General features: G+C 44.6%; 3 protein-coding genes across 3 annotated transcripts; 2 read left to right on the forward strand and 1 right to left on the reverse strand.

Moving 5' to 3' along the window:
- The first annotated feature begins 15397 nt into the window (after positions 1 to 15397).
- Positions 15398 to 17107, forward strand: DEFB132 (defensin, beta 132). The gene is made up of 2 exons (XM_010841765.1): positions 15398 to 15449; positions 16899 to 17107. The coding sequence occupies exons 1-2, from the start codon at positions 15398 to 15400 to the stop codon at positions 17105 to 17107; spliced, it is 261 nt and encodes an 86-aa protein (XP_010840067.1).
- An 11785-nt stretch (positions 17108 to 28892) lies between these two features.
- On the reverse strand, positions 28893 to 50452 carry LOC104990008 (chromosome unknown open reading frame, human C20orf96). The gene is made up of 11 exons (XM_010841888.1): positions 48655 to 50452; positions 48317 to 48365; positions 47738 to 47855; positions 38391 to 38503; positions 35941 to 36252; positions 35358 to 35457; positions 34093 to 34250; positions 33911 to 34012; positions 33641 to 33727; positions 32840 to 32958; positions 28893 to 29231 (listed from the first exon to the last, which is right to left on the reverse strand). Exons 1-11 carry the CDS (start codon positions 48672 to 48674, stop codon positions 29171 to 29173), a joined length of 1239 nt encoding a protein of 412 aa, XP_010840190.1. The 5' UTR covers positions 48675 to 50452; the 3' UTR covers positions 28893 to 29170.
- Positions 50453 to 55451: 4999 nt separating this feature from the next.
- On the forward strand, positions 55452 to 59852 carry ZCCHC3 (zinc finger, CCHC domain containing 3). Its single transcript, XM_010841766.1, has one exon. It carries the CDS (start codon positions 57182 to 57184, stop codon positions 58394 to 58396), a length of 1215 nt encoding a protein of 404 aa, XP_010840068.1. The 5' UTR covers positions 55452 to 57181; the 3' UTR covers positions 58397 to 59852.
- The last annotated feature ends 11831 nt before the right edge of the window (positions 59853 to 71683 follow it).

A 71683-nucleotide genomic window follows, 5' to 3' on the forward strand; every position in this document is an offset into this window, starting at 1 on the left:
CACAGTTTATATAATTTTATCTTTCTCACAGGAGCCTCACAGAGGAGACAGAGCTAGAAAGTAATAGAATTCTAGTTTACATGCTCAGGAGAGAGTGAGCAACAGAAATGCTGACTGTGTTGAATTTAACCCGTCGATGAGCCAAAGTAAGCCTCTGTAACAAAAATTTATGGTTCTCATATTATGTGCTTTTCTTGGGGTGATAGGAATGGAAACAGCAGACATATTTTCTTTTTCCATAGATTTTTTTTTTTCCCATAGAAAGGCCCATATAAGGTGGGGAGACGAAGTTTACCTTCTCCACAGAAGAAATTCATGAGGCCACTTAAGATAAAAATATGGGGCGGGCAGAGGGGGAAGATATGACTTCTGTCTCTGATCCAAGGCATTTTCAACCAGATTCCTGAAGGGACAACAGGTAAAGTGCTGCTTCCAGTGGATACAGGCTACAAACCACAAATGCAAACCATGGAGGTAATTTTTAATTTTCAAGTAGCCGCATTAAAAAGGTAAAAATAAATAGGTGAATTGAATGTTAATAATACATTTTGTTTAATGCAGTAAGTTCAAAGCCTTGACATTTCAATATGCAATTAATGTAAAAATTATTTGAAATATTTGCCTTTTCTTGGTACGTCTTTGAAATTTCTTATGTATATTACTGTTACAGCATATTTCATCATACTAGTCATATTTCAAGTGCTCGATAGTCCCATGTGGCTTAAATTTCCAGCCTCTAGAACTATGAGAAAATCCATATCTGTTGTTAAAGCCACCCAACCTATAGTATTTTGTTATAGCAGCCCAAGCAGACCAGTGAGTCATAAAGAGATGGTATTGGGACTTCCTTAATGGCCCAGTGACTAAGATTCTGCACTCCCAAAGCAGGCAGCCCTGGTTCAGTCTCTGATTCGAGAACTAGATCCCACATGCTACAACTAAGTGTTCATATGCCACAGCTAAATGTCCCGCATGCTGCAGCCAAGATCAAAGATCCCAAATGCTGTAACTGAGACCCAGCACAGCCAAATAAATAAATAAAAATAAATACTGAAAAAAGTAAGAGAGAGATGATATCCTTTTCCTCCTTCTTGCTGAGCTCTGGGTAAAAATTAAAGGTAGGAACAACAGATGCCTCTTAAAAGACTCCAAGCCTCTCTGCCTTCATTCTGGGTTTGTCAATAAGGAAAATTGAGCATCCTTAGTAGAATTTGTATACTTAAATCAAAGATATCAGTTTATATAAAGTTACAGTAAGATGTGTAGAGATGAATGACTTTCACTTTTCATTCACTTTCATAGTAAGATGTGACTGTTTTATTGTTAACTCTGAGAATAAAAGCCACAGAATGCATAGTAAAAGGCAATAAGCATGGAATAATTATTTAATAATTGTCAGACAATTTGAATTTTTACACACAAACTGGGTTTGAATTTACTAATAAATACCAAAAGTTGCTGTTTTAGAGTGAAAATAAAGGAGTCCCTTTGTGCTCAGTGCCCTGCGCACACACTTTGCAAGTGACAGCAATTGGAATTTGACTTCGAATTCCAGCATATGGGTTAAATTGTGCTCAGTCATGTCCTACTCTTTGCAACCCCATGGACTGTACCCTGCCAGGCTCCTCTGTCCATGGGATTTTCCAGGCAAGAATACTGGAGTGAGTTGCCGTTTCCTCTTCTAGGGGATTTTCCCAACCCAGGGATTGAACCCATGTCTCCTGCATCTCCTGTGCTGGCAGGTGGGTTCTTTACCACTGAGCCACCTGGGAAGCACTAGGAGTTGAAAGGATCACAGTGATTATCATTGCTTTTGGAACAGCTGCAATTGGCTATCTAGCTGACAAAAGATTTTATGTTAAGATTACTGCAGCAAATCTATGGTAAGCATTCACAATCAGAAAGACAACTTCAAGACAGTATATGCTTTTAACTTGAAGATTTAGAAAATAAAAGCTGTATGGTAGTTGTTTCTTTAAATTTGTCAGCAAAGTGATGTCTCTGCTTTCTAATATGTTGTCTAGGTTTGTCATAGTTTTGTTCTGTTTAATTTTGCTTTGGAGATTGGATGTTTATCAACAAACTGCTCTCTAAAGTATATTGTATCAAGTTAAAGTCACAGGAACAGTACAGAGCTGTCCCTGTTTTGCTTCACCTTTGCCAAGTAGCTAGAAGGCGTATTTTCCAGGACTGGGAGCTAATCTTCTAGATGTTCTATGAGTACTCAGTAAATGTACCCAGTAGCCAGTTAGACAGTCTAACCAAATCTGTGACCTGATGGCAGAGCTTTCTGCTTTATCATCTGCCCACTGCCCAACTTCAGATCTCATCTGAAGTCTTAATAAATACTGGAGCTCCAGGCAAGTAACACAAGTAGCTCTGTCCTATCCACCCCACTGCACTCTCCCCAGGCATGTCCCCATCCTTCAGGCAAGAAGTTCTTGCCTCTGGCTTTTGCTGCTATCTTGCTCCTCACTTCAGTAACCTTAAGTAACCTGAAATTCTCCATATTGAGAAGAGAGTGATGGAGGGGAGGGGAGACAGAAACAAAAGCACTAGGTACATCTGTTTTTAAATGGAAGGAAAATTTTTAAATGCCCATCTATGGAAAGAGGAAGAAATGAGAAAGAGGAGAGGTTTTTATTTATTTTATTTTTTTCTATTTTTATTTTATTTTATTTTTAAACTTTACAAATTGTATTAGTTTTGCCAAATATCAAAATGAATCCGCCACAGGTATACATGTGTTCCCCATCCTGAACCCTCCTCCCTCCTCCCTCCCCATACCATCCCTCTGGGTCGTCCCAGTGCACTAGCCCCAAGCATCCAGTATCGTGCATCGAACCTGGACTGGCGACTCGTTTCATACATGATATTATACATGTTTCAATGCCATTCTCCCAAATCTTCCCACCCTCTCCCTCTTCCACAGAGTCCATAAAACTGTTCTATACATCAGTGTCTCTTTTGCTGTCTCGTACACAGGGTTATTGTTAGCATTTTTCTAAATTCCATATATATGCATTAGTATACCGTATTGGTGTTTTTCTTCCTGGCTTACTTCACTCTGTATAATAGGCTCCAGTTTCATCCACCTCATTAGAACTGATTCAAATGTATTCTTTTTAATGGCTGAGTAATACTCCATTGTGTATATGTACCCCAGCTTTCTTATCCATTCATCTGCTCATGGGCATCTAGGTTGCTTCCACGTTCTGGCTATTATAAACAGTGCTGCGATGAACATTGGGGTACACGTGTCTCTTTCCCTTCTGGTTTCCTCAGTGTGTATGCCCAGCAGTGGGATTGCTGGATCATAAGGCAGTTCTATTTCCAGTTTTTTAAGGAATCTCCACACTGTTCTCCATAGTGGCTGTACTAGTTTGCATTCCCACCAACAGTGTAAGAGGGTTCCCTTTTCTCCACACCCTCGAGGAGAGGTTTTTAAAAGAAGCTAGACTTCTCTGAATATATCCTGTTTTGAAGATTTGACTTAGAAATTATTTAAACATTTTACCTAATATAAACAGGTAAAGTGTGTATTGAACTGATAGCATAACCACAAACAGAAGAGCTATTTGAAGTAGCAGATATTTGAAATAATCTCTCCCATTTTGTTTGTAAAAAGAAAAGATAGAAAAAGTAAAATACATGTTCATCAATAGGAAGTATTAGTTGCTCAGTCGTGCCAGACTCTGCGACTCCATGGACTGCAGCCCACCAGGCTCCTCTGTCTATGGGATTTTCCAGACAAGGATACTGGAGTGGGTTGCCATTTCTTTCTCCAGGAGATCTTCCCGACCCAGGGATAGAACCTGGGTCTCCTGCACTGCAGGCAGATTCTTTACCAACTGAGCTATGATGGAAGCCTCAATAGGGTCCATCAAAAGGGTTTAACTAAACCACTGTATGTTCATATATAAAAAGTTATGTAAAATTAGAAAAAAATAATGGAGATCTATATTTTTCAATATGAAGTGAGCTCTTAGACATGTTAAATTTTTAAAAGGACGCTGAAGAACAATAAGTATAGGATGATGCAATTATTTATTTTCTATAATTTATTATAAAAAGTGAAGTGAAAGTCATTCAGTCATGTCCAACTCTTTGCAACCCCGTAGACTGTATGGTCCATGGAATTCTCCAGGCCAGAATACCAGAGTGGGTAGCTGTTCCCTTCTCCAAGGAATCTTCCCAACCCAGGGATTGAACCCAGGTCTCCCACATTGCAGGCAGATTCTCTTGGATTCCTTACCATCTGAGCCATCAGGGAAGTTCATAATTTATTAATATCATGGAGTAAATTTGGCTGTTTTTCCTTTCAGTGTACAGTTCTATGAATTTTAACATCTTTAGATTCATGCAACCATCACCACAAACAGGACATTGTTTCATTGCTCTGAAACATACCACTTTGTATTCAAACTCTAATTGCACCATAACTCCTGGCAACCAGTGATCTATTTTGCCTGTAGTTTTGCCTTATCAGAAAATATCACAAAAATGGAACGTTTGAGGCTGACTTCTCTCATTTAACATGGCTTTAAGATTCATCCAAATTTCCCAAATATATTAATATCCATAATACATTCCTTTTTACTGCTAAATAGTATCGTATTCTAGACATTTAATACTGGTTTTTTATCCTTTCATTCACTGAAGGACATTTGGTTTGTTTGCAGTTTTTTGACTAACACAAGTAAAGTTGCTATAAACATTTGCTTATAGATTTTTGTGTTATTAAAAGTTTCCATTTTACTAAGGTAAATACCCAGGTGTAAGACTGCTAGGTTCTATGGTAAAGGTATGTTTAACGTTAAAGGAAACTGAAAACCCTTTTCCAGAGTGACTGCGGCATTTTCCATTGCCACCCCCTGAAAATTAATCAATGGAAACATCTTGCAAAATGGAGTTGAGAGGTCAGAAGGGGGAGCTCTCATACTCTACCACTCAAGGTTAATTGCATTATCAACAAGAAGAAAGTTAATACTTTACTACTTTACTACCCAGCAGGAAAAGGAAAGAATTTCTCCTTGCCTGCCTATAGCCTTACCAATGACAAAACTGTCACTATTCAGCCAATGAAAAAGCCACTACGCTTTTCAGTGGCCTTTCAGTGCCCAGTTTATTCCCACAAACTGGTTTTAACAGCCTCTCTCAACTCCCCCTTCTCTGTAAAAGAACGTTTTCTCTACTTTTGTTCTCTGGACTTGCCTGTGGTTTACAATAGATTTATGCATCTCACATTGTGATTCTTTGCTGTTCCTGAATAAACCCATTTTACTTGTAAAACAACTGGCTGTTTTATTGTTTTGTTGCAGGAAGGAGGATCCCTTCCAGGGCCCAAGAGTGGGCTCTTGTCTAACACTTGGAAATGAATAGTCTGAGAAGACACACATGTTGACAAAGCAAGAGACTTTATTGGGAAGGGATGCCCAGGCTGAGAGCAGCAGAATAAGGGAACTCAGGGGAACTACTCCGCCCATGAGGCTTGCAGCCTTGAGTTTTATGGTAATTGGATTGATTTCCAGATTGTCTCTGGCCGATCACTCTGACTTAGCCTCCTTTCTGGTTGTGTGCATGGCTCAGCCAAGATGGATTCCAGAGAGGATTCTGGGAGGTTGGTAGGACGAATGGACTGGAGACTCCTCTCTCCTTTTGACCTATCCCGAATTTTTCTGCTTGGCGGTAGCTTGTTAGTTCTTCATTCTTTACCAGCACCTCCTTTCGAAGGTAACTCATGCAAGTGGCTACTATCTTGCATGGCCAGGGTGGCTGGTTTCAGTCAGTGTTTCCTCTAACAGTTTTAGGTCAACACCAGCAATGGGTGAGATTTCCATTTGCTTCACATCCTTGCCAGCACTTAATGTTGTCAGTGTGAAATGAAAATATGTCCTGCCATATCAATAAACAAACACTCTTTTCCATCAACACAAGAGAAGACTCTACACATGGACATCACTGGATGGTCAATACCGAAATCAGATGGATTATATTCTTTGCAGCCAAAGATGGAGAAGCTCTATACAGTTAGCAAAAATAGGACCAGGAGCTGACAGTGGCTCAGACCATGAACTCCTTATTGTCAAATTCAGATTTAAATTGAAGACAGTAGGGAAAACCACTAGACCATTTAGGTATGACCTAAATCAAATCCCTTACGATTGTACAGTGGAAGTGAGAAATAGATTCAAGGGATTAGGTTTGATAGATAGAGTGCCTGAAGAACTATGGATGGAGGTTCATGACATTGTACAGGAGGCAGGGATCAAGACCATACTCAAGAAAAAGAAATGCAAAAAGGCAAAATGGTTTTCTTACAAATAGCTGTGAATAGAAGAGAAGTGAAAGGCAAAGGAGAAAAGATTTACCCATTTGAATGCAGAGTTCCAAAGAATAGCAAGGAGAGAGAAGAAAGCCTTCCTCAGTGATCAATGCAAAGAAATAGAAGAAAGCAATAGAATGGGAAAGACTAGAAATCTCTTCAAGAAAATTAGAGATACCAAAGGAACATTTCTTTCAAAGATGGGCTCAATAAAGGACAGAAATCCTATGGACCTAACAGAAGCAGAAGATGTTAAGAAGAGGTGGCAAGAATACGAAGAACTATACAAAAAAGATCTTCACGATCCAGATAATCACAATGATGTGATCACTCACCTAGAGCCAGACATCCTGGAATGTTAAGTCAAGTGGGCCTTAGAAAGCATCACTACAAACAAAGCTAGTGGAGGTGATGGAATTCCATTTGAGCCATTTCAAATCCTAAAGGATGATGCTGTGAAAGTGCTGTACTCAATATGTCAGCAAATCTGGAAAACTCAGCAGTGGCCACAGGACTGGAAAAGGTCAGTTTTCATTCCAATCCCAAAGAAAGGTAATGCCAAAGAATGCTCAAACTACCACACAATTGCACTCATCTCACATGCTAGTAAAGTAATGCTCAAAATTCTCCAAGCCAGGCTTCAACAGTACGTGAACAGTGAACTTCCAGATGTTTAAACTGGAACATTGAAAAGGCATAGGACCCAGAGATCAAATTGCCAAAATCCGCTGGATCATCAAAAAAGCAAGAGAGTTCCAGAAAAACATCTATTTCTGCTTCATTGACTATGCCAACACCTTTGATAGTGTGGATCACAACAAACTGTGGAAAATTCTGAAAGAGATGAGAACACCAGACCACCTTATCTGCCACCTGAGAAATCTGTATGTAGATCAAGAAGCAACAGTTAGAACTGGACACGGAACAACAGACTGCTTCCAAATCGGGAGAGGAGTACATCAAGGCTGTATACTGTCATCCTGCTTATTTAACTTACATGCAGAGTACATCATGAGAAATGCTGGACTGGATGAAGCACAAGCTGGAATCAAGATTGCCAGGAGAAATATCAATAATCTCAGATATGTAGATGACACCACTCTGATGGCAGAAAGCGAAGAAGAACTAAAGAGACTCTTGATAAAAGGGAAAGAGGAGAGTGAAAAATTTGGCTTAAAATTCAACATTCAGAAAACTAAGATTATGGCATTTGGTCCCATCATTGCATGGAAAATAGATGGAGAAACAGTGGAAACAGTGACAGACTTAATTTTTTGGGGCTCCGAAATCACTGCAGATGGTGACTGCAGCCATGAAATTCAAAGATGCTTGCTTCTTGGAAGAAAAGCTATGACCAAGCTAGACAGCATATTAAAAAGCAGAGATATTACTTTGCCAACATAGGTCCATCTAGTCAAGGCTATGGTTTTTCCAGTAGTCATGTATAGATGTGAGAGTTGGACTATAAAGAAAACTGAGTGCCGAAGAATTGATGTTTTTGAACTGTGGTGTTGGAGGAGATTCTTGAAAGTCCCTTGGACTGCAAGGAGATCCAACCAGTCTATCCTAAAGGAAATCAGTCCTGAATATTCATTGGAAGGACTGATGCTGAGGCTGAAACTCTAAAACTTTGGCCACCTGATGCGAAGAACTGACTCATTGGAAAAGAACCTGATGCTGGGAAAGATTGAAGGCAGGAGGAGAAGGGGATGACAGAGGATGAGATGTTTGGATGGCATCACTGACTTGATGGACATGAGTTTGAACAAGCTCTGGGAGCTGGTGATAGGGAAGCCTGCGGTCCATGGGGTCACAAAGAGTCATATACAACTTAGTGACTGAACTGAAGGGACCCAGAGTAGATTTTTCTCCTCTGTCTCAACTTTACAAGAAACCAGAGCCATTGTACCAGCAAAAGCCCCTTATGCCCATCTGCTGCCTTGGGAGTTCCAAATGGATTTGAGTAAGTCTCTCCTTGTTCTAGGATCTCCCATATTGGTTGATGTTAGGTAGTTAGAATAGGAAACACGAGTCCAGAATGGTGCGGTGGCTAAAAGACAAGGAAGGGAAAAGCCCCGGAAAATAGAACAAAGGAAGGTCAGAGGACCAGAGTGAGGACCTCAGGTAGAACAAACAGCACTCCTGGCTAGCCCAATTTACATAGGGCAGGCCCAGGGGGAGGAAAAATACATATAAAAAGAGGAGCCAAAGGGCCGGGGATCTGTCTCTCTCTCTCTTTCTTTCATCCCCACCTCCCCCCCATGCCCTGAGTGCGCAGGGATGCGCTTCTCTTTGGGTCGGCATGCCCTCACAACTCGAGGATGGATTTTCTTGATATTTTCTAAGTAAAATAGAGCTGTAACACAGAGCTGTAACACTGATTTGTTTAAGAGCTATAACACGGTCTGTTCGAGACCTGAGAGCTATAACACGGTCTGTCCAAGACCCAAGAGCTGTGACGTGCCGAGGGCTTTAATGTCCGTCACTCCAAATCTTTGTTGTGATGAGACAGAACCGAGGAGCATACACTCGCCTGACAGTTGAGATCTTGAATTTTTAATTTGATGAGGTATAACAGGTACCTGCTCCCTCCCATTAAAGTACTGAAGATACTGGCTGAAAGATATCTGGTAGATATATCCACCCAAGGTCTGGATACTGGGTGGGGCTTGGTTGGAAGTTACCAAGAAATACCCCAGGCTGGGTTGGAAGACACCTCGGTGGCTCCCTTGTAGAAAGACATAAGACAGAACTTGTGAGTACCTAGTTAACTGTGTTACAGGGAGGAAACCAATTCTGACTCCCTGTTGGAAACTGCTTCTTTGACTTGCTTTTATTATTATAATCATACTCAGTGGCTTGCCTGAAGGACCCTGCCCCTCTGCTTGACTGTAAACTTAAGTGCCTTTGTTCAGCTCGTGGAGGGATAGTTTGTCCCTACCAACCTGTGAATAGAAGAGATCAACACACCCCCTTCCAAAGGCTGGCCATTTCCTTGGAGATGTTTTGCAGGACTGAAGACCCTTTCACTTTAGTTCCCCACTGCATCTCCCTCTCTATTCTGCCTTTTGACTTTAGTTCCTCATTGCTTCTTTCTGATCTATAAAAGAACCTGGCATCCAGACCCCAATAAGGTGGTAATTTTGAGGCTCTAGCCTGCCATCTTCTCATTTTGCCAGCTCCCCGATTAAAGTCTCTTCCTTGCCTCGACACCTTGTCTCTGGGGTCCATTGGCCTATCGTTCGGGGAGCAGAGTGAGCTTGGACTCTGTAGGTAACAACTGGGAGAGATTAAATCTCGCCCTAAATATTGAGGGGGCTCTTTAATGTGTATGCAGTTAAAAATTAAAAGCTGGCTCGGTAAAACCTTAAACAAGGCCTTCTAGGGGAAAGCTCAGATGTCTCTGTGTCTTTGAGATGTATCTGACCTTCCTAGGTTGTTCTGTTTGTCCGTGTTAGCCTATACAAAGTCTTTTTGCATTTTTAATCATTGGCAACTCTGTGGAGATATTTATTGGTGATAAAATGATATAGTCTTTAAAAATTAGAGAAACTAACAAGTTATTAAATCTAGAGCGCTCTCGTTGCAAACAACTGTTTTGTTGGTACCTATAAAAGTCAAATTAACTGAAGAACTTTTCTTGAGGAAGAAAAATTGATTTAGGAAGCTCATTGTGGTTTTCCCCTCAATGGGCCTTACAGATGCTAATAAGAGCATTAAGAATATCAACAAACAACTTGGAGGGGGAAAAAAAGTCTAGCTATTATTTCAACGAGGTAAAAAAAAATTTTTTAAGGCATTACCTAAAATGAATAAAAAATTCTTTGGATGATTACTTAGAATGGGATAAATAGACATTTATGTGATTAAACGATTCGATATTACTACACTACCCAAAGCTAATGAGCCATGAGGGACACCCTACTGGTCCCCAACAATAAAAACTAACCAAGTCTGTTCTATTACCCCAGTTTAAGTTTATATATTTAAGGGACTAGAAAAATTTACACTGAGATATCCTACCAATTATTTTGGGACAGTTAGGCCAAAAGGCCTGACTTCCTCAACTTTACCCAACTCTGGGGATCCCAGGGCCTTTTATATAAAAGTAAAGTAAAATAGACAGGGAACAAAAAGAAAAAGCCTTCTAAATGCTCCCCTAAGACCAAAGCTTGTTGATCAGTTCCTTATGAAAACTAAAGGTATGGGAAAAGTTGGTGGAATTTTACAGCTCTTATTTAATTATATTGTGGGATAAATAAGGCATATCAATTGCATTGAGTAAATATTAACTAAAAGTACTGAGGAAACCTGAGCCATACAAAATAAGTAAAAACTGAGAATTAACATACAGGGGCTCATAAAATAAAAATAATGATTTTGCTTTGATTTAATTTATAAACTCAGAAAGATCTTTGCTAAATGACTTATACAAACCTTTGAAGATGTGATAAATTAAAGCTCTAAAGTTATAAAACACAGAACTTCATAAATTACATTTCAGTTTGCTAAAAATCTTGCCACTGATTTTAGTAACTTTAGGCAGCAAAACTATTTGAAAAACTAAGCAACTGCCTTTGTCTCACAAATGTCTAAACCAGAGTATGAATATAGGCCACGAGGACCTAGACTAAGCCCAATTAAGCAGGCAAGACCTGAAAGACCAAAGGGGGAAAAAAGTGGCAATTTTAAATCTAAATTACTGAGACTGTTCCCACTGCAAAACGTTACAGATGATTGTTCTTTAGTCGCCGGGCTGTGCCCCACTCTTTGCGACCCCATGGACTTCAGCCTGCCAGGCTTCCCTGTTACAGATAGTAAGCCTTAATCATCTGAGCAAGCAACTTTAAGATATTCCGACTGTTTATTAACTAGTAAGCTTATATCAATATTGTGATACCTGGTTCATATCTAAGCTTTTACTAAAGCCATGAGATCTCTGGTTTGTTTATGTCATGTACACTTTATATGTATGAGCTATCTCTACTTCTAAAAGGTAATTAAAGCTGGGACGGGAAATACCCTTAAAATTTCCCTTAGAATTGTAAATATCTCTAGTAATCCTTCTGTCAAAGAGATATATTTTGGGGTGGCAAACTCTGCTACCCTTTCTGTAGTGAGCTGTGGGACCTCTCAACCCAAATATACTATTCCACTCCACTGTCCAAACCAAAAACACAGCTCCTAAATTACTATTCTCATAATTCATTTTATATCAAAACTGTAACAAAAAATCTTCCAACAAAGCCCAGGGCCAGATGGCTTCACAGGCGAATTCTACCAAAAGTTTAGAGAAGAGCTAAACTAAACCTAGGGGCTTCCCTGGTGGCTCAGAGAGTAAAGAATCCACCTGCAGTACAAGAGACCTGGGGTGGATCCCTCAGTTGGGAAGAACCCCTGGAGAAGGGCATGACAACCCACTGCAATATTTTTTCCTGGAGAATCCCCATGGACAGAGAAGCCTGGTTGACCACAGTCCACAGGGTCACAAAGAGTCAGACATGACTGAGCGACTAAGCACAGCACAGCAAACTAAACCTATCCTGCTAAACTTTTCCTGCTTAAACTCTTCCAGAAAATTTTAGTAAAACTAAGAAGTAAGCAACTATGAACTGTCTTTACATGGCATTTTATAAATTGGGGGAAATAACTCTCTGAAGACCTGTTCTGCCAGGCTGTCCCCTGAGCACAGAGTCCCTCATTTCTGCTCTCCACACTGAACTCCTTTCAGGGGATGGGTCAGCTACAGCAGCATATGACTTAATCCTTGTAAAGTCAGATGGCAATTGCCAATTTGTAGTTGACAGGGAGCCCCTTTCACATGGACACCCAATATAAACTTGTTGCAAAACCAGAAACAGTTCAAATTTGCTGTCTCAGTTTCCCCTCATAGGTATGCTTGCGTGCTAAGTCACTTCAGTAGTGTCTGACTCTGCAACCCTCCAAGCTCCTCTGTCCATAGGATTCTCCAGGCAAGAATACTGGAGTGGGTTGCCATGCCCCCCTCCAGGGGATCTTCCCGACCCAGGGATCGAACCCACGTCTCCTATGGCTCCTGCCTTGCAGGCAGATTTGTTAGGGGAAACACACTGACTGAAACAGCCCACCCTGGCTGGGCACCATAGTAAACATTTGCATGAGTTGTTAGGAGGTCCTGGTAAGGAACACGGAACTAATAAGCCACCAGCAAGAAGAGTTCGGGAAAAGTCAAAAGGAGACACCACATATCCAACCACCTCCCAGAATCCTTCTCGCTGGCATCCGTCTTGGCTAAGCAAGGTGTGCACCACCAGGAAGGACTCTGAGTCAGAATGACTGGCTAAAGACGACCCGGAAACTAATCCCATCACCATAAAACCCAAGACTACGAACCACATGGTGGGGCAGTTCTCCTGGGTTCCTTTACCCTGCTGCTCTCCACCAGGGTGCCCTATTCCCAAGAAAATCTCTTGCCTTGTCAGCACATGTGTCTCCTCAGACAATTCATTTCCGAATGTTAGACAAGAGCCCAGCTTCGGGCCCTGAAAGCAGTCCCCCTTCCTGCAACAGATTCTTTACCACTGAACCACCAGGGAAGCTCCCTCACAGGTATAACAGATGCTAATAAAAACATTCAATTAATGAACAAGAGAATGGGGAGAGGCTAAGGAGAATTCCGGGGATGCTTCCCAACAAGATTGAAATTTTTCAAGAGTTATTTAAAAATAAGATAAGCAAAGCAAATATTGATAGCAATGAAACAAACAGGAAACAGAAAGGGGAGAGTCTTGGGACTCATCCCAGCAGGTGGAAGTCTTTAGACTGTTACTAAGAAATAGAATTGTTGCAGTAACAAGGAAAAAAGAGGAACTAGCTTTTCTCTTTCCTTTTCCTGAGAACACAAATAAAGAAAACAGTGAGCAGGCCTGATTTCTTGTTTTTTACTTTAACTGCTCCTAACTCTGAACGTGTGTAACTAAGTTTCCTTTTCGGCCCCCTAACTCTGCAGGAGCTATAATTCTCATTTTTTCCTTGGACTCTATGCTAAACACATCCTGTATCTGGGGTTTACCCTTACAAACACCCTTTCCCTTGTAGTTACGTATCAGAAAGAAGGCCACAGAGCCACCAAACTGCTAGACTCAATTACTGGGTTACTGACACCAGTCTATGACTGTCTTTGAAAGAATGCAAGAGGAAGAAATCAAGATTCTATCACATTTGTTCCTCATCATGACTTCCAGCTGATTCCTGACTGCCAAGCCCTTGCCTTATATAAGCCTCTAGACTCCTCACGGAGCGAGGGGACAGTTCTTGAGGCACGAGCCAACTGTGTTCCCCTCTCCGTCAGCTGAGAATTAAAGCCCCCTTTCTATTTTTTGTAAACTTTGTCTCTGTATTTTTTTATTCACCTTCGGTTTTCAGAAAAAGCCAAGATTTTGGCCAACATCAGAATGACTAAAATGGTCATGGATGAGTTAAAACAAAGGTTTACACTACCAAAGGCTGGGTGAGACAAAGGGACCCCCTGCTGGTCCCCCAACATTAAGGACCCCAAACAAGTCTTCTCCGTTTATCCCAGTACGCTGCTAAGTCACTTCAGTCGTGTCCGACTCTGTGCGATCCCATAGACGACAGCCCACCAGACTTCCCCACCCCTGGGATTCTCCAGGCAAGAACACCGGAATGGGCTGCCATTTCCTTCTCCAGTGCATGAAAGTGAAAAGTGAAAGTGAAGTCGCTCAGTTGTGCCCGACCCTCAGCGACCCTGTGGACTGCAGCCTTTCAGGCTCCTCCGTCCGTGGGATTTTCCAGGCAAGAGTACTGGAGTGGGGTGCTATTGCCTTAATAATTTTAAAAGCTGGAAGGCAGATATTACAATGGGAAACCTGACCCACAGTCCCTTGGGACAAAGGTTAGGCAGATTAATCAAAATAAAGATCAACTAGAGTCCAGGATAGGGGGCCTGGGGGATGCGTGTGGTCTATCTTAGTTCTCAAAGAACTGCACAAAGATATGTATTAGATTATTATGTATATCCCTTGAGGAGGAACTAGGACTCTTTAATTGCTAAATTATTGTCATTACATTTCTTGTTTTCTTGCTTTTCCTGTGTTTTCTGCATTCCCTCCTTTCCCTGAATAGTAGCCGCCTGTGCCTGCTCTTTGGAACTCAGGAAAGGCTTGGACACTAAAGCTATTTTTTATAAGAAGCAGGGGATAAAGGGGCTTTGTATCTGAGAGGGCCCCTCAGGGCCCTGCTCAGTTTCAATGAGAGTATTCATATTGAAGGGGTTTCCCAGGTGACTCAGTAGTAAAGAATTTGCCTGCCAAAGCAAGGGATGCAAGAGAGGCCAGTTCTATCCCCAGGTCGAGAAGATCCCCTGGTGTAGGAAATGGCAACCCACTCTAATATTCCTGCCTGGAAAACTTACATGGTCAGAGGAGCCTGGCAGGCTACCATCCACGGGGTCACAAAGAATCAGACACAACTGAGCCCACATGTATTCATATTGAAACAGGCAAAAAGTAATATTCCTATAGGTAAATCATACTAGATATGTATTTTGTTTCCATAGTTTGTTTTTACCATCAGTTAGGTTGCTTTTGGTTTTCTGCTACTGTGAACAACGTTGAGATAAATCTCTCTGTGTACTTGTTTAATTATTTCATCAGACAGAAGTCCAAGGAACAGAGTCTCTTGAGTCAAAAGGTTAGCATTATTTTTAAGACTTCTGATGCCAAATTGCTCTACAAAAGCAAAACTCCCAGCAACATTTCGAGAGAACACGTTTCCCCATACCCTCACCAACACTGGCTAGAAGACAGTTTCAAAGATGGGTGCTCTTTGTTCTGTTTCTCTCTCACTGATAATAGCCTAGAATACAGGTGCTCAATAAATCAATCCAGGCTACAGTCTATTAGACACTCTGATCTAACCTGTCTGTTCTGGGTTTCAGAGACTTCTCCTGGCTCACTGCCCAGGAGCTTGGCATTGTGTAGACCCTATAAAGGCAGTAGCTCCAAGCATATGACAGTAGAGGACCCTGACTCCACCAAACCACCATCTACTCCCCAGGCCAGCCCTTCAGCCATGAAGCTCCTGCTCCTGGTCTTTACAGCCCTGGGATTCCTGGTGACCCCAGGTAAACTGGATGGAGAAGAGTGAAGGGACTGGGAGCCAGGAACACCAGCAGATCTGGTTTCTCTGGTGACAGACAAGCCAGGTTGGAAGTAGGCAGGGCTCAGCCCACTGAGCTCTGACCTAAAGTGGGGGTCTCCCAGCATCCACCACTGTCCCCAATACCCCTTATCCATCCATCAAACCTATACCCTATACCAAAACCTATCCGTCCCAATTTTTTCCCATTCTAAAACAAGAGTCAGCCCCAACTTGGTTCAAAATATCTCCCTTACCCCTTACATGAGCTCTCTACATCTAAGCTCCTAAAACGCTGAGAAGGCGTCTCTCTTCCACATTTGCAGCCTCTGAGATCAGACCCAGGTCTGTGCTCAGAGGAGAGACCAAGCCCTGGGGTAAAAAATTCAGGAGCACCTGCCTACACCCAAGAGGGCTGGCAGGGAGAACAGGAGACCTCTTAAGAAGGTAAGTGTACATAAAATGTCAAAGGAGGTGCTCAGCTCAAACACTGGGGGAAGAGAATGAAGAACCAGAGAGAAAATTCAGAGAGCCAGGCAATGGGTGTGAAGAACCAGAGGAAAAGCCTCTCAGAAGATGCCGGGGCTGTGGGCCCATGGTGGACACAGAGCACAGAGACAAAGCCCTCAGGTTTGATGAGAAGGTTGTACTTGGTAACGGTGTATGAATGCAAAATAGCCTGTCATAGCAACCATTATTTTCTCTGTAATGATTCAACTTTTTTTTTCCCCCACTCTGGGTTGATTGATATTGACAAGTTCATAATCCTTAAGAACAAGTGAGGCAGGAACACCTTTAAAAGGAGATGTGGGGTACACTGGGACAATCCTGAGGGATGGGATGGGGAGGGAGATGGGAGAGGGGTTCAGGATGGGGGACACATGTACACCCATGGCTGATTCATGTCAATGTATGGCAAAAAACACTACAATATTATACAGTAATTAGCCTCCAATTAAAATAAATAAATTAAAAAAAAAAAAGGAGATGTGGGATGAGTAAGAACAGCCACAAGTACCCCTTGGAGTGTTCAAATGCCTCCCCAACAATGAAGACCTGGCTCCCCGGTCCCCTTTTCACTCAGACGTTCTGTGGTACAAACTACAGCAAAAATGAGAAGCTTTAGCTGTTGCAAAGATGTAGATGCTGGCAAAGACAAAGAGCTCTTCTGCATTCCCAGAGGCCATCCATCAAGGGAAATTCTATCTCCTCCTGCGTCCTTCTCAAGACTCATATTTCAAGCATACATTTGAGGATAAAATGTCTGCTTTAGAGACTTCCCTGGCAGTCTAGTGGGGTGAGGGTTCTATTCCTGGTCAGAGTTCAGGATCCCACATGCCCATAGTGGGGCCAAAAACCAAAAAAGCCCCAACCCCTTGGCAGTCCCTCAATTGTTTTTAATCTTGGATTCTCTATCTTTTCTTCTCCATTGCAGCCAAAGGGGGCGGGACAATTTGTGGGCGTAAGATCGCGGGACACTGCAAGCTGGAATGCGGCTCCCTGGAAAAAACGATATTCATGTGTGACAGGTACAAACAGTGTTGTGTCAAAGGCCTCTTCATAGCACAGCCTGTGATGCAACCACCCATCCAGAAGCCTAACAAACCAGATACACAGTTGGCCAAAGCAAGGACCAATGGGTAAGACAATAGAATCTTCAAGAAGCCGAAGGACTATCAAGACTTAAAGCTCCTGTTTTGTCTCTCTGCATCTTTCACTCAATAAACAGTTTGGGGAGGGAGGAGGGAGGAGGGTTAAGGATGGGGAACACATGTATACCTGTGGCAGATTCGTTTTGATATATGGCAAAACCAATACAATATTGTAAAGTTAAATAAAATAAAATTTAAAATACTAAAAAAAAAAAAATATACAATTTGGAGTTTGTATCTATCCTACAGTAACGGCTGCTCTGTGGACTCATCCATGGGGTGTGCGTCAGCTTGGGTCTTCCAAGAACCAATGCCAAGACAGAATTAGACACAAAACCATTTATTAAGGGGGAACACCTGTGATGGAAGGCGGTGAGAAGGAGTAGACAGGGAGAGTCCTCATACTACATTACTGGTCTGATACCTGAAAAGGAAAGATAGACAGACAGAGGACTGGATAGGAGGAGCCTGAGGCTGAAGATTGAAGAAAAGTCTCAGCCAAGCCCATCAAGGCCCCAAAACAAGAACTGCTCCTCAAAGGAGCCCCACCCAGGGCAGGGATGGCTAGGCACTGGGTTCAGTCACTGGCTGGGAGCAGCCCCTGGAGAACACGACCTTGGGGAGAATGCTACGGCACATCTGGAAATATGGCAGCTGAAGGCTCTCCACCAACTACATCCTCAAGACAGTTCTCCTGACGGGAGATCTGAGTGGGGCACCCCATGCCTGCCACAAAGCATGGGAGAGAAAGGAGCTGAATGCATGTATTTGGCCTCCATGTGGATCAACAGATGAGGTACTCATTTGCATAATGAAATGGACAAAAATACATAGATCTGACATTCGTAGCAGTTTCTGAAAGCAAGGCAATGATGCTGGTGACTTGAATGTGCCCAGCCATATCATATATATATCATATCAGTTCAGTTCACTCAGTTGTGTCCAACCCTGCAACCCCATGGACTGCAGCACGCCAGGCTTCCCTGACCACCACCAACTCCCAGAGCATGCTCAAACTCATATCCATCGAGTCAGTGATAGCCATATCATGTAAAGTTGGCATAATCCTATTAGAAGGCCGAGTGAAAACAAGTACAAAGAAACAGGTCTTTTATTCATTTAAACCAGTTAATGCTACTTCTGGAAATCTATATCCTTTCTAAAAAATGTTTTAAAAGTTAAAAACCTTAAACCTTGTTCATGTTCTTTGGCTGAGAGACTCTAATTTAAGGAATGACTGTATTCTGAGGAAATAACCAGGATCCGTAGTTTTAAAATGATGGATGGTAACTTCCCTGGTGGTCCAGTGGTTAAGACTTCATGCTCCCAACGCAGAACTAGATCCCACATGCTGCAACTAAGATCTGGTGCAACCAAATAAATTTAAAATAAAAATGTGTGAACAGGCATAACCTTAACAGCATAGTTTAAAATAATGAAAAACCAGAAGCTGCCTAAATGTCCAGGGATGAGGGAAATGTGAAGCAAAGTAGCTATAGATTCATAATGTGGATACTATGTACCTCTTAAAAAGGAGAAGTTTAGGGACTTTCCTGGTGGTCCAGCGGTTAAGAATCCCACGTTGCAATGCAGGAAATGCAGGTTTGATCCCTGGTCAGGGAGCTAAGATCCCACACACTGTGGGGCAATTACTGAGCCTTCATGAAGCAACTAAGACCTGATGCAGCCAAATAAATAATAAACAATTTTTTCCTTAAAGGATAAGTTTAGAGTTCTCTTCAGTCATAAAGGATAACTTTGATGTGCTATTAAAGAGCAATTTTAAAAATCATATGTATAAGTTGATCCCATTTTACAACAAAAACACAAGCACACACGCAAACCATTACCCAAAACACTGGGATGCTCTCAACAGCTACCGTTTTTACTCCACACCCTCCTCAAAGATGAAATACAGGGCATCCCAAAATAGATTCAACTCTACAATAGAGTCATGAGAAATACAAGTTGTACTGAAGATGCCATGGGGAGATGTGGGAGAAATTTTGCATCACCCCTATCCAACAAAATTTCATAACAATTCCCTTTAAAGTTGGTTTTTTTTTTTTTTTTCAAGTTTTTTTTAGCCACTGACACCTCAACCCATGGACCCTAGGTCTTGAAGTCACTCTACTTCTCCACTCAGTACCCCCACCCCATCTGATCCTCCCCTCCTTTTGCCATTTTGCCCTCTCTCTGCTTCTCCTAGTCACATCCTTATATTCATAACTAGATCAGCAAGCAATAACCTTTCATAGCATTTAATCCTTTTAGAAAATAGCATGGATTATAAATATATTTTTATCATATAAATGCATTTCTGATAGCAAGAGGCCCTAAAGTGATACAAAGATGGAATTACGAGTGTTATTTATTGATTACTTATATGTATAATTTTTCTACAGTAAACATATTAACAGGAAAAAGTAATATTCTAACAGAGGCACAATAATTATAAAGCATGCTGCTGCTGCTAAGTTGTGTCAGTTGTGTCCGACTCTAGCGACCCCATGGACTACAGCCTACCAGGCTCCTCCGTCCATGGGATTTTCCAGGCAAAAGTACTGGAGTGGGGTGCCATCGCCTTCTCCGAATTATAAAGCATACCACAACTCAAATTGGCCACGTGTCTTCCAGTTTTCTACCCATTCCCCTACTGTCTAGGATTCCTGAGGATAATGAAACGGAGTGTGTGTATGCATGCCAAGTAGCCAGCCTCCTCTGCCAAGGGGATTCTCCAGGCAAGAATCCTGCAATGGGTTGCCATAGCCTCCTCCAGGGTATTCTCCTGACCCAGGGATTGAACCCATATCTTCTGTGGCTCCTCCATTGCAGGCGGATTCTTTACCACTGAGCCACCAGGGAAGTCCCCATGAAACGGAGTTATTTACTGCCTTATCAATAAACAAGGAGGATGTCATAGCCATCTGCGATTCAGGCTCTCCAAAAGTGAATTTCTGAGCCCAGAGGGCACCCAGGGAGAACAATGCCATATCTGGCAATCATTAGCCACTCCCCATGGTGACTGTAAGCACCGGCCCTAGATAGCTGAGATGCAGATGAAAGGTATGATTTCAGCAAGCCTAGACTATTGCATTTTCCCATACGTAGGAAAGCCTTAAATTCTTTAACTTGTTCAGTCACTCAGTTCAGTGTCTGACTCTGCAATCCCATGGACTGCAGCACAACAGGCTTCCCTGTCCTTCACTATCTCCTGGAGTTTGCTAAAATTCATGTCCACTGCGTTGGTAATGCCATCCAACCATCCCATCTTCTGTCATCCCCTTCTCCTGCCTTCAATCTTTCCCAGCATCAGAGTCTTCCAGTGAGTCAGTTCTTTGCATCAGGTGGCTAAAGTATTGGAACTTCAGCATCAGTCCTTCCAATGAATATTCAGGGTTGATTTTCTTTAGGATTGACTGGTTTGATCTCCTTGCTGTCCAAGGGACTCTCAAGAGTCTTCTTCAGCACCACAGTTCGAAAACAATTCTTCAGCACTCAGCCTTTTTTATTGTCCAGCTCTCACATCCGTACATGACAACTGGAAAATCCATAGCTTTGACTATACGGACCTTAGTCAGCAAAGTGATGTCTCTGCTTTTGAATACGCTGTCTTGGTTTGTCATAACTTTTCTCCCAAGGGGCAAGCCTGTTTTAATTTCATGGCTGCAGTCACCATCCACAGTGATTTTGGAGCCCAAGAAAATAAAATCTTCCACTGTTTCCATTTTTTCCCCATCTGTTTGCCATGAAGTGATGGGACGGGATGCCATGATCTTAGTTTTATTAATGTTGAGTTTTAAGTCATCTTTTCCACTCTCTTCTTTCACCTTCATCAAGAGGGTCTTTAGTTCCTCTTCACTTTCTACCATTAAAGGGGTATCATCTGCATATCTGAGACTGTTGATATTTCTTCTGGCAATCTTGATTCCAGCTTGTGAGTTATTCAGTCCAGCATTTCCGGTGATATACTCTGCCGGTCCCTCCTATTACGCCCTTGTAATTGGAGACAGGTTCATTTTATTGGGCCTGTACCGCCATCTGCTGGCGATATTCAGTATATACAAGCCATGGTCAACACACGGGCTTATTGTGGGGATAATCTGACATTCACCACTGCTCCGGGGCCCCTCTAATTTCCACATGTGCCTTAAACTAGATTCAGATCAAAGCTCACAATGCACTTTACAAGATACACAGAGATGGGCCTTTAAACAGAAACTTCTGGAACTTTGCTGGTGGTCCAGTGGTCAAGACTGTTCCCAACGCAGGGTGCCTGAGTTTGATCCCTGGTCAGGGAATTAGGTCTCAACGCCACAACTAAGACCCAGTGCAGCCAAATAAATAAACAATTAAAAAAAAAAAAACAGGAAACTTCCTTTTGCCCGATTAGCTGGCCTGAGTACCAGAATAGGCTTTTCAAACAACCCCTACTAAAACTTAGAAATAGTGCCTGGTCATCTAATATTTTAGCTTCTGGTTCATGCCTGCCCACAGTTCTCACCTTGTTAAATTCTTCCCCTTCGGAGATACCCAGCAAAACGCTCAGAAGACACCCCAATGGTCTGTTCTTGTTGTCAAAGGTGATACCTAGTCTTTTTCCCCTCCCCTGGTTCTCCTCCCCTGGTTCCCCATACACATCCTCTCTCACTCCTGCCACCATCCAATACTCCAGGAAAGGGTGATGGACAGACAATAGGGTGGGATTCTTTCATTATGGAGTGCTCCACCTCCCCCCACCCACGGCCCCAAGTATGCTGATTTGGAATCCTAATCTTCTTAAGGCAGAAGCTTTGCCTAAATTCCAGGATACAAGGGCCAACTCAAGCCAGTAATAACTATGAACTTTCACTGGAAGAGGAGGTAATTGTACCCAGCCCTGCAGACAATATGGTATGGCTGGTGATCAGGGGGCAGAATAACTTAAAACTGACACATGTGGAAAATACCCTCAAATAATATGCTCTGGAAACTCCCCACAAGTGGTGTCACTCAGGATGTACTCCTGGTGAGCCCAGGGTGACTGCCCTGGCCCCTGGCCCTTTCCCATGCACCTGACAACAGTTAAGATCTCCAGGGGATCTGCTCAATCCAGGGATCGAACCCAGGTCTCCCACGTTGCAGGTGGATTCTTTACCAGCTGAGCTACAAGGGAAGCCCAAGAACACTGGATTGGGTAGCCTATCCGTTCTCCAGCAGATCTTTCCAACCCGGGAATCGAACCAGGGCCTCCTGCATTGCAGGTAGATTCTTTACCAACTGAGCTATCAGGGAAGCCACCCCCCCCCCAGACAAATGGGGACACTAACCTATGGAGTAAATGTTAATGCATCTGCGACCGCCCCCACCTCTGCCCAACAAGGCTCTATGTCTCAAGGTCATTCAGAGGTCAATTCCCCATTATAACTACACTCTGGACTCAACCAGGCCCTAATGGCCTCAATTCAGGGCGTCTCCCCTCTTGCACCTGAGTGGATGAGAGGACATCGCCTCTCCACAGGATTTCACCTAAGGTGACATCACCCCTTCAGAAGACTCCACAGGAGACAGCATTGCCTAGGACACCACCATGAGCTGGGACCCTAATTTCGACCTTGGCACAGAATAGACCTTGCTTCACGTGGGCCCCCTGCAAGCTCTGTCTTTCCTCTTGTTGGGTTTGCTCACCAGATGACACCCTGGGACCACTGCAGCACTTAGACTGCCCCAGCATTTTTCTCAACCAATCTAGGCAGGTCCCACATCTCTGATGATGGGGAATGGCCCCCAACACACCCCAGCATAAACACATTCAGTTAAGACAAGCAGAGTCCAGGCCCAACTGGCCGCCAGCCCTGCTGCCCCAGATCAATAGTGAAACTTTGATGCACTGGACCATTGTGTATTTAAGCTTTGGCTTCTGCACTTAGTCTCTGAATATGTGTCTGCCTACCCACCCAGAGTACGCTAATCTCTTCTGTGCAAAATTCTGAATTCTCTGATGAGACCCCTCCGTGAACACAGCAGTTCCTAGGCAGAGAGAGGAAAATGGACGAAGCAGACCCACGCGGGCTAATGACTCCCTGCTAGAGAGCTTTACACAAACCTGTTTCATAAATCTACCCCACAAGATCTGAGGGCTTTTAAATGTGTGGAGGCAGATGTAGATTCTCTAGATCAGGGCTCCTCAACCCCTGGGCCACGGATCAATATTGAATGGGGATGGGGGATGGGGGGGGGGGCGACACAGCAAGAGGCAAGCGACAGGCAATTGTATTCACAGTCTCTTCAATGCTCACACTACCTCCTGAGTCTGCCTCCTGTAGGATCGGCAGCATTAGTCTCTCGTATGTGTGGGAACCCTAATGTGAACTGTGCATATGAGGGATCTAGGTTGTGTGTTCCTTACGAGCATATAATGCCTGGTGATCCGAGGTGGAACCGAGGTTGTGATGCTAGTGCTGGGGAGCAGCTGCAAAGTAAGCGTAATGTGCTTGAATCACCCAGAAACCTCATCCGTGGAAAAACCGTCTCCCACGAAACCGATCTCTCATTCCAAAAAGGCTGGGGACTGCTGTTCTGAAAAATCTAGACCAACCCCACCCTTTGAAGAGCAAATCAGTGGCGACCCTCTCCTGGGTGGATGATTTCCAAAAATTAAGAATTTCCACGACTTTTGCCCTCTACCCCCCACTCTTTGCAGGCTATTAAGGACCGCTGGACTGCCGACCACTGCCCTGCCCCCGCACGGCCTCCCCAAAACACTCCAGCTTCTTCTTCTGTCCCCTTCTTCCATTTTTAAGGACTCTGTGATGACACAAGCCTAGAGGATTATTCCCAGGCCTAGAAAGCAGTTGAATTTTGAAATCGCTTGGGACTCCTTTTTTCCTTTCATTTTCTCCCTTTTGAATGAGAAAGTCTGTAACTTTTATCTAATGTCTACCCCACCACTGCATTTTCTGAGCAAATAACTTGTTTTTTGAGTTTCACGGGTTCACAGATGGGAAGGAATTGTGTCCAGGGATGAATAAAGTCTTTTCAGAGCCTCCCTCTACCTGGTTTAAATGATATTTGGGATTTTTGAACTGATGGGTTTTAGATGAGATGCTTTTCCTTTGAGTTGATGCAATAACAGGATGAGACTTTGGGAAGAGGTGAATGTATACTTTGCCTGTAAGACAGACGTGAATCTTTGAGGTAGGAGGAATAATGTGAAATGAAAGTCGCTCAGTCATGTCCGACTCTTTGAGACCCCATGGACTATACAGTCCATGGAATTCTCTAGGCCAGAATACTAGAGTGGGTAGCCTTTCCCTTCTCCAGGGGATCTTCCCAACCCAGGGATCGAACCCAGGTCTCCCACAGTGCAGGCGGATTCTTTACCTGCTGAGCCAAAAATAGCCCCTTAAAGATGTCCACATACTATCCCCAGAATCTGGGAGTGTGTTATGCTACACAGCGAAGATAAATTATGATTGCAGATAAAACTAAGGTTGCCAATTACCTGACCCATGGAGAGATTACTCTGCATTATCCTGGTAGGCCCGGTGTCATCACAGAGTCGTTAAAAGTAGAAGAAAGGGCAGAAGAGGAGGCCAGAGTGATGTGACAGGAGAAGGACTCAACCTGCTGTTACTGGTTTTGAAGACGGAGGAAGGACCCACAAGCCAAGGAACACAGGCGGACTCTAGAAACTGGAAGAGGCAAGAAAATAGATTCTCCTCTAGTGCCTCTAGTAAAGAAGACAGCCCTGATGACCCCTAGATTTTAGCCTTCTGAGATCTGTGTCAGACTTCTGACCTACAGATAGGTCAGATAATAAATTTGTGTTGCCTTATTTAAGATTGCAATAATTTGTTACAACAGCAATAGAAAACTAATGCCAGGAGCTCAGTCCCTGCCTCTATAGACAGAAAAGCACGATCGTCTAGTTTACTGTTCAGCACACATCCACTCCCCTTACCCTCCCATGGGTAGGTGAAGAGAGCTGGTGGGGGAGGGATCTACCTCCCTCCCTAAGTCATCTGGGCCCTGGACCTGCGACCTCCTTTGCCTAGTGAAATACTCGCACATCTGAAAGCAGAGGTCTTAAGTGAAGACCTGACTCATTTGCTCCCAGGATCCTCCTTGAAAAGCACACCCCAGATAACTCCAGAGCCCAGGAGTATCCTTGAGCCTGATCCACAGTCTGGAGCCAAACCCAGCTGACCCACAACCTGAAGCAGAGCTGCCCAACCAGCCCAGCTGGGTTCAGCCAAAGTGCAGTCGACCTGAGGACCCTGAGTAGAGGATAAACTTTCATTGCTGCAGTCCACTGAGTTCTGCAGGTGCTTCTCATGCAGCCGTGCTAACAGGGACAAAGCTGACTAACACAGAGTTCTGGATAAGACACACAATCAGTCTTTTTATTGGTAAGGGCAGTCCTGGTGTGTATCTGTGTGCACATGTGCACGTGAGGATCCACCCATGTGAAGCTCTGAAAAGTGAGAGAACATCTACATACAGCTATGCACGTATGTGGTCACTCTGTCACAACTGGAGGCACCACAGCTGTGCGTGACGTCAGGGAATCCATGTGCTCAGTCGTCCTTTCTTGGTTTTCCCCCTCAAAACTCATTCATCCCCTAGTGAGGGAAAAGCATGGAATCCAGCTTCTGGCCAAAAACTTATGCCTGACTTTTTTAAAGTATTTTTTTTTAATTGAAGTATAGTTGATTTACAATGTTGTATTAATATCTGGTGTACAGCCAAGTGAGATATATATATGCATGCATATATATGTGTGTGTATATATATATACATGATATTTATAGATGTCAGGTTCTTTTCCATCAAACGTTGCTAGGAGATATTGAATATAGTTCCCTGTACTATAGGGTAGGTCTTTGTCGTTCATCTATTTTTATACAGAGTGTGCGTGTGTGTATGTGTGTGCTGTCGCCTCAGTCATGTCCAACTCTTTGCGACCCCATGACTGTAGCCCACCAGGCTCCTCTGTCCATGGGATTCTCCAGGCAAAAGTACTGGAGTGAGTTTCCATGCCCTCCTCCAGGGGCTCCTCCTGACCCAGGAATTTAACCCACTTTTCTTATGTCTCTAGCATTGGTGGGTGGGTTTTTTACCACTAGCACTACCTGGGAAAGCCCATAGTGTGTGTGTGTGTGTGTGTGTGTGTGTGTACGCGCATATGTGTGTGTATGTTCAGTCACTTCAGTCCTGTCCAACTCTTTGCGACCTATGGACTGTAGCCCACCAGGCTCCTCTGTCCATGAGTTTTCCAGGCAAGAATACTGGAGTGGGTTGCCATGCCCTCCTCCAGGGCATCTTCCCAACCCAGGGATTGAATCCTTGTCTCCTGCACTGCAGGCCAATTCTTTACAATGAGCCACCATGGAAGCCCCATAGAATAGGGTACACCTGTTAACTTCTCAGGCACCACCACAGGCCATTACAAAGGCTCTCCCCGGCAGGCCTGGTGGGGAAGTCTGCCCGCCCCCCACACACCAGCGTGGTGCCCCGCCAGTGTACGCAGTCTCTGAGGGGTCACAGCTAAGGGCTCAAGCCCCTGGCCCATCCTACATTCTTAGCCCAGCTTCCTTCAGAGACCTTCAGCAAGGGAGGGGGTAGCCTTTGGCCAAGGCCCTCCTCAGGTGCCTCCCCCTTAGTCAGGGGTAGAGAAGAAACCTTGAAGACACTTGTCTCCATTCTGACTCAGGACTCAGGACCTTCCTGCTCCTAGCCCTCTCTACACTCGCTCCCCACTCCACCCACCCCACCCCAATCCCCAGCTCCGGCCCCCAGGTTCACAGGCCCCCAACAGTGAGAACACCCCTGGTGCTGACCCACCCCACCCGATGGTGCCATTCATCCCAAGCAGAAAACTCAAGGGAGCGATGTCAGTGCTTCTCCAGTTCAGTAGCCTCTTCCTTATGCTACAGAAGCGAGCAATTGAAGCTGGACTGTTACTTTCATTTGGACTCTTTTTTTTTTTCCTAGCTGTGCTGGGTCTTCCCTGCTGCGCACGGGCTTCTCATTGCGGTGGCTTCTTGTGTTGTGGAGCACGGGGCTCTAGGCATGTGGGCTTCAGTAGTTGCGGCTCACCAGCTTAGTCTCCCCCCAGCATATGGGATCTTCCCAGACCAGGGATCGAACCTGTGTCCACTGCACTGGCAGGAGGATTCTTAACCACTAGACCACCAGGGAAGTCCTGCACTTGTCTTAATTGGCTCCCATGACACCTGGTGGCTCAGCTCTCTCCAGCCCGGCTGAGGTCCTGACAGCGCACTGATTAAAAGTGAACTGCCTCTACCACTTTCAGCCTGGTGACTCTTGAAAAAGTCACTAAACAGCTGTATGCTTTGGGTTCTTCCTCCGTAAAAATGAAAATGCTCACAATACCCACCTCCTAGGGTTGTTCCTGTGAGGATTTGATGAGCTGACAGATGTATGAAGTTCCAGCTAAGCATTTGCTATGATGATGTTCCACACTGTCCATTTCAGTTTGGAGATCCATATGCTTCTGGGGGTGCCTGTTGGCTTAGCCTGGGTCATGTGCCCCGCCCGTCCATGCCCGCCCCTGCTCCAGGGGTCTAGACTAAACTAGCAGGTGTTCACCTCCTAGGCTGATTCCCGGTAGGCTTGTGATCTGATCCTGTCATAGTGAATCTTAAAAGACATTGGCTGAAAATTCTGGGATACAGACAACACTCTCGCTTTCTAGCAGGACATGAACAAAGAATCATAACACCCTAGGAGATGCTGGCAGCCATTCTGGGACCACAGGGAGTGCCGACCTCAGCAAGGGGAAACACGTGGAAAACAAAGGAAAAAAAGGGAAACCAGGTCCTTGGTGTCATCACTTGATTTCCGGTTAAAGCCTCACCTCATCTAGAAATATGTACCTGAGCCCTTTACTGTTTAGGCCAATTTGACTTGGGTGTTCTGTCACCTGTAACCCAAAGTCTCCCAACACACAGAGTGGATCTGTGAGTCGTCAGAGGCTCTTGGGAGTAGGGGGGTAGACTAGGTCCCCAGGGAGGCCAACTCTGAGACAGAGCATAGGGTACAAGCTTTGATTACTGAGTGTCCTGAGGATCAGCTGAAGGAAAGAAGAGAGGGCTAGGCAGGGCTGGGAAGACAAGGAAGTTGAGCTACAGTGCAGACCCAGGGGCAGTTTCCGCCAACCCTCCAGGGAGCTGTGGAGCCAGAGGAGCCTTTGGTGTTTGCACATTGAGCATCATCAGAGGTGGGAAGGGGCCAAGGCTCTCTGCACCTCACACAAACCCCTATGGGACTGACAGCTGGAGAACGCCTGCCAATGCCCCTCCCAGTAACCCGAGCAACAAGCCCTTGCTTGAAGGGGGTCCAGGCATCACCCCTCTAAGTCCACCTTGGAAGCCTATGCGGTGGGGAATGGTGCCTGACCAGGCACCCGAGGGTGAGTTGGTGTTCATGTCCACGTACAGTGAGAATACAGGCAGTAGACAGACAGACGACTGGACTGTAAGAGAGATGGACAAGCAACAGTGAAGGTTCAGCAAGTTCCCAGGGGTCTCAAACTCCAGGCATCCCCCCTCCACCCGGGCACTGGTCTCAAAAGATCTGGGCACAAATCAGGGGGAAAACTGGGCTCCCACTGCACCAGGGAGGGGGCGGCTGGAGCCACAGAACCATGGAGACTCAGGCAGGGGTCCCTCCAGCACTTGTAGAGAAGTTCTGAGCCCCAGATGCAGGCAGCAGTTATCCACCTCTTATCTTAAGACAAAATCTATTCCTACCATGCCTTAGGAAGCCCCAGGCATTGGCAAAGACCAGGGCATGCCCAACTTTATTGGTAAAAAGGACTCGCCTAGGAATTCCTACCTGGCCCAAGCAGCAGCTCCGAAAGAATGAGGGGCAGGAGAGGAAAGAAGAAAGGAAGGGAGAGAGAGCAAGAAAGTGGGGAAAGAGGGAGGGAGTGAGGAGGGAAGGAACTGCAGACCGGCACCTGGATGGGGACGTGGCCTTAGGGGAGAACTCAAGGCTCCAGGTAGGGGGAAGAAACCAGGGAAGGAGGGTTGGCCTCCAGCCCCACCATCTAGAAGGGCAGCGGCTCTTCCACAGGGATGTTGAGGACGACGTCCATGTCGGGGGTGCACCTGTAGGGAGGAGCAAAGCGGGGGTGTAAGAGGCCAGGCACTAGAGCTGCAGGTTGGGGAGCATGGCCTCAGGGGAACCCTGCTCTTTCGAACACTGGTACCGGGGAGCCCCATTCCAAAACAACCTGTGCGCACGCACACATATGCACATCAAAATGAAACAGGAATTGGTTTGGCAAGACTCATGTTCCCCTACAGAGGTCTGAGGTCAACAGGGAGCAGGAGCTCAGCTCTCAAGCGCTGGGGCCCTTCAGGATGAGCGCGCTCTCTGGAGTCAGAGTGACGGTTTTGGAAGCCTGGCTCTGGGTCGCCTCAAACACTGCTTTTCCTCTCTGAGCCTCCTGCCTTCACTGGGGACAGACCCCAGGCGAGCCTCTGTTTCCTCACCTGGCAAATGGGGAGGGTCCGGAAGAAATGAAGATGAAGTTGATTCGCCAAAATATAACAAATTCTAAATCTAGATGGGTAACCGGGTACTCATCATAGTATTCTCTCAATTGTTCTATACATTTGAAATCGCTCAAAGTAATAGTAAAAAAAAAAAAATGCATCTCTGCACTGTTGTTCAGTCACTCAGTCACAGTTCAAAAGCATCAATTCTTTGGCACTCAGCCTTCTTTAAGGTCCAACTCTCAAATCCATACATGACTACTGAAAAAACCATACCTTCGACTATATGAACCTTTGTCGGCAAAGTGATATCTCTGCTTTTCAATATGCTGTCTAGGTTTGTTGTAGCTTTTCTTCCAAGGAGCAAGAGTCTTTTAATTTCATGGCTGCAGTCACTGTCTGCAGTGATTCTGGAGCCCAAGAAGATAAAATGTCACTGTTTTCATTGTTTCCCCATCTATTTGCCAAGAAGTGATGGGACTGGATGCCATGATCTTTATTTTCTGAATGCTGACTTTTAAGCCAGCTTTCACTCTCCTCTTTCACCTTCATCAAGAGGCTCTTTAGTTCCTCTTTACTTTCTGCCATAAGGGTGGTGTCATCTGCATATCTGAGGTTATTGACATTTCTCCCAACAACCTTGATTCCAGATTGTACTGGCATTGCCAAAATTTCCATTTCCAGCCAAAGTCTGTCTTCTGAGATCTACTCTTATACCCCCAGCTCCCTACCTGTCAGGTCCACGCTCAGGTCTCCATAACTTAAACTCAGTGTCCAAATCAACTGCTGATTGACCTACATATGCACCCTTCACCCCCAGTCCCAGTCTTCCCTCTCTCTGGGTTTGGTACCACTACCCATCCTGTTACAAAAGCCAGGAACCCAAGGGTCATTCTTGACACCTCCCTGTACTGTGTTTCCCATATCCAAATATCACCAAGTCCTACAGATTTACCTTCTTAAATATTTCTCCACTCTGTCCATCTCTCCTCTCTCTTCTGCCACCCATCTTGGCCAAGTCACTCCCAGCCACCCCCTCCACACACAACCGCCATCACAACCAACTGGACTCCCAACATAGCCTCTCCAACATCTTCTCCATATTCTTCTCAAAGTGTCTTTTCTTGGAATGCAAATCTGATGTCATCACTGAGCTTGAAAAGTCTTTACTTAGGACTTCCCTGGTGGTCCAGTGGTTAAGACCCCACACATCCACTGCAGGGAGCACAGGTTTGATACCTGGTTGGGTAACTAAGATGCTGTATGCCAAGTAGTATGGGCAAAAAAAAAAAAGTTCTTTGCTTTCAGGATCAAATATCTTTGGTCTACAGGGCCCTGCATGGAAGTCCCTAGGGACGGGGCTGTCATAACTCTCCCCATCACTCTGCAGTCCAACCTCACTCAGCTCCTCATAAACACCAACTTCCCTCCTACCACACATCTACAGCCTCGCTGCTCAGCCTGTGGTCCAGGGGTCGGCACCTCAGCTTCTCCCAGGAGCTTCCTAGAAATGTAGACTCCTGAGCCCCACTCCAGGCCTATCAGTTCAGAATCTGCTTTTCCACAAGATCTCCAGGTGATTCCAGTGCATGTTTTGGATGGAAAAGTTCTACTTAGCAGCGTGCCATTCCCACATCCTAGGAGGAGACAGCTTCTTCCCACTCCTGGCGTCTCCCTGCCCATGGAAGGGCATCAGTGGGCATACTGTCATCAGTGCGCATACATCATCAATGGGCATGCTGCTCCTGGCCTCTCTCCATCTCTTTACTCACTCTGCCCGGGAAGGAGGTATAACAACCTGAACAGAGTCTGGAGAGAGGAATGGGACCTGGGTAGCCCTGCCCCATTCTCTCTCAGTACTGAGCAGCCTGCAAGGACTACAGTCTCCTTTGCTTCCATGCAGCTGACCACGGAACTCCATTTGCCTAATTCTGGGTTAGTATTCAGAAGCCAACATGCCTGGAGATATAAGCTACATTCTCTAAAATCAGCTCTATCAGATAAAAGTGAGAGTCTGGCCCATGTCACCCTTGCCCCTTTCATTCTTATTTCAGTGTGTCCAGAGCTCAGGTAGGGACAATGGAGCCTACTTGGCACATCTCGAGATGCCAGCACCACCACCTAGAAATGCTCTTCCTTCAGTTTCCCCTTCAGCCCCCTTTGCCCAGTGAACTTCTGTGAATAATCCCTCAGACTTTAGTTTAAAAATGTCACATTCTCAGGATTTCCCTGGTGGTCCAGTGGTGAAGAATCTGCCTTCCAATACAGGGTATGCGGGTTCGATCCCTGGTCTGGGAATTAAGACCCCACATGCCGTGGGGCAACTAAGCCCACGCAACACAATGGACCAGCACAGTCCAAAAAAAAAAAGATCACATTTTTAGGGAGACCTCTTTGCCATTCCAGACACCCCTCTGTCCAGGCCACGCTCTCCCGTCACCACATCCACATCTCTTCTTTAGCAGCTCTCATCCCAGCTGCGACATTTATCTGCGGCTCGTTATCGATTCATGTTTGGTCCCATCCTCGGCTGTGGTGACAAAGCCAAGGACTGTTTGCCCTCACCACGCCTGGTGCTCCATAGGCCCGTCGTAGATCTGACAGCACTTTTTAAGGAAACTTAAGAGGAGAATGAAGAGGTAGAGGAGGAAGAAGGAAAGGGAGAGGAAGAGAAGGAGACAGACACAGAAGCTAAGGAGAAGGAAAATAATTGGCAGATGGCAGGAATTGCCCCACCTGGCATGACCTGGTGGGATCCCCATGCTCAAACAGGGACGGCCTGCCCCTGGGAGGTCGGGCAGGGAATTGGTTTTGGAAGGAAGTTCTTCCTTTGGGTCCCAGAAGTCTGCCCCACAGAGAGAACACCGTTCTCTCCTCGCAGGGTGCCTTCCAGGCCATTCTTCGCTGGAGCCAACCACCCTACTCAACACCGTCTTCCTGAACAGCCTGGGAGCTCAGGGGTGCACCCACTTGGTTGAGACACGGAATCTGGAACTTGAGGGGGCCAAGGAGATTACCTAACTCAGCCTGCTACGTGCAGATGGACATTCAGGCCAAGAGATGGCAAAAGGTCATGGCTGCCGCACAGTCAGAGGCAAACACCCAGTCTCCTGCCTGCACAGGTCCTGCCTTCTCCCCCAGGCTGCCCCCCAAGAACGAGAGCTTGCTCAAGCCCAGAGCATGGCTAGTGTAAGAGGTGCTGCTCAAGGACCACCTACTTGGATCTCCGAAGTAGAACGTCCGCAAATACGATCTCTCGGGGTTCCCAGATCTGAAATTCCAGCTGTTCCATCTCAGCCCTTAATCTGGGTATTTCCTCCTCAAAACGGTCTATAAACTGAGGAAAGCAGGTGAAATTGAGAAACCAAACATCCCCCAACCAACAGAAGAAAAGGGAAAAATGCGTGAATAAGGACATCTAGGGAAATAGCCTAGGCTCTGTCACTGGGACTTCTGGACTCCAAAGCGGGGCTCCCTCCTTGCAGGGCAGGGCTGGCTCATGAGTTACTGACAACGTTTGATGGTGCTGAAAAAGGTGAGGGGAGACAGGCTGCAAGGGGGTGGCAGTGCTCGACAGTGAGAATTAGTGGGGGCTGGTGGAGGTGATGAAGGTCATTCACGCAGACAACTGATGAAGGTGCAAGATAACAAAAATTACCATGAGAGGGTGGTGATCATGGAATTCATTAACATGGTCTTGAGTGATGGTCAATGTCAAGAATTAAGAGGTGAAGACAAGGAGTGGGTAGTGATAGTAAAGTGATGGCTGTGTGGGTGAAGCTTGGTGATGCTGCCGATGGGTCACGGCTGGTAGTGTTGGTTAATGAGGCAAGGCCTAGTCCTGGACAAATTCCGTTCTCAGATGGAAGACGTTAATGGCACAGCCAAGGAGGAAGACTAACACCAGAGACCTCATAAGCCCCAGATCAGGACAAGCCTGACCCCCCCAGAGGTCCTGGGGACCACCCACTCCCCCTGCTCTCACACAGCGGGGATCACCACCATCGCCACCCACTCACTTCTTGGAACTTGTCCATGTATTTCAGTATAACCCGGGTATTCCAGGTCTTCTGCAGGAGAGTCTCCTGATTGGCATGCTGGATTTTCTGTGGAAAAAGGGAAATCTTCTTCTGGCCCCCTAGAAGGGGCCCCGTAGAAGTCTGGCCGCCTAGACTGGCCCCAGATGGGTAGCAGATGGGCATGTGGTGGCCCTGAGGGCAGAGGACAGGGTTAAGAAAGCAGGGCTGGGGGCAGGACCCGGATACCTGCCACAGTGGCTGGCTACTCACCACCACCAGAGACCTCAGAAGGTTTTTTTTCTTATTCTGAATCTGGTTGGACATAGACGCCAGGACCATTCTGCACATCTCACTGAGTTCATCTAGCTCGTCCTAGGGGTTGGCAGGAAGGTGTTGGCCACCAACCCTGCCTCCCACAGGGTCAGGTGAGGCAAAACCAGGGGCTCACCTACCAACTGGCTGTCCTTCACCTGCTGCAGCTGGCGCACGAGGTTGCCCACCTGTACCAACTTGATGGGGTACTCGTGGTCCTTGTACGTGCTCACGAAGCTCACCTGCTCACGGACCTTCTCGATCTGGGCATCCAGCTGCTCCACCTGCTGCTCCAGGTCTGACAAGGGACAGAAGGCAGGATCGTCCCTCAAGGACCGCTCCAGGGCCACCCAAGAAGCAAAGCTCTCCTTAGCCAGTGGATTGGGGTCTGGGTCTATGGCTGTACCAGCCTGAACGTGCCTGATCTCATCTGGATTGGGGTCTGGGCTGAAACAAGCCCAAACACAGCTGGGAGGTGATGGACAGGTAGGCCCCCAGAAAGAGCTTTGTCTCCACAGGAGAAGAAGGACAGGTAAGCCCCCAGAAAGAGCTTTGCCTCCACAGGAGAAGCAGCAACAACCTACCCAAAAGAGGAAACAAACTATCCCGGTGCCCGATCCTTGGCACCAAGCCTGGGGAGATGAGGTGACAGGGCACACCAAGCCTGGGGAGATGAGGTGACAGGACAGGATTAAGACAGCCTATCCTGGGACTTCCCTGGTGGTCCAGTGGTTAAGAATCTGCCTTCCAATGCAAGGGATGAGGGTTTGATCCCTGGTCGGGGAACTAAGATCCCACGTGCTGTAGGGCAACTAAGCCCACACACCACAACTAGAGAAGCCTACTAACTGCAGCTACTGAGCCCTGTGCACTCCAGAGCCTGTGCTCCACAACTAGAGAAAGTCCTCGAGCTGCAACAAAGAGCCTGCGCAGCCAAAAAAAAAAAAAGGCAGTCTATCCTGCCACCCTCCATGGAGAGGATCCCAAGTGTCTGAAGCTGCCTGACACACCAGGGGAAAAAAACCACAGGCTCAACAACTCTGTGACCAGTGACCTGCCCAGCCACCAACTCCCAGAGGAACCTTGGCAGGAAACAGATAGGTTGGGATTGGATGCTGGCTCCTAGCTGTATAACTTTCAGCAGGCTACTTCACTTTCCTTAGCCTCAGTTTCCTCATCTGTAAAATGGGAGAAAAGAAAAACTTCCCCTGCCTTATAGGTAGTTGTAAGGACTGAAAGTATGCCCATAAAAACAGAGCACACAGGGCCTGCAAGTGCTAAGTGATGAGTAAGCTGTCGCTGTGCATCTTAGCAGTCCCCTCTGCCTCAGAAGCGAGGTGGTGGGCCTGATGGCTTCCCCTAGAGAGCCAGGTGAGGGTCAACTAACCCGCGGAGAGATTCTTACTGCGGATCTTGGCTTCCTCCTTCTCCTCCCATTCCTGGAGCTCACACTTCATCTGGTGCAGCTTCTTCTTGTTGGAGTACTCCAAGATGTCAGTGATGGTCTGTGGGAGTGGGGGGGCGTTAGCTCACCACCACCATCACCCACCACCCCCGCTTCCACTGGTGCTGCCAAAGCAGGGACCGTCAGAGAACTCAGTACTTTCTCAGAGGAGTCCCCAGACCCAATCCCACTGGGGCCCACACCTCCTGTGTGCCAGGTGCAACTCCTTTTCGGGGTGAGCGCTATTGTGCCCCACTTGTATGGGGCTCAGAGGTTGACTCAGAGCCTTCCAGCTAATTAGTGCTGAACTGGCATGAGTCCCCACCCCACCCCCAGTCTGATTCCAAGACCCAGGTAGGGGTGCGGGGGGCGGGGACAGTGGAGTGTGTAAAAGATGCTATCTTCCAGACGGAGGAAGGAGCTTATGCAACCAGCCGGGAGAAAGCAGGAGAGGGCGCCCAAGGGCTCGGGAGGGGCGGTGTCGCGGGCTGGACGGCGGCTCAGGGCGGAGGCGGGGCTGCGGGGCCAAGGCGGGGAGAATCACCATGTAGACGTCCTGCTGCTGCAGCAGCATCCGCACTTTCAGGGCGGCGCTGTCCTCTGTGTCCTGGATGGTCTTGATCAGTTCCCCACAGTGGTTGGTGAGGAATTCCTCGTGGTCGCAGAGCTCCTGGTACGAGGTTCGCCGGTTCCGGAGCATTGTCTGCGGGCGGAGAGACAGGGAAGGGAAGTGGCGATGCGCGGGGCCGGCCGGCACCTCCCAGAGCCCAAGGACCACGTCCCTCCCGCCGCAATCCGCCCCCTTGTGGCCCCGACTGATAAATGCCACCCGAGCTGGGCGGCTGTTCTCTATTGTCTGCGGGTCAGAGCACCTTGAATTATTTCATCCTTTCTGAAACACCCATTTCCCCATAATTTTATGCTCTGGGGTGGAGCTGTATCTTACAGCTGGTGGCGTGTTACAGTCTAGTTGAAAAATATTTAATTAGTGAGTTATTAAGATAAAGGTGCGCCTTATTACCAGTGGCTTCTTAGAATCAGTGAATTATGTGTGTGTTAGTCTCTCAGTCGTGTCTGACTCTTTGCGACCCAATGGACTGTAGCCCACCAGGGTCCTCCGTCCATGGGATTCTCCAGACAAGAACACCGGAGTGGGTTGCCATTCCCTTCTCCAGGAGAACTTCCCGACCCAGGAATGGAATCAAGGTCTCCCGCATCGCGGACGAATTCTTTACCCTGAGTCACCAGGGAAGCCCTCTTTGCATTGAAAGAAGTCTTAATCGCTGGACCACTAAGGAAGTCCCAACATATTTTTCTTATTTTCTTCTTTCTTGTCTGTCTTCCCAACTAGAATTTTACAGCCAGGAGGGCAGGGGCTTTGGTTGTCTTGTCACAGCTGTATCTCCAGCACACACACAGAACAGTACCTAGAGCTCCATAAGGGTGGGCTTAATCAACTGATGAGTAAATATTCTTTGGAGGTTTTTTAATTTGTTATGCGTCTCCCCTTTTTAATTTGTTATGCTAAAGTATAAGCTCCATCATAGCACGGATTCTGGGATCATGTTCTTGGCTATCTCCCCAGCACCCAGCTTGGTGCCTGACACATCGTTGGCACTCTCGGGAGTTGGTGCTTGAATAAAAAACTGTCCTGAGGCTGAGGGGCAGAGTCAGAATCCTATTCCAACTCCAAGAACAAACCAACTGGGTTGTTTCTGCATTCTTGCTCTGTTTCCCCCTTGTCCCCACAGCCCACTCTGCACACAGCAACAGCAGCCCGGGGACTCCTATGAACCTCAGGGCCTTTGCAGTTCCAGTTCTTCTGCCTGGAGCATTCCTGCCTCAGATGTCACCACCTTGACAGCCTTCCCTGACCACCCTCCTAAAATGGTCATGGCCACCCCCTCCTCTGTGGTCCTTTAGCCCCCTAACCTTATTTTATACTTCTTCACAGCTCTTGTCTTCACTACACATGCCATATCTATCTTGTTTGTTATCTGTCTCCCCTGTGAGCTCCCTAAGGTCAGAGGCCACATCACTGGTGAATTCCCACACTTAGAACAGGGTCTGGGACACAGTAGATGCTCAAATATTTGTTGATTAAACAAATGAATGATTATAAGAGAGTATTAGGAACTGGTTAGGAGCACAGGTTTTAGAGCCAATTGTCCAGGTTCATGTTTCATATCAAAAACACATAACCCTTCTAAAGTCAGGATAAAAATAACATCAGAAATATGAGTTCCTCCTTTAAGAATACTGGGCTGCCTCTAATAACTCATTTTTGCAAAATTGAAGGTTAAAGGGAAAAAAACGATTTCAAGGCAAATACATTTCTCCCTATTTCTTTATATAACAGTCATTGTTCATTGAGCTATTAAAAACTTTCCTGAAGAAGTTAAGAACTCTTCTATAATATTTTGTAGTAGTTATAGTATTTGGTATGTTACTTTCTGCTATGGACACTAATGCCCCCACTTCTTCTAGTTCATTTCAAATACTTTGAAACATTGTTCAGAAGCCATAATAAACAACAGATTTTGAGAAAATGAACGATCAAGTTCTATCAGTTGATGTGAAAAGTTTTAATAGGAAGCTCCTAAGTCTTGCTTCAAGATGCACTGTATTTCATGAAAGGTTAATTTCCCAGAGTTTGTAAATGAACAAGGCACTAGATTGTATTCCTAATGCAATGAAATAAAATGATTCCAATCATTTTCCTGTATCTTAAACACAAAGGCAAATCTTTGTCTAACTGGCTTTGACCCCTGGTACTGTATTTTCTAACTGTGTGATCTGGTGCAAGTCATTTATCTCCATGCACCTCAGTTTTCCCTTCTGTAAAATAGGGCTGATGATAAGCATGCCCATGGGGATGCTGTGAGGAGAACAAGACTGCAGGCAGGCACCCACGAAGTGCTCAGGGCATGTTTGCTATGACCATCCCCCACCCCCCGGCCCTGGCCCCCAGTGCCTGTGGGAGGATGCTCATACTCTCATTAGTCGGATTGTGGCCTGTGTCTTCCCAGAGTCCAACTTTCCTCTGCGCAGCTCTAGTGGATTCCTCGGCTGGCTTGTCATCCACAAGGTAGGCTTGGATTGCCGCCCTAGGGCATGGGAAAGGACAGAGAGAGAGTCAGGAGAAACAGTCAGACAGCCCAGGCCCCAACTGCATCCACTCATGGCCTTATAGTGTATGACAGTGAGACAGAAGCCAAAGCTCACATCCATCAGTAAGCTCCCAGGCCCCACTCTGGTCCTTGTTATAAAGGACAGCGAAGCCCAGGGAACTTCCACATACCATACTGACTGTGTGGCTGAACAGAGGGACAGTGAGGGGTAGTAGCGGGAGGATGGCCAGACACCCTCATCTCTCCCCCCAAGCTGGCCAATGGTAAGCTCAGGAAGGAAAGAGGTTAAAAGCAATAACTAACGAGCTAGACAGCCTGGGTTTGAATCTGGCAGCTCACATGACCTCTCTGCCCCTCACTTCCCCATTACTCTATAATACAAGAATCATCATCATGACTACTTCACAGGATTGTCGTGAAGACTAAATAAGAAGTTACTGTCCTTTAAAGTGTTTGGAATAATGCTTAACACATATTCAGTGCAAATATAAATTACCAGTTGTCACTGTTATTACCAGTGGCCTGAGAACTGGGATCAGGACCACAGCATCAGATAAAGATACAGGAGCCAAGCAAAACACTGTCTCTGAAATACCTGTAAAACCTGTGGTCCTGCCAGATATGAAGTACACGAAAATAAATCAGAGCAGAAGACACTCAAGAGGGCATGTTCCAAGAATCCCTGATTCCTCTTGGCGTGTCCTGCACCAGCGTGAGGCAAATCACACAAACCATCACATCACAAATGCTGCCCTCAAAGGCCCTGTTAGAGGTGCAACCCAATTCATTTTGAAAAATATTATTTCTTTAATGGATTGATATCCATAATTTAGTATTAAGTACTGAGGTGACAAAGCAAATTAGAGTACTTTTGAGTTAAAGTTATGAATTATCTGATATTTACTTGAAACTATTCGAGAGATGGAGTGATTAATAATTACTCTTGTAATTCTAATTTTTTTAATATTTATTTTTATTTATTTGGCTGCACCGGCATGCAGGATCTTCAGTTGTGGCATGTGGGATCTAGTTCCCTGGCCAGGGATGGAACTCAGGCCCCTTACATTCAGTCTTAGCCACTGGACCACCAAGGAAGTCCCTTGTAATTCTAATTCAAAATACGTAAATGAGATTTTGATTTAGATTTGTTTTAAGTTGCAAGGTTTAATACAATCTTATTAAATGTATATAAATTACCACAACTTTTAAGAGAACATAAGATTACCCACATTTAGAGGTTTATTTATTAGATATACAAGAATTACATTACATGCCCAACGGTTTTGTTAATCAGAACAAGTGAACTTTTTGAAAGTGAAAATGTATATATAAAATTTTAAACGTAGCTTCAACAATTTAAGGGAATTTAATTAACCAAGTTCCAAAACCTCCTTTACGAGGGTTTTTAAAAATTATAACATTTGTAGGTTGAACTTACTTAGGAAGATTTGTCGGTTTAATAACGCGTATTTCTTTTCATTAGTGGTGGTAGCCCTGATTTATCTTTTTTTAATTAAACTTTTAATTTTGAAATAAATTCAGATTACATGCAGTTTTAAGAAGTAATACAAAGAAATCTTGTGTTTCCTCAACCCAGTTACTCCCAATGGTAACATCTTATAAAACCAAGCACAGTATCACAAGCAGGACACTGAAAGACAGCATGTTACAGAACACTTCCACAGACACAAAAGATTGCTCCTGGGGCCTTGTACGGCCACACGCATTTCCCTCTCCTTCCATCCTCCTCCCACTACCGGCATTCATGAATCTATTCTCCACTTCTACAGTTCTGTCATTCCCAGAATCTTATACAAATGGAATCTAACAATATGATACTTCTAAGACTGGCTTTTCTCACTCAGCGTAATTCACTGGAGATTCATCTAAGTTAGTGAAAGTATCAAAAGTTCTCTCCTTTTCCTTCTGAATAGTATTATGTGGAATGGATGCACCATAGTTTCTTTAACTACTCACTCATTAAAGGACATCTGGATTGTTTCCAGTTTGAGGGTATTATGAATCAGGCTAAAGTGAAACTGTCATGCACTGGTTTTTGTGTGACCGTAAGTTTTCACTTCTCTGGGATAAATGCCCAAGAGTGCAACTGTTGGATCATTATGGGAAATGTGTGCTTGGTTTCATTAGAAACAAATGACCCAATCTCTCGTTGTTGCCAACACTTGGCATTATAACTATTTTTCATTTTAGTCATTCTGATAGATGTTCAGTGACACCCCATTCTGGTTTAATTTGCATAGCCCTAGTGGATAATGATTGGAGAAGGAAATGGCAACCCACTCCAGTGTTCTTGCCTGGAGAATCCCAGGGATGGGAGAGCCTGGTGGGCTGCCTATGGGGTCACATAGAGTCGGACACGACTGAAGCGACTTAGCAGCAGAAGCAGCAGCAGTGGATAATGATGTTGAACATCTTTTCCTGTGCTTATTTACCATATGTATTTCCTCTTCTGGTGAAATGTCTCTTCAAGTGTTTTGCCTTTAACTCTTTAACTGAATTGTTTTTCTGTTGAGTTTGAGGGTTCCCAATATATTCTACAAAGCAGTCCTTTGTCAGGTATGTGGTTTGCAAACATTTTATCCAAGTACATAGCTTTATACTTAATCTCCGTGAAGACTGTGAAAAGAACAGAAGTCATACATTTTTATGAAACCCTACCTGTCCATTTATTCCATTTTTCTTTTATGAATCCACTGTTGGTAAGAAGACAAAGAACTCTTCACTTGCCATCAGTCCCAAAGATTTTGCTCTCATGTTTTTTCTAAAAGTTTTACTGTTTTACATTTTACATTTAATTTTTATTTCATTTTAAATTTACATTTTGGGTTAATTTTTGTATAAGTTGTGAGACTTCGATAGAAGTTCCTTTTTTCATCTGTGGATGTCCATCTGCTGTAGCACCATCTGTGGAAAAGGCTTTCTTTTCTCCACTGTTCTTGCACCTTTGTCAAAAATTGCTTGAGTATTTGTGTGGCTGTTTCTGGTTTTTTATTCTATTGATCTATGTGTTTCTCTAACAATACGATGCTGTTTTGATTACTATAACCAAATAGTAGGCATTAATATCAGGTAAAGTGATTCTTCCGATGTTGTTCACTTTAAATTGTCTTATCTATCCTAGGACCTTGCTTTTCTGTATAAATTTTAGAATAAACCTGTCTATGCCTACAAAAAACTTGCTGGGATTTTGACTGGGATTGCATTAAACGTGAATCAATCTGAGAACTGACATCTTTACAATGTTGAGTCTTCTAATCCATGAACACAGTATGTTTCTCCATTTATTTAGGTCTTCTTTGATTCTTACATTAGCATTATATAGATTTCAGCTTACAGATCCTATACGTGTTCTGTTAAGTTTATGCCTAAATATTTCATTTTCTTTGGTGTGACGGTAAATATATTGCGTTTTTTATTTTGATTTCTACATATTTATTATTAGTACATAGAAATGTGATGGGTTTTCGTGTGTTGTGCTAGTATCCTGCAACCTTGGTCAACTCATTACTTCTAGTTTCTTTTTAGATATAGTAGACTCCTTAAGATTTTTTATGTAGACAGTCATGTCATCTATAAATAAGAATAGTCAAATAATTCTATCTGATTCATCTCAGTGTTGATGTCTGTCTTTTCTCATTCATGTTGTGCTTTTTCTCATTGTTGGTATGATGGGTGATTCTCATTGTATCTTGGGTGTTTTAGATATTGCTCTGGATCTTATTTCATCTTCTTTTTAGCAGACAATCTCCTGTTGAAATTCAGCATGAAGGCAAGATGATGGTGTATGCTCCCCATTCTAGCAGCCCACTTTTTTCTTTACAGTTTTCAGAGCCTCTCTCTGTTGTGTAGTGTCCAGGGATTTTTAGTTGCAAAAGGGAGGACCAGGAAGGAATGGGGCTACTCCATCTTGGTGGAATCAGCAGATTTATCTTTTTTTAACACTCAAAAGCTGCCCTCAAGGACATGACTTTCCACAAGACATGCTACCAACCCAAGCTTCAGTGTCCTCATCTGTAAAATGGTGATGACACCATTTCCAGAAGTGAATGAGATCATGCGTACATGCTCAGTTGCTCAGTCGTGTCTGGCTCTTTGTGACCCCAGAGACTGTAGCCCACCAGGCTCCTCTGTTCATGGGATTTCCCAGGCAAGAATATTGAAGTGGGTTGCCATTGCCTCATCCAGAGGATGTTCCTGACCCAGGGACTGAACCCTGGTCATTTGCGCCTCCTGCATTGTAGGCGGATTCTTTACCACTGAGCCACCAGGGAAGCCCATGAATGAGATCATGACCTCCTTCAATTATAAGTGTATTTTTTTTTTCTTTTTAGCTGCACTTTGCTGTGACTCGTGGGCTCTCCAATTGCAGCACAGCTGATTTAGTTGTCCCAAGGCATTGGGACCTTAGTTCCCCAACCAGGGATCAAACCCAAGTCCCCTGCATTGGAAAGCAGATTCTTTACCACTGGACCACCATGGAAGTCCCTACAAGTGTAAAGTTTTGTGTAATTACATGTGTGAGGTTGGGACTATGAACTACACGGCCAGAAACCAATCTTTCTCCTAAGTCAACAACACTCAGCCCAATGCTGTGGACACCGGGGGCTCAGCAAATGGCTGCTGCTGAATGGATGTATGAATGAATGAATGAGTGAATGAATGGATGAATGAACAAATAAGGCCTCTACAATAGAGCCTAACACAAAATGAGTCCTCAGCAAATGCTAACTGTTGTTATTTACATAGATTACACTTGAACAAGGCAGGAATCTTTGTGCCGGTTTCCACAGGGAAGGAAACTGAGGCTGGGATCAGTAACTCAAATAGAATTGCTAGCAAGAAGGGACACTGGAACACCAGCTCAGGTCTACATTTCTCCAGTGGTTGACTCTGGGTCCTGGAGCCAAACTGCCAAATACCACAGCCTGGCTGTGCCCCTCCTACCTGTGTGGCCTTGGGAGTTGCACCTGTCTGTGCTTCAGGTTCCTCATCTCTAAGAGGTGATAACATCAGCACCCATCTCACAGGGCTGTTGGGAAGATTAAATGAAGTGATATGCGTAAATTGCTCAGATAGTATCTAGCACATATGTCCTTGGCATATGTTAATTGCTCTTGTTCTGGTTGTGGTTGTGTCTATTACATACCTCACTGCTTTCCCAGGGAAAGGAAAGGGCAAGCGTTTCCTTGTAGATGCTGTTTGAATAGGACCAAAGACAAAACTTCTGTCACTATCACAATGTCGTGTGCTTATCACTTTACATCAATGACTCTCAACAGCTCAACAGGGGTATTTACATATACTGCTGGGGGAATCTGTGGTACACATAAAAACTAAGGGTCCAATATCTCCCAGACAGGACAACCCCATAGAACATAGAATTCTCCTATCTTGTTTAACTTTTCTAAGTCCTAATAGATACTGACATAGGTAAAATCCGATTATAATGATCTGATCCCAGAACCTGATTTTGTTTTACATGTAACTATAAAAATGGAAAAAAACAGAAACAGTGACAGATTTTATGTTCCTGGGCTCCAAAATCAGTGCAGACAGTGACTGCAGCCAAGAAATTAAAAGATGCTTGCTCCCTGGAAGGAAAGCTATGACAAACCTAGACAGCATATTAAAAAGTAGAGACATCACTTTGCCGGCAAAGCGTCATATAGTCAAAGCTATGGTTTTTCCAGTAGTCATGTACAGATGTGAGAGTTGGACCATAAAGAAGGCTGAGTGCTGAAGAATTGATGCTTTTGAATTGTGGTACTATAGAAGACTACCAAGAGTCCCTTGGATTACAAGGAGATCAAACCAGTCAGTCCTAAAGGAAATCAACCCTGAATACTCACTGGAAGGACTGATGCTGAAGCTGAAGCTCCAATACTATAGCCACCTGATGCAAAGAGCCAACTCACTGGAAAAGACCCTGATGCTGGGAAAGATTGAGGGCAGGAGAAGGAGGTGACAGAGGATGAGATGGTTGGATGGCATCATCGACTCAACGGACATGAGTTTGAGCAAGCTCTGGGAGATGGTGAAGGACAGGGAAGCCTGGTGCTGTAGTCCATTGGGTCCCAAAGAGTCATTCACAACTTAGCAACTAAACAACAACATAATGCTGAATTTTCCAATGAGGCAGCTACAATCAGGGGAAGATTGTGCCTTGTTTTGTTTAGAACTCTAGTAAGAGATGACACAACTTTGGAAATCGGGTTGCAATGAAAAATCCCTCTTGGTATTTGAGTCCCCAATTTCCATCATGTGTCAGTCAGCATTTGCAACTGTTACATTCACCATGATGCCACATCTATGAGTAAGCTTCTGATGACTTGCTCATGCCATCCTGAACATTTACATAATGAAACCTTTGCTATTTAAATGTAAATAACTTGCCTTTTCCTTTACTTTACAATTCCATTCAGTTCAGTTCAGTCGTTCAGTCATGTCCAACTCTTTGCTATCCCATGGACTGCAGCATGCCAGGCTTCCCTGTCCATCACCAACTCCCAGAGCTTGCTCAAACTCATGTCCATCAAGTCGGTGATGCCATCCAACCATCTCATCCTTTGTCGTCCCTTTCTCCTCCTGCCGTCAATCTTTCCCAGCACCAGGGTCTTTTCCAATGACTGAGTTCTTCACATCAGATAGCCAAAGTATTGGAGTTTCAGCTTCAGCATCAGTCCTTCCAATGAACATTCAGGACTTATTTCCTTTAGGATGGACTGGTTGGATCTCCTTGCAGTCCAAGGGACTCTCAAGAGTCTTCTCCAACACCACAGTTCAAAATTCTTCATCAATTCTTCAGTGCTCAGCTTTCTTTATAGTCCAACTGTCACATCCATACATGACTACTGGAAAAACCATAGATTGACTACAGGCCTTTGTTGGCAAAGTAATGTCTCTGCTTTTCAATATGCTATCTAGGTTGGTCATAGCTTTTCTTCCAAGGATCAAGCGTCTTTAAATTTCATGGCTTCAGTCACCATCTGCAGTCATTTTTGAGCCCCACAAAAATAAAGTCTGTCACTGTTTCCATTGTTTCCTCCATGTATTTGCCATGCAGTGATGGGACTGGATGCCATGATTAGTTTTCTGAATGCTGAGCTTTAAGCCAACTTTTTCACTCTCCTGTTTCACTTTCCTCAAGAGGCTCTTTGGTTCTTCTTCACTTTCTGCCATAAGGCAATCTTGATTCCAGCTTGTGCTTCATGCAACCCAGCATTTCGCATGATGTACTCTGCATATAAGTTAAATAAGCAGGATGACAATATACAGCATTGATGTACTCCTTTTCTGATTTGAAACCAGTCTGTTGTTCTATGTCCAGTTCTAACTGTTGCTTCTTGATCTGCATACAGATTTCTCAGGAGGCAGGTAAGGTGGTCTGGTATTCCCATCTCTTTAAGAATTTTCCACATTTTGTTGTGATCCACAGTCAAAGGCTTTCGCATAGTCAATAAACCAGAAGTAGATGTTTTTCTGCAACTCTCTTGCATTTTCAATGATCCAACAGATGCTGGCATTTGATCTCTGGTTCCTCTGCCTTTTCTAAATCCAGCTTGAATATCTGGAAGTTCACCATTCATGTACTGTTGATACCTGGCTTGGAGAATTTTGAGCATTACTTTACTAGCTTGTGAGATGAATGCAATTGTGCGGTAGTTTGAACATTCTTTGGCATTGCCTTTCTTTGGGATTGGAATGAAAACTGACCTTTTCCAGTCCTGTGGCCACTGCTGAGTTTTCCAAAGTTGCTGGTATATTGAGTGTAGCACTTTAACAGCATCATCTTTCAGGATTTGAAATAGCTTAACTGGAATTCCATCACCTCCACTAGCTTTGTTCATAGTGATGCTTCCTAAGGCCCACTTGACTTCACATTCCAGGATGTCTGGCTCTAGGTGAGTGATCACACCATCGTGGTTATATGGGTCGTGAAGATCTTTTTTGTATAGTTCTTCTGTGTATTCTTGCCACCTCTTAATATCTTCTGCTTCTGTTAGGTCCATACCATTTCTGTCCTTTATTGTGCCCATCTTTGCATGAAATGTTCCCTTGGTATCTTTAATTTTCTTGAGGAGATCTCTAGTCTTTCCCATTCTATTGTTTTCCTCTATTTCTTTGCATTGAGCACTGAGGAAGTCTTTATCTCTCCTTGCTACTCTTTGGAACTCTTCATTCAAGTGGGTATATCTTTCCTTTTCTCCTTTGCCTTTAGCTTCTCTTCTTTTCTCAGCTATTTGTTAGGCCTCCTAAAACAGCCATTTTGCCTTTTTGCATTTCTTTTTCTTGGTATTTTGCATTTCTTTTTCATTTCTTTTTGTATTTTTTCTTTACTTTACAGTTAGGGCATTATATTAACTTTTAAATTATATACATAGGTAGATTATATTATCTATGAAGTTTATTTCAGGATATTAAAGGAATATTACAAAATATATGTCATTAAAAGGAGTGCTGAGTCTCATAAGGTTGAATAACAATGGGCTTTACACAGATCTTCTCATTTAACTCTCACATCATATCAGGTAAGTATTAGTGTCTTCATTTTAAAAATGAGGAAACAGAAATTTAGAGAGATGAATGACTTTCCCAAGAGAGCAGATGAGAGAACCAAGATCTGAATCCATGTCTGCCTAAGCCAAGGCCTCAGAACTCCCCTGGAAGGCGTGACAGTGATGTGGCAGAGATTATCCCAAGTTCACCAAACTCTGTTTTCTTTTCCTAGCTGGACTACATTTCCCATCTTTCCTTGGGGTTAAGGGTGGGCATGTGGCTGAGTTAAGGACACCGGAATATGAGTGGGCGTGATGTCTGTCACTTCAAGTCTAGGCCCTGAAAAAGATCTGTCCACAAGATCATCCATATTCTTGCTCTCTTTCTTCTTTCTGCTGGATGCAAAAGGACCCAACAGAGGACTTCAGGACCTTACAAGATGTCCTAGTCACAAGGTGATGGAGCCTAGACTCCAGAATGATCATGTGAAAAAGATTACCGCCCTCCCCCCAGATCCACAAATGTACTTTGACATAAATGAGAAACGAGCATCTGTATTAATACTTCAAATCTGGGGACTGATTGTTATAGCAGTTAGCCTACCCTGATATAAATGCTGTCACCAAGGGCCAAGAACCTCTACCCCCATCCTGTCCCCACCTCCTTCTCCAGCGCCCAAGGACCTCTGCCCACCTGGCTGGATGGTAGACCAGGTCTTCCTTTCGCTTTTCTTAGTGCCCACAGTCTGTGGGATTGGAGGCAGAGCAGATGGCTTGGCTCTCTGCTTGGACCGCTGCCATGGAACATAATCCTACCAGACATAACACAAATCAGTCACACAGCTCATGGGCTCAAATCCCAGCTTCCCCCCTTACTGATATCTGTAACCTTGACCAAGTGGGTTTACCTCTCTGAGCCTCAATTTTCTCATCTGTAAACTGGACCGAATTTAAAAACCTACCCCCATAGGTTGGTACAAACATTCCAAAAGATATTTGTAAAGCATGTGGTAAGTGCTCCCTAAATGTTATCAAGTTTGCATCAGCCAGCCAGAATTTACTAAGTACATCCAGGCCGGGAGGTGCTAAGAACTGAGAAACAGAAGACATGGAAAAGACCCGATAGGAAAGCAGATATGCAATCAGAGATAAAGAAGGGAGCAGCATAATATATCCTTACCTCCGGATAAGACAGTGAGAAAACTGAGGTTCTGAGGCACGCCCCGGGTCAGCAAGCCCCACCCCACACCGACCCTAGCCCTTCTGGACTCACCAGAACCTGGAACTGGGGGACTGTGGAGCCGATCCCAGAGCGGCTGCCTCTGCAAAGTGTTGGGTCGGGAAAATACTCCCATCAGTCCCAACCCGTGAGGATGCAAGCAGCAAGCGTGAAACTGGGATGGGGTCTCGAACCCGAAACCTCAGTCACTAAGGACACAAACCTAGCAGGAGCCTGAGAACACGCGAGAGAGGCGGGGCTAGGGAGATAAGGGGGTGGGGGGGAGAGGGCGGGGTCAAACGAGCGGGACGACACCCGGAGAGGACCCAGCCAGCGCTGGGTTGGGGGCCACGCATGAGCACTCCACCTCCCTCCTTACCGCTTTCACATACTTTGGAAAGTTGCGCGCCATTAGGGAGAATGGAAGAAGAGTCCTGAGGCTTTGGGGCCCCGATTTTGGGGGATGCCTGTTTCTTCAGCTTCTCCAACTTCCTTGTTTCAGCGTTGATCGCGCGGTAACCAAGGCCACTCAAACTTCCCAGAGAGACCTGATGCTTTCTCGCCTGTCTCCGTCTCCAAGGAAACGGACGCAGACTACCGAACGCCTAGAGGGACCAATATCGCACTGGAAAAAGTAGCTCTCGCCACATTCCACGCATCGCGGTTTCAAATTCCCCTCAGCTGGCCCCGCCTATCATGCTAAAGAATTATGTCATATTCCTCCTCTCAGCAAACCTCCATCACATCCTTCTCCATCCTTACTCTTGGCTAATTACGTTGCTTCCTGTTTCACCGGGAAAATCATGGCAATCAGTAAACTCAGGTTCACATCACCTCATTCACCCACCCACATGCCTCCCTACTGAGACTCTGTAAACTGCTTGCTGACCTCGATTCCTGTTGTGCACTGAAACCTGTCCTTTCTCATTTTCTCTAGGACTTTCCCCCAGGAATTTCCCCCATTTTCTCCATCACCCTCTCCTCTGTATTTTCACTGCTTTACCAACATATTTTAATTTCTTCTGTTAAAAAAAAAGCGAACATTTCCCATCCAGCTACCCTCCCATTTCTGCTTCACTTTAAAGCAAAACTTCTAAAGAGGTTTGCCTACTGTTTCCCATTCCTTTTTGCCTCTTCAATCAGGCTTTCACTCTCCACCTCTCCACTGAAACTGCCACTGTCAGCGCTGCCAGTGAGCTCCATTTTGCTAAACTTCTCTGTGTGCATCTTCCTTAGCCGATCTGCAGCATTTGACACAATGGATCACTCCCTCCTTGACACACTTTCTAAACATGGTGTCCTGGAAACCACTCTAGCGCTGCTTCCCACCTCATTTTCTTCTCTTTTCCTGCTTTCTCTTTTTCTCCCTTTACTCCCAGGTTGCCCCAGGACTCGGACTCAGCCCTCTCTTTTTTTCTGTCCATTCATGCTCCCTTTCAGTCTTGTGACTTCAGATGCCATCTTTACCCAGATGCCTCCTAGACTCACATCTCCAGCCTCTCCATCTTCTTCCAGTCACATACATCCAACTGCCTACTCAGCATCTCCATTTGGGTACCTGAGAGGCAACTAACACTCAGTATTTCCCCAATTTTAGCCAACTCAAAGTGGCAACTCTCTTCCTGGAGTCTTTTTTTTTTTTTGCCACACCCAGGAAGGCTTGTGGCCTGTAGTGAAAGTGCAGAGCTCTAACCACTGAACTGCCAGGGAATTCCCCTGGAGTCATTCTTAACTCATCTTTTGACTCATCTCTCCTCCCACATCCAAATCTGTCAGCAATACCTTCAAAGTAATGTAGAGTCAGACTGCTTACTCCCACTGCCACCCATACAAATAAACACCCCACTTTGCCCCTTACTCCAAGACTACAAGTACCAGCTCCCACCCTTACCGCACTCCAGTTCTCTCTCCACACCTCAGATTTGCTAGATAGAGCACAGATTTAAAAGTGCATTCCTGTTTTAAAAAATAATTTGGAAGGAGCAAATTAATTTAAAATCAGTCACACTTCAATAGGGGAATGTTTCCATAGAACACAAGGCTTGGTGATCCAGCAATTAAGAACCTACCTTGCAATGCAGGAGATGCGGGTTCGCTCCATGGTCAGGGAACTAAGATCCCACATGCCAAGGAGCAACTAGAGAACCCACAAGCTGCAACTAGAGAAGCCTACATGCAGCAGCTACTGAATCCTGCATGCTCTGGAGCCTGCATAACGCAACTAAAGTCTCCATGCACCACAACAAAAGATCCTGCATCTTGTATCTAAGACCCAACACAGCCAAAATAAATAAATAAAATTGTTTAAACCTATCATTCTATATGTTTAAAAATCTATTTTTAAAAAAGAGAGAGAACACTAGGCCAGAGCTCCCAAACTTCTCCCCCTCTTAAAAATCACAGGAAAATGTTTTAAATAGCACTGCACACTGTGGTCAACAGAAAAGACTGCTATGGAAAAAGCACACAATATTGTAAATTAACTATACTTCAATAAATAAATAATAAAGAAAACATAAATAAAAATAAAGATCTCATTTCCCAACCTCCCTTGTAGCTACATGAGGCCATGTGATTAGGTTTTGGCAAATGTGAGCAGAAGAAACATGTGCAGTTTTTGGTCATGCCCTTAAAAGGAAAGGAGACTAGATAAACATGGAGACAGAAGGCACTGGGATCGCAGAGCTGTCCTGCCAGGTGGAGGCTCTAGTATCCACCGATGACTGGCTTTTCCTGGTTAAAGGTGGAATTCTCCTTGGTACTGATGCTGCAATAGGAATGCTAGCTGGATTTGTTACAACATTATCCTTGGCTAAAAGACAAAGTCCTAAATGGCTCAACAAGGCCACGCATTCTTACTGGAGAGTAGGTATTCCCTTACCTTTCGAGCCCTGGGGTGGGGTTCACTTTATGCATGGTGTGGGGTTGCTGTGATCAGCTTCACATCTGGAAAACTTTGGGAGTTCACAATGCATTGTACCAGACATTCAGATATAGCAGATTATTTAATCTTCACAATAACTTTGAAGCAGATGAAAGACTTTTGAAGTAAAATGCAATCAATATTTCCAACAATTCCCAGGAACTCTTTTTTAAAAAATATTTGTCAGCACTGGGTCTTAGGGTCTTAGTTGCAGCATGTGGGATCTAGTTCCTTGACCAAGGATGGAACCCGGGCCCCCTGCATTGGGAGTGCAGAGTTCTAGCCATTGGACCACTAGGCAAGTCCCTCTGAAGAACTCTTGGATTGACTGTTGAGTGGGAGGAAGCACTGAAATGCAAATGAGTTGAGCATGGTGGATAAAGTCCAGAACAACTGTTATGGGAAGGGCTGTCTTTGGAGAAGCCACAACAGCAGAGGGACTCAATTGATTTCTCCTCAGGAACACATGCAGATTGCTGACTGACCTATGGGATAGACGGCATTCAGTGTCCTCACAGGAGGCCGACAGTCATTTCTGTGTGCTGTACTTTACAGCTGATTTGGTTATGTTCAAGTGTGTGTGTGTATGTGTGTGTGTGTTGGAGGGAGGGCAAAGTCTTCCCAAAGCTAGGAAGACTGTTTAAAAATAATTATATGGATAACTTCTCTATGTGGAGAAAATCCCAGGGGAAATACTTTTAGGACTATTTAAACAAGAAACAGTTGAAACCAAGTTTCTTACCTGAAAAAAATTATACTAACCTATAATGGAAAGTCTTCAGAAACAGACTCCAAACAGCAGTAGTAACTCAATGTGTCTAACTAAATAAATTTCAACAGCCTTTCTTGTCAGTATGTGGCTATCAGAACTTAAAGGATTTTCTGGTGTTAGGCAGACTCCAAAATGATGGGGTTAATAGGTAATCCTGTCCATCAGGCAGTGGGTGTGGCTTTGGTCTCCTGAAGGCAGTCTTTGATTTTTACTTGCTAGTCATTTACCCTAAAACCTTACCATAAGGCCCTGTATATTCTTAGATAAGAAGCCAGTAACAGATTATGATAACTTGAAAGGATAATCATGCTAAAATAATAATAAATTGGTTCTGGGTCCCTAAACATTGACAGTTTATAGTTTTATCTCAGTTGTCAAGATAAAAATAGCCCAATTATCACCTATCTTAACAAATGATTTTAACCAGAAAGTCATCTGAGTATTGAGTCTCAATATTGATGAGCACCACCTCCCTGATGGAAAGAGCTACTGGTCTATTCTTATAAACACTCCTAGTCCTTTCCTGTCCTCCTAGATCTCTCCCAGAAAGCAAAAAAATATCTGCTTTTGCTGGGGATTAACTTTTTTTAAGAAAACTACATTAATATGTCAATATGCCCAGAAAACTAACTTTTGATTGAATATTATTGTGTAATTTTTTTATGATTTCTTAGGCTCTAATTAGCTATCAGATTTAATAAAGTACATTTGAAATGTATCTCATAATGAAATCTTTCAGTTTTAAGGAAAATTTTTAAATGAAATGTCAAGTGCATAATATAACAGTTTTCTCTGGACCACGTTACCCTGTTAAAATTGCTGCATTGTTAATTAATTAAACAATGTTAATAAGCACCTGGGAAGATAAAGAGCCTCAGCTTGTGTGCTGATAGAACCATGAATGTAAGTTGTCAGTAAACAGTAAGCTTGATGTAGGCATCGTTATCTCCATTTCACAGACATGAGGCAGAAATACATAAGTGAATAACCATATAAGCTTTGGAGTTTATATGCTTGAGAGGGCACAGATTTTGACAATCGAAAAAACAGAACTATGTTAAACAACATGGAACTGAACATTATTTTTCATACAAAGTTAAAGCACATTGTATTTCCTTCCTGACCACTTACCCACTTGCTTCGAGAGAGATAAGCTTCACCTGAATTATTATATCTGATTGATGATTGTCATTTATAACTTTATTGCTACTCCTGTCAGGCATTCCTTTGGAAAAGGAGTATGGATTCATTCCATATTCTATAGATTATAAGATAAAGTTAGGCATGTATCTGCTTATACTTTTTAAGATAACCTGTTTTTTGTTTTTTTTTTAATCTGTCTTTATACTTCAGTTCAGTAGCTCAGTCTTGTCTGACTCTTTGTGATCCCATGGACTGCAGCACTCCAGGCCTCCCTGTGTTTATACTTAGAAGTATCTCTTAATAGTAGGCTTCCCTGGTGGTTCAGATGGTAAAGAATCTCCCTGCAATGCAGGAAACCCATGTTCTGTGCCTGGGTCGGGAAGATCCCCTGGAGAAGGAAATGGCAGCCCACTCCAGTATTCTTGCCTGGATAATTCCATGGACAGAGGAACCTGGCAGGGTACAGTCCATGGAATCACAAAGAGTTGGACACAACTGAGCGACTATCACTCAAACTACTACAAGCTTCGTGACATTGGGCAATTCACTTCCATGACTGACCCTACTTTCCTCATCTGTGCATAGGAACAGTAATTCTAAGTCACAGATTTTTTTTCTCTCTTGTTCTCCAAAACCTGCTTCTTTTTTCAAAGGCCATCACAAATCACACCTCCCCCACAGTCTCCTAACTAGCCGTTTAATAATAGTGCACATTTCAAAACTCTGTCCATTAAAATCCAGACTGAGATGCCAAACTTACCAATTCTAATAACCCTCTCTGGCAATAATCTGCCAGGAATGAGTAAAGGCTGCCCTCTTCAGATGGCCTTTGTGCCCATCTGGACTGCTTTGCTCACAGGATACCTGCCTGGCCCCACAGCTTCTGGTTCAGCGATCTCTACAATCTTCAGCGATCTCTGACTATAGACTTGGTCTACAGTCAGACCAAGCTGACTGCTGGAGCAGTACTGAGGGGAATGGTTGACAATATTTTTAATAAATTCAGTGAGAAATCAATATAAATGTTTAGTCTTTTATCCAATTCACAGTGCTGATTGTGATCATCAAGAAAAACAACTAAAAATGACCAAAAGAGAATAGACAAAACTTGGATCTGCAAAAGTTAACAAGAAAAAAGGCATTGATGGAAAGAATGGCCATACCCATACCAGCAAAATCTTATGACAGAAGAAGATATGGTTAGTAAAACTGAGAAGCAGCCAGACCCCAGTCCACAGATCAAATCTTTTCAAAATACAAACAGATCTCTCAGTAGTCAGAAACAAAACAAAAATGCCCAATATATCTTGATTCCGTGAGGGGTCCTGTCTAGTACAGTAAAACAAGAAAAAGTGTTAAGATCTGAACAGAAAGATGTTCATTATTTACAGACAATATGACTGTCAACAAAGAAAAGGAAATTGATTCTAAAAGCCATTGGAAACCTTAAGATTTCAGTATTGTTGGCAGATATGAGTACAATACAAAAAAATTCAAATGTGTTTCCTTTAAACACCAACATCAAATATGTGATTTCCAAAGATACCATTTACAATAGCAACCAAGGTGCCTTGGAATAAATCCCTCCCGAAATTATACAAGATCTCTATGAAGAAAACCATAAATTACTATTGAAATTCATAAAATAAGACTTACATAAATGAGGAATCCCAGAGGGCCATAAATGGGGAGACTCAGTATTATAATATGGCAATTCTGTATAAATGCAATGTAAACCCAATTAAAATTCCCAAAAGTGGTTTCCTGGAATTTACTAAGCTGGTTCTAAAATTTATACAGAGGATCCAAATATAGCTGAGACAACCTCAAAGAAAAAAGAGAAGGAAGAACGTTTCCCATTTAAAAAAAGAAACTAGAGTTAGGCTTCACTTTAAAAACAGGAAGATCTGGCCACAGTGGGAGCAGTAATTAGCTGGAGTTGACTGTCAGCTGCCCCTTCAGATAGACTATGGGCCCTCCAGCTCCCCCATTTCTTTATTTAAAGTACTTGCCTTGTAGATAAATGATTGTGTGCTAGTTACCTGGGGTGGGGAGTTAGGGTAAGAGGAACAAAAGAAATTATTAAAAATGAATAGGTTCTAGGACTTTCCTGGAAGTCCAGTGGTTAAAACTTCACTTTCTAATCCTGTGGGTGCAGGGTCTGATTTCTGGGAGGGAAGCTAAGATCCCACATGCTTCAAGGCCAAAAACACCAAACATTTAAAGGAAAAAAAAAAGATGCAGGGTTGTAACAGATTCAATTTTTTTTTTTAAAAAATGGTCCACATCCAAAAAAAAAAAAAAAAACTTAAAAAAAAAATACATAGGTTCTGTTTGGTTATGTAAATATCCTAACCATGAAAAAGATATGAGCAGGCGAGCACAAAGAATAAAAGAGTTGAGTGTGTGAATCTAAGATTTTGATACTTCCGGTTAATGATCCCAATTCATATGATCCTGGGCATTTGGGGCGGAGAAGGGATGGAGGAAATCAGGTCAGGAGTTATAAAGTGAAGGAATCGGAAGCACAAGAGTTGGAGATGCTGGCTTCCTGAGACCAGTACTGGAAGTGGAGTAAAGGGAACGCTTTTAAAGAACTCACAGGGATTCTACCTACCCAGATGGTAGGTAGAACTGCAAGAGAAATAGGAAAGAATCCAATACTGGCAGAAAGGGAGAAAAACCTTTTCTGGAAACCCACCGTGGACTAACCTCTTTGACACAGATTATCTCCTAGAAACCCCACTTTAGTCCTCTGAGAGTAGATATTAATATACCCTTTGCTATGAATGAGCAAATTGAGCTATGAAAACCGAGGTCACTGTCCCCACGTGACAAAGCTGAGATTGGAAGCAGTCAAACTAGGGTCTCCCTGACTCCACAAATCATCTTTTCTTTCACTAAACCCAGAAAGATCACTGAAGCACCCTGAAATACAAGCAGTTATGGTAAAGAAAATAAGATGACAAAAGATATTAAACCCATTGCCTTCAAGCACTCAAATTTTATCACTGCTTCCAAACACAAGTTGAGACAACAGGGAGGAGTAACAGATTGTGTCCAGTGCTAGCTTTAGTTAGGGAATCTGTGTGAAGGAGGTTTTCTAGGGAGTATAATCGAAAGAGTCCTTTTTCCACAATGTCAGAAGCAAAAAAGTGGAAGAAATACAAGCCACCTTCTCGTGGGGCTGCCTGTTAACTCTGCCACTTGGCCAAGTGATTTAACTCCTATCTCCAACCCCCTGCTTCCTATAAAATGGGTGTAATTACAGTGCCGTTTTGGAAGGTTCCATGTGATAAAGCTTGCAATGTGCTTAGAACAATATTGGACACTTAAGTCCTCGATATAATTGCCATCACGAATATGATGGAGGTCTTTTTTAAAAAAATAATGCAATGTCACTTACTTGGAAGTGTCTCAAAAAATGAGTGACGGATAGAGGTATAGTGTGATAAGGTATAGTAAAATTTTAATGATAGAAAGTTAAAAGTTTAAATGTTAAAAGTAAAATGTTCGCCGCAAAATTCTACTTTCTGCGTGTTTGAAAATGTCCATAATCCAGGGTTGCAAAAATAATGCATTGTGATCTGCTTTGGGAGGAGGGAGAGCTAAGTTTTGTCTGTTTTGTTTTAAAATAGAAAAGGTACAAAAACGAAAACAAAATGGGCGAAATCTTCCTCAACTCTGTCCCGCCTTCGGACTGTGGGCCGTTAGCAAAGCCACTTGAATGAAATCATCGAGGACCGCTTGCGAAACAACAAATCCTCGAGAGCGAGGGCAAAGCTGCCAAACCCTCGCGACGGACAGGGACGCGCTCCAAGATCCCCATCCCGATTCGGAGCCGAGGAGGTGGGGTTGGAACGAGCACTAGCGGAAACGCGGTCCAGCCCTTACCAGGGGGTTCCCGGCCCGAAGCCGCAGGACGCCCGAGCGCCTCAAGTAGATACTTTGGCTGGGCGGGGAAAAGCAGCATCGAATTTCAAAAAAAAAAAAGCCCAAACCCCCACAACCCCGGGCGGGCGCGCGCGATGGGCGCACTTTGGCTGCGGGAGCGAGTGGAGGATGCTGGGAAGGAGGTAAAATGGCCACCGGCGGCGGCGCGGAGGAGGAGAGGAAGCGGGGGCGGCCGCAGCTCCTGGGCCCCGCGCGCCCCTCGACCAGGGCCGAGGAGGCCGAGGGCGGCCGCGAGAAGATGGGCTGGGCCCAAGTGGTGAAGAACCTGGCCGAGAAGAAGGGCGAATTCCGTGAGTCGCGGCCGCCGCGGCGGGAGGAAGAGAGCGGCAGCGGCGCGGGAGGCGGGCTCGGTGCTCCCGCGGGTCTGGCGACACCGAGCCTCGGCGACTCCCCCCCAGCCGGCCGCGGGGACCCAAAGGGCCGCCGGAGAGACCCAGCCGGAGAGGCGGCGGACTCCCGCAAGAAAAAGGGTGCAGCCGAGGCGGGCAGGAGGAAGAAGGCTGAGGCGGCAGCCATGACTACCCCGGCGAGGCCCGACGCGGCCGAGGACGCAGCCGACCGGCCCCCCCAGGACGAGCAGGCTACGGCGGCTGGCTCCGCTGCAGGCCCGGGAAAGGGCCGCTTCCTCGTGCGCATCTGTTTCCAGGGAGACGAGGGCGCCTGCCCAACCAGGGACTTCGTAGTGGGCGCGCTCATCCTGCGTTCCATCGGCATGGACCCGAGCGACATCTACGCGGTCATTCAGATCCCGGGCAGTCGCGAGTTCGACGTGAGCTTCCGTTCGGCGGAGAAGCTAGCCCTGTTCCTGCGCGTCTACGAGGAGAAGCGCGAGCAGGAGGACTGCTGGGAGAACTTTGTGGTGCTGGGGCGGAGCAAGTCCAGCTTGAAGACGCTCTTCATTCTCTTCCGGAACGAGACGGTGGACGTGGAGGACATCGTGACCTGGCTCAAACGCCACTGCGATGTGCTGGCCGTACCCGTGAAAGTGACCGACAGGTTTGGGATCTGGACCGGGGAGTACAAGTGCGAGATCGAGCTGCGCCAGGGGGAGGGAGGGGTCAGGCACCTGCCGGGAGCCTTTTTTCTGGGGGCCGAGAGGGGCTACAGCTGGTACAAGGGGCAGCCCAAGACGTGCTTTAAATGTGGTTCCCGGACCCACATGAGCGGCAGCTGCACACAGGACAGGTGCTTCAGGTGCGGGGAGGAGGGGCACCTGAGCCCTTACTGCCGGAAGGGCATCGTGTGTAACCTCTGTGGCAAGCGAGGACACGCCTTTGCCCAGTGTCCCAAAGCGGTTCACAATTCCGTGGGAGCTCAGCTAACCGGCGTGGCCGGGCACTGAACACCCGCCTACCAGCCAGGGTGAACACAGAGCCAGCTTATCCCTGTTAAGTGCCAAAACTTTTTTTTAAACCGTTTTTTATAGTTTTTTGAAGGAGATTTTCTTAAACCTACAAGAGACATCTCACTCTGCCTTCCTAAATCGAGTTTACTCCTTTCGGCCTTTCCTGAATTTGGTGACTCTGTCATCAGAATTGACTACCGAGAACTGTAGTGTGCAGATATGTTGCCCTGCCCTTTTTAAAATTTTATTTTCATTTTTGTATTCGGAGACTTTTTTTTTTTCTGGTACTTTTTTTACTTCCTACGCCTTGTCTTCTCCCTTGGTTTTTACCCTTGGAGCTGCCTTGCTCATCTTTATGCCCCAGTGCTAGGTGGGGGCCCAGCACATGGTAGGCACTCCATCAGTGTTTGTTGAATTGAGAACATCGTTGACTCTGGCTTCTGTCAGGGTGTTTATCTTTTGCAGTTCATCCCGTCCCCTTTTAATTTGCTGCTTCTAATCTGTGTGGTCTGAGAATTTGTGAAACCAGTGTTGTTAGAAGTGTATGTAACCTGAGTCAATAAGCTCTGAATGGTGGCCACGGGCCTCTCCTATGGCATTAGAATGCATGGACTTTGTGACAGCGCTTTCAGTGGCTCAGAAGCCGTTCTTCACAGAATCATGGAAGCTGGTTTTCCTGCTGAAAAGGACCTAAAAGTTGGTTAAGACCAATCCCCTGGTTTTCCAACAGATGAAACAGTACCAGAGAAGGTTATATGACTGGGTCGAAATCACATAGCTGTCTGGTGCCAGAGCTAGCCTAGAGTAGAGTTCCCTGACCCCAAGCCCGGTGCTCATTCCACTACCTCTCACACTTCACAACATTTTCCTCAACACTTGAGGGCCCAGAAAGTCTGCTCTTTCCAGAATGAGCCCAGGGGAATGCTAAGACATCATCTGGGGGAGGAAGCAGAAGATTTGGCAGGGGCTTCAGAACACTTGGGAGATATGGAAGGGACAAAGGAACACAATCCAGGGTGCACTCTGATGCCCGGGTACCACATCTGGGTTCAAGTGGTCCAGGTCTTTGTGACCTTTCCCCTCCCCAGTCATCGCCATCAGTGAGAAGTAGAAGCCCTCCTGAGTAAAGAAAGGTTTACATTTGCACCTTAGCTTCAGTAGCTAGAGCCCCTAGAGAAGCAGCTAACTGGAGCTCATCTGCAACCTCCTGGCTCACAGGAGAAAATGGAATTCTAAGTGAACTGTTAACTCTAAAATGTACTTGTTAAATAGGCTAAGCGAGGGGGCATTGGGTCTACTAAGTGTTACCAAGTTAAAGTAGAAAAGACAGTACACTGCTTTTCTTACTGTTTTTGTCTTTCCTTTATGTTTTGCTATTTCCTTGTGGCTTAGAATGTAAAATCGGTTGTTTAAAGTTTTGTTCTGAATAAATATTTATCTTTTGTATTGCTAATGCTGCTGCACTATTTCCTTTCAAAATATTGGCTGCAGAGGTTCATAGACCCTAGTTCAACCAAGGCTTGCCACACACCATTTGTTTACCTTGCAAATATATGTCCAGCTCCACAGGCAACATTTTACACCTACTATGTTGTCCCCTGATGCTGGGAAAGATTGAAGGCAAAAGGAGAAGGGGGCAGCAGAGGATGACATGGTTAGATAGCATCACTGACTCAATGAACATGAATTTGAGGGAACTCCGGGAGGGAGTGGAGGACAGAGGAGCCTGGTGTGCTGCGACTGAACAACAACAAATGTTGTCCCAGGCCCTTGGGAGTTGTTACCCAAACCTCTGCATCAGAATCACTTAGTATATAAAACTAAAGTGTTAAGTCCTAACTCACCTCCAAGGAATCAGAATCACTGGAGTGAGCGGAAATGTATTTAATAAGCACCCCAAGCAACTCTTGGGCAGCCAAGTTTGAGACCACAGTTCTGAATAGTACTAACAGGAATGAGAGGGACTCTGCCCTCTGGAGATTACAAACCAGTGGGATAGACAAAGGTAAGGTGTCAATTTCACATCTTACAGTTATTGTAATTGTACTGAATTGGATACAGATTGTTTATGGGCTTAAAAATAAAATGCTGTCTTTTCCAGCTATAAGGGAGGAAGAAAGTCCAGGAAACTTCCCATAGAACTCCAAGCCTCCCTGGAGACTCTAAACACAACCTTCTGAAGGAATTTCTGTCTCTGAGATGATGAGATGATCTGATCCTAAGAATTAACATTCCCAGCGTATTGATTCTCTGACTCAGTGATTTGAGGGTATTTCCAGAGCTGATCTGGTGCAGTTGAGGCCTGGATGGCTTTTGGGAATCATGAGTTTCAGAGCCAGCTCAGCCCTGCTCCTTCCCTTCCTGTCTCCCAAGGCAAACACACTCTTCCCTCCTCCATCCCTCCCTCCCTCTGTCCTCTTACCCCCCCACCTCTTCTACTCTGCCACAGGTTTCCCTCCCTCGCAGTGCAGGAGGCCTGATGGGGGTAAAAGCCTGCATTCATCATAGTCCCCTCCCCCTTCCTCCTAGCGGGCTCTGGGCCAAGGAGCCTCCTTGGAAGGAATCTTCCCTCTCTCTGCCCCTCCCCCCTAACTGGAGGGAGCAGAGGAACAAACTGTTTCCCTGCCCATGCTCCCTGCTCCCCCGCGCCCCCACCAGAATCTGCTCCAGGGCCTCCTGCCTGGCCGTCTCCGGACTGGGCCATGGGCTGGAACAGAACAAACCTCCCCCGACTTCCTCTCCTGATCTAACAGTCCCCAAAATAACAATCCCTCACTGTTCATGGGCTCCTGGGGAGGGTGTCCAGATCCCCAGACTGAGGCTGATGGGCTAGCTGACGTTCATTCCTTCAACTTTCAACAGTACTGAAGGCCATTAGCGCAAGGCCCCAAACAAGGTGCTTTTACACACCTGTGAAAAAGACAGTGCACTTGCAGAGGGAGCTACAGATAAGCAATTTTTAAAATAATATTAAGTATTTTTTATGTTTAAAAGAGTATAGAGTTGCCTCAGGGACAGGTCTGGCAAAAGAAATGATGATGTCTGGACTGAAACCTGCAAATGAAGAGTCAGGTGAAGAAGGAAGAGATATTCAGGCAACAGAAGCAGTCTGTGCAAAGAACCTGGAGACTAGAGCACAAGGTGTGTTCAGGCTGGCTGGAGAGTCACAGGAAGATGTTGGGAAAAGGCCCAGAGGAAGTGACACAGGGCTTGTCAGTGTTAGAAGAGGCTTGGTTTTGTCCTAACACCCTCCACTCTGGCCTCCTTCATTCTGTTCATTTAACACACCAACTCTTTCAAGGCAATGGATTACAGCAAAATAGTCAAGTCCTTTGGGGCTCGAATTCTAGAGTCCTGCAAATAAGTAATTATAATCTGTAATAATGCACTGAAAGAAACATACAGAGTGATATGTTTAATAAGGAATATTGATCTGTTCTTGGGGGTGAGGGATACCTTCCCAGACAAAATGTTTGAACTGAGATCAAAAGACTAGGAAGTGAAGTCACTCAGTCGTGCCTCTTTGGGACCCCATGGATAGTAGCCTGCACCAAGCTCCTCCATCCATGGGATTTTCAAGGCAAGAATTACTGGAGTGGGTTGCCATTTCCTCCTCCAGGGAATCTTCCCAATTCAGGGATTGAACCCAGGTCTCCCACATTGAGGGCAGATGCTTTAACCTCTGAGCCACTTCTGCCTATTTCCACCTTCCAAACCTCATGCTAGCATACCTAATTGTTGGAGCCCTAGCTTCAGTGGAATCAGGAAATGCTTTCGCTTTCCAGCACGTGTAGCACAGAAGGCACATCAAGAGTAGGAATGGGAGCTCTCTGCTAACCAACCACACCTGGCACAACCAGTGTGGCAATAATGCAGAGAGGGGGCAGGGGGTGATGGTGCAGAATAAGACGGCAGATCTCTTGGGGAGGTCTGGTCAGCCACGTTTAGAATTTTGAGTCTAAGAATGATGAGGTACCATTGAAAGATTTTTGAACAAGGAAGTGACGTGTTCAGGGTTGTATTTTTAAAAGACCGTCCAGGATACTTTGTAGAGAATGGGACAGAGGGAAGCCCAAGTGTAAAAAAAGTCCACCAAGGTGACAGATCAGGGTACCTTGGACCCGGATGATGCAAACAGAGAAAAAAGCAGGCAGGATAAAGAGATTTCTAGAAATTGTTAAGTCAACAGGACTTAGACATGGGCTGGAGGAGAAGTAAGTATCAAGGATGACACCCAAGCTTCCAGCCTCTGCACTTGGATAGATACTGGGGCCATTCCCTGAGATGGAGAACAGAGGAGAAAATCCAAGTTTTGGATGAAGGTCTTGAGTCTGATTTTGGCTGTGTTGAGTTTGAGGTCTCTGTAGAGGATGTCTAAAAGGTGTGGAACGTGTGGTTCAATATCCACAGGTCTTAAATTCTAACCAGATCTCGGGCTTGAGAAATAAACACAAGTGACCTATAGCAATCGTTTTCAAACTCTACCCACATTCCACAGAAGGATATACATTTTACATTGCAGCCATCCAACATATACATGTGTATACTTACATATAAACGAAAAAGTTTATATATAGAAAGAAATCGTATTATCTCTGTGGGTGGTGGTGCACTCATAATTTTTATTGCTTCATTCTTTTATAAATGCTTACATGACCCACAGATTGGTTGAATGGGTGCCCATTGGATTGAATAACGTAGAGGCCATTGGTGAAGGCATTTTAGAGTGTTGTGAGAAAGAGGTGGACTAAGGAACTAATAATCTTCCTATAATGCAGTCTAGCGCTAAGGGTCAGACACGACTAAGCGACTTCACTTTCACTTTTCACTTTCATGCATTGGAGAAGGAAATGGCAACCCACTCCAGCGTTCTTGCCTGGAGAATCCCAGGGACGGGGGAGCCTGGTGGGCTGCCGTCTCTAGGGTCACACAGAGTTGGACATGACTGAAGCGACTTAGCAGCAGCAGCAGCAGCAGCAGCAGTGCTCTCTTTTACTCCCTGTTGCTCTTGGAGTCAGCCTAGCATACAACTCCTTTTCCAAAAGGCTTCTGGGCCCCTTTGGAACCTTGTTCTCAGCCAGAGTGCCCATTACCTTATTCTTTGTCAACTCCAGGTATGGCTGACAAAGAGCTACCAGGAGTTCAGTATGATGAAGTATAGAGTGGTACAAGAGGAGGCTAAGGGTGACCAGGGGTCTCATCAAACCCAGTTGAAGGTAGAGTTCCATGAGAGCATTATCAGCCTTGGGCAAAGCCCATACAGCACCACTTGCTGGCTTGTCAGTGTGACTAAGAATATTTGGGGGAGGATATGTTTTACGAAGGTAAACAGATACATTATGGAGGAGAATGCAAACTTTGTGGTGTTATAAAATAAAACATGGACCAACATCTTTGGAAAGCAGTTTGTTTGGCACTATAAAAACTTTAAATTCACATAATCTTTAACACAGCAGTCATTTATAGAAGATGAATATATAGCTAAACTTGGACACAAAGATGTTATGTATCATGATGTTCACTGATATATTACTTGGGGTACCAAGGACTGGAAACAACCTGATTATCAATTACCTATCAATAGTAGTTAGATGGTACATTCAAATACTGTAACACAAGGAAATGGCAACCCACTCCAGTGTTCTTGACGGGAGAGCCTGGTGGGCTGCCGTCTCTAGGGTCGCAGGAAGTTGTTAAACAGCTATTAAAAACCTCCTAAGACACATTTTAAAGTGAACAAAGCAAGATATGGTATGCTTCTGTTTACAATTCAATTTTACTTTTTTCAGCTTTGTTGAGGCATAATTGACAAAATTGTAAGTTATTTAAAGTGTACAATATGATAACTGATAAACATTATTACATACACATGCTTATTTATGTATAGAATAATGTGGAAGGATATTAGTGAAATTGATAACTATTGTAGCTTCTGAGAAGAACCTGCTATTTAGGATTTGGGATGGAAGGAAAACATTTTCCGCAGTATATCCCTGGTAGGGGCTGTGGGGGGTTGTTTCTATTTCATGTATTATCTCTGGCAAAAAAAAATTAACAAAAACAAAATGGAAAAGGCAACACAAGACTTGAAAGAAATTCCTGTGGACTCCTTAGAAACAGGAGTCCATTTTCTCTCTCTTTAAAAATAAAACATTTTGATATGAAAGTTTAAGACTCTAGAACAGCCAACTCACTGGTCTCCCTACTTTCAAGCTTCACCTCCTTCCACCCAGGAAAACTGTCCCCCAGGTGAAATTTGATCACAGTAAGGCCCAGCTTGCTGCTGCTGCTAAGTCGCTTCAGTTGTGTCCAACTCTGTGCGACCCCACAGACGGCAGCCCACCAGGCTCCCCCGTCCCTGGGATTCTCCAGGCAAGAACACTGGAGTGGGTTGCCATTTCCTTCTCCAATGTATGAAAGTGAAAAGTGAAAGTGAAGTCGCTCAGTCCTGTCTGACTCTTTGCAACCCCATGGACTGCAGCCTACCAGGCGCCTCCATCCATGGGATTTTCCAGGCAAGAGTACTGGAGTGGGGTGCCATTGCCTTCTCCAAGGCCCAGCTTAAGGACCTTCAAAGACTCTGTGTCCTGGGTTGCGGGGTGTCACCAGGCCTTGCCTGGCTGCCCAGCCTCCTCTGAGCCTCCCCTGCTCCCCCTGGCTGGGCTCCCAACAACCATTCCAGGAATTCACCCTTCTAGACCCATGGTTAACTCTTTGCCTTCCCTGGTGCTCAGCGCTAATGCTACTTCCTAAAAACAGCCTTCTCTAACCTGGACCAAACCCTTTTACACTCTCCCCTCCTTTTTGTGGTCACTGCAGGTACAATATGTTTATTTACGCTGTGTTTTGATTAATATCTGCCTTGAGTTCCCAGAGGGCAAAGAACATGACTTTTTTTTTGCCCTTGGTTTTAGTTCCAACATTGTGTACTGTACCTGGCATACAGTAAAAGCCCAATAAATATTTACTGCATGGATAATCTAGAGATTACTTGGCTACAGTTACAGATCAGGATATGTACCTCCTTATCCTTTTTAACCTTTTTTTAAATTGAAGTATAGTTGATTTACAGTGTTGTGTTAGTTTCAGTTGTACAGCAAAATGACTTTAGTTTTACATATATATTCTTTTTCAGATTATTTTCCATTATAGATTATTATAAGTTACTGAATGTACTTCCCTGTACAGTAGGTCCTTGTTTACTGTATATACAGTAGTCTGTAATCTTCCTTGTTCTATGTACATGACATTCAAAATATCCCTTAGCACACCTGTTACTGACTCTACTGAATAAGGGCTTATTCATTCATCTTTAAAAAGCAAATTCAAATTTTGAGATTAACAAATACACACTACTATATATAAAACAGACAACAGGGACCTAGTGTGCAGCACAAGGGGTAGTAACTTGTAATAACCTACAATGGAAAAGAATCTGAAAAGTTTTCTCTCTCTCTCTCTCTCTCCCTATATATATATAGGAAGAGAGAGAGAGAGTTCTGAATCACTGTAAATCAACTACATTTCAATTTTAAAATAATAATAATTTTTTTTTTAAAGCAATTCACTCCTTTGGTCTTCTCCCCTTTGGTAAGAGTTTCCTTCAGCCTGAAGGTCAGACCATTCTTCCCATTCCTCTGAAGGCATATCATTGAAACTTAGCCTGCATGGCCCCCAAACTGTGAGGCCCAGTGGATTGTGAATGCCTAGCTTTAACAAAACACTTCCTTACCCCTGGCAAGAGTAGCTCTGGCCCTGAGCCCTGCCCCTCCTCAGGGGGTGGGGTGGGAAACTGTGGGCACAAGAGGAACTGCCCACCCAGAGTCTGTGCCCTCCTTTTCCAGACCATTCTCTGAAGCCTCAGAAGTCCCTTCCAAAATATCTCTACGCTCATTCAGAGCCTCCGTGGGCCTCATCCCTGGGTTCATCTCAGCTAAGGGCAGTGCAGCCTGATGCACCCCTTATAGACCTGAGGCTTAGGTCTCAGAGTAGCTGTTTTAAGAGTCGAATGGATGTGGGGGCTGGGGTATTCATTCATGCATGCTGGGTCTGATGGGGTGGGAGGTAGCAGGACAAGGGTTAGAAACAGGATCCAGTGAGCAGCCCTCCCTGGGCAGACACATCCCCTCTCTGATCTTCAAGGGTCCTGGAATTCTAATTTGAACCTGGCCCTCCCAGGTGGTGGTGAAAATAGATCCGTCAAAGAGGAGAAGATACCACATTTAATTTAACACATTAAATTGATGGATCACTTCTAACTATAGAGACACATGGTATATGGGCCTCCAGTTGCACACTTGTCCTGGGCACTACAAATATCCCTGTTTGGTGGTGTTATTTCTTAGCTCAGACAAGCCATTTCCTTACCAGAAAAAAATGGGTTTAATGGTAACTGCCTTATCAGGGCTGATAAGAAATTGAAATAAAGATTCATATAAAGGGTTTGGCAGAGTGCCAGGCCCGCAGTAAACAGTAGCTATCATCGTTATTTTTTCCTTTTTGCCCTCTGGCTATCATCTCCCATGATTTTTTTTTTTTTTTCATCTCCCAAGATTTTCTAGGTGACATCCAAACTGGTTTCTTATGTAAGATTTCCACACTGCTCTTTCCTCCTCCCTCGTTACCTACGAACTGATAACCTCCTATTCTCTCCACCTAGTCAAATCCAGTCCTTCTTCAATTACAGGAATAGCTGCTGGTGACCACAGTTTATGTTTCGGGCACCATATTAAGAGGTTCCCAGTCATTATCTCAACTCAGTTCTCAACTCAGCGACTTAACGAAGTGGGTACTGTTTATCATCCTCCAAACACAAAGACACTGGGAGCTGGAGAGTCGAAGCATCGACATCTGGTAGGTGGTAGGGCCGGCGGGAATGAGAACCCGGGGGTCTTACTGCAGACAGGTCTCCCAAATGCCTAGTCACGATCCAGTTTGCCGCCCCCTCCGTCCTTCCAGTGTGCCGGCCAGCCCTCCCTCCTCCAAGCTCAACTCCAGGCTCTTACACCCCTTCGGGTCTGTCTTTGGACTTTCCTCCCCAAAGGCAGGGCGCTCTGTCTCACGCCACGTTGCACACCCACATCAGGGATCCTCCCTCCTTCTGTTCTCTTCCTTCCTCCCTACATAAGTATCGCTTTCCTACTCTGCTAGGCTTTGTGTTCGTTCACAGGCTGAATGTTATCAATGAGAGGTCAAGGGAGGATGGAGTTATTCGTCATTTTTCTCTTACATCTTTAACGGACTGTTTGATTTTTTTTTTTTCCCCCAGTGAGCACGCAGGCCAGGTTTCTCGAACCCAGTTCAAATGTTGCTTGGCTAGGTTGGTTTGGTCGGAAGAAGGCCCTGTCCCCTTAACTCCCAGCCCCCACGCCTCCTCCACCAGCCCTCAAATCCAGGACGCCCATCCCCCTCCGGAAGGGGGGAGTTGGGAACGAACGCCGAAATATGAGTGGCTCTTTCAAGCCTCCGTTGCCGTAGAAACCGGCTGCACAGGCCTTGGCGGTCCTTTATACCATCCTCAGCGACGCAGCCAATGGGCCACGAGCTCCATCCAGGCGTCCCCGCCCCACAGCTGCCCAGCAACCCACCAATGGGCAGGTCTCTTGGCTTAGAGTCCTGCCTTCCGCTTAGGGACACCACCAGTGAGCTTCGATCCTGCTCCCTCCTGATTCAATGTAGCAACACTCGATTTTTCAAAAGAAGGAATTCTCCAAATTAGAAGGAACTAGAAGTAACGCCTCTGTCAGTTGCAGCCTGAATAATCTTTGGCTGCTATTTTATTTAAGGAGAACAAAAGTGTTCCAATTACACAGTATATGTTGTTCTCTACTAAAACAATTTTAGGCAATGAAAATTTAGGCAGTGGGGTTGATACCATCTCTATGTGGATGTCTTTCTTTATAGGTGTTTTCATTTAATTTAAAATGATCAAGAAGCTAGTCAATTTTCTTTCTTTGTATTTCAAATGCATACAAATGAAAGACGCTGAGGTTTGTTACTGAGTTCCGAGACATTGACCTAAGCAATTGATAGTCGACTTTTATTGGACAAAACATACTGAAACTGTAGGATAAACGAATATTTCTTTTACTCCATTGAAGAAATTCCATTTTTAAGGCAGGCTGTGTAATTACTTTAACACTCTAAAGTCTAAATAAACTAAACGTGTTTCTAAAACCTTATGCCATCTTTTTTAAAACAAACTTTATTTTTGAGAACAGTTTCAGATTTACAGAAATATTGTTAGAAGATACTACAAAGTTCCTATATCCTCCACTCATCCTGTTTCCTCTATTATCAACATCTTACATTAATATGGGCTTCCCTGATAGCTCAGTTGGTAAAGAATCCGCCTGCAATGTGGGAGACCTGGGTTCTATCCCTGGGTTGGGAAGATCCCCCTCGAGAAGGGAAAGGCTACCCACTCCAGTATTCTGGCCTGGAGAATTCCAGGGACTGTATAGTCCATGGGGCTGCAAAGAGTGGGACACGATTGAGGACTTCACTTATATTAATATGGTGTATTTGTTACCATTAATAAATCAACATTGATGCATTATTATTAACTAAATTTCATAGCTGATGCCAATTTCCTTAGTTTTTACTTAACATCCTTTTTCTGTCCTGGGATCGCATTCAGGATGCCACATTGCATTTATCTCATGTCTCCTTAGATTCTTCTTGGCTGTGGCTGTTTGTCAGACATCAACAGGACTATCACAATCGGCATTGACCTTGATGCCCTGAAAAAGGTAGTGTCTGTTAGGTTTCTCTACCTTAAAGTTACTCTTCTTTTACCCCTTTCCTTGCTCTCTTCTTTGGAAGAGAGTGAACTCCGGGAGTTGGTGATGGACAGGGAGGCCTGGCGTGCTGCGATTCATGGGGTTGCAAAGGGTCGGACACGACTGAGCGACTGAACTGAACTATGTTTAGCCCACACTAAATAGTAAGGAGGAATGTTCTATCCCCTTGAGTGTGGAGTATCTATTATACTTCAGTTATTTGAAATTTTTCCGCACCGAAGGTGTGTTTCTTTTCCTCTATTTATTCAGTCATTATTTACATCAGTGGACTCACAGATGTTTATTTCATACTTTAGGTTATAATCCAGTACTACTTAATTTTGTCGCTCAAATTGGTCCAGATTTGGCCTTTGGGAGCCTTTTTAATTGGCTCCTGAGTCCCTCTGATATATTCCCATCTTTGTGTGTCTTTTTATTGTTGTTGAGCACTTACTTTCTGGTAGTGTATGTTATCTCAGACTCATCTCGTATATTCCCTGCCCCAGTCCTAAATTAGCTGTTTCTCAAAAACCCAGATTCCTCCTGTTAGAGAATGGTATTAGAAACCAAGATTTCGACCCTAAGTGTGCTCATTGCTACTCAGATGTTTCTTTTAAGCCTTCCCAACTAACAAAACACAGAAATACATGTATATATGCTAACCTGTGCACATACACATATCTATGAATAGTTCTGTATGTAACCATCTACGTCTATATTAAGCTATTTGTTATGAGGTTCTATTTATATTTTCAACTCTGATCTATTACCACATGAATCATTCTAGCCTCCTCCCCTTGCTTATCTGTAAATTCCCACTCCAACAATGAGAAACCTGGCTCCCATCATCCACCAGCCATTTACTTAATTGTTTAATTCTAGTATACATGTATATCAGTATCAGCATTGTTAACCCATACCCCTGTGGGAAGAGTTATCAACTTTCTGTACACTTTCTTTTGCTTTTAGTTTTACAGACTCTGCTCATTTCTAAAATTACTTAAGTCAGGATCCTCCCCCACCCCCCGACCCCCACCACCACCCCTGCCTTTAGTGGGGTTGTTTCATACGTTTGTGATACAGTTTCATTGCTTTGTCACATTCTGCTTTCCATTTTGAGATTCTCCCCATGTTCTAAATTATTTTTTATAATTTTTCATGCATTAATATTTGCTCTTTCTATTGTTTAGTTCCATGGGTTTTGACAAATGCATAAGGTCTTGTATCCACCATTATACTATATATTAATAGAAGAGTTTTACCACCCTAAAAATTTCTCTGTGCTTCACCTATTCAACCCTCTCTCCCCGAAAACCTTGACAACCATTAGATCTTTTTGCTATATTTTGTCTTTTTGTACCTTTTTTTAAAAAAAGGGAATACACACAATAGAGTATTTTGGTTGTTGCTCATGTTACAACTCATTGACTGTTTACCATGTCCCATGTCCTGAACTATTATGCTCTCCCATTTTGCAGATGAGAAAACTGAGGCACATGAGTTGAAGTAACTTTGTAAAGTCTCATAATATTGAACAAAGTTTGACTTCACATCCTGGATGCTTTGATTGTTTAAAGCCCCAGTATGTCCATGCTTGACTTCTCAGTCATCTATGGGAGTCCTCTATATATAGCCAATAAGAGGAGAATGATTTATTTCCCAGTTTACCCAGGCACTCTCAGTTTATCTCTGTTCCAGCATAATTAGTAATAGTATCCCCTTTCATGAAAAAAAATATGGTTACCTCCAAAGGAAAAATCTAATGAATTTCAGAGTCAGGTTGTGGGAGTAAGAATTATATTCTAGGAGATGTGGAAGTGTGCCAATGGGGTGTGCCAGATATCCAAATAAAGTCAGCTCCTCATCTAGTCTCCTTCCCCTTCCTTCTCCCAATATGATTATTCTCCAAGTCCACCAGTCCTATTGGTGCTGCTGAAATGCCTCTGATGCTGTCCTCTTCTCCACATGAACGTGCTCCCAGTCTGGTCTTTCTTCTCTGCCTTGTGCTTCTCTGAATTTCAAACTATATCTCATGGACTGGCAACCCATAATTCCATTAGGATCTTTAAGATTTTGGGGATTTCACAGAGAAGTAAATAAAATATAAAATCCTCCCTCCCTTGAAAAAAACTACTTATTTTAAAATTTGGAGATGGACAAAAGTTTGCCAGCTTTTTATTTTGCCAAGTAAAAATGAGGGAAACCTCCATCTTCTGTATTCGTACTGCCTATTTGAAATATAATACCAACTCTAAGTGTTATTTTAAATTTTCCAGAAGCCACATTTCATCTTCTTTTTTTTTTTGGCCACGCCACATGGCATGTGGAATCTTAGTTCCCTGACCAGGGATGGAACCCACACCCTCTGCACTGACAGCCTGGAATCTTAACAACTGGACCACCAGGGAAGACCCCAGAAAGCACGTTTTAAAAGGTAAAATAAATAAAGTTTTTGTTGTTTAGTTGGTAAGTCGTATCCTACTCTTTTGTGACCCCACAAACT

This window comes from Bison bison, unplaced genomic scaffold, assembly GCF_000754665.1.
Source record: "Bison bison bison isolate TAMUID 2011002044 unplaced genomic scaffold, Bison_UMD1.0 scf7180017864167, whole genome shotgun sequence".
NCBI lineage: Eukaryota > Metazoa > Chordata > Mammalia > Artiodactyla > Bovidae > Bison > Bison bison.

Coding starts and splice junctions, on each gene's coding strand:
- ZCCHC3 (XM_010841766.1), top strand. CDS start 57,182: ATGGCCACCGGCGGCGGCGCGGAGGAGGAGAGGAAGCGGGGGCGGCCG.
- DEFB132 (XM_010841765.1), top strand. CDS start 15,398: ATGAAGCTCCTGCTCCTGGTCTTTACAGCCCTGGGATTCCTGGTGACC. Junction 15,450..16,898: donor GGGATTCCTGGTGACCCCAG/GTAAACTGGATG, acceptor TCTCCATTGCAG/CCAAAGGGGGCGGGACAATT.
- LOC104990008 (XM_010841888.1), bottom strand. CDS start 48,674: ATGGCGCGCAACTTTCCAAA. Junction 35,458..35,940: donor AGCAGCAGGACGTCTACATG/GTGATTCTCCCC, acceptor CCACTCCCACAG/ACCATCACTGACATCTTGGA. Junction 33,728..33,910: donor TTCTGAGGTCTCTGGTGGTG/GTGAGTAGCCAG, acceptor CTTTTTCCACAG/AAAATCCAGCATGCCAATCA.